Source organism: Manduca sexta, chromosome 5 (assembly GCF_014839805.1).
Source record: "Manduca sexta isolate Smith_Timp_Sample1 chromosome 5, JHU_Msex_v1.0, whole genome shotgun sequence".
Classification (NCBI taxonomy): Eukaryota; Metazoa; Arthropoda; class Insecta; order Lepidoptera; family Sphingidae; genus Manduca; species Manduca sexta.
Window position 1 is genome coordinate 3,990,663 of NC_051119.1, and position 72,089 is coordinate 4,062,751.

A 72,089-nucleotide genomic window follows, 5' to 3' on the forward strand; every position below is an offset into this window, starting at 1 on the left:
GAGCGGTCGTTTTGTCCGTTATAAGTGATGGGTCGCCTAGTGACGTACACGTACACGCATTCCCCTCGGAAATTAACTCATTTACACCGTGTTCTGCGGGAAGCCAAACATTAGGCCGGGATTTTCGACTTAATGCTTTGGATTCCGCTGTTTTCTAAGAAATATTTGGTTTTATTTTTGCTTACTTTACGCGACGCTTCGCACACGTTATATTTTTTTTCCGAATAAGTCTCAATGTACTTTCTTCCCTATTAATATTAAGGTTAGAATCAAATTTTATTAAAAAATTAAACAAATAGTATGGCCCACACACATTACAAATGACATGTGTAAAACTAAAAAAAGTTGCTTTCTTAGTTGGCTGTAATCGTGTCACAGTTCCGGTGGCGTAGTTATATTAAGTGCGTGATATTACACTACCTACCGCATTGAAGACCCGGGTTCGAATCCCGGGTAGGGAAAAGTGATATTGGATTTTTCTTTGCATTATCAGCCCGGATTCTGTGCCCCATATGGCGATAGACTCGCCCCTCTTATACCGTCTTTCAAACGAAATGTCCGAAATGTTGAAGATTTAAAAAAAAAAATATTTTTTAAGATATAACACGATGCAACATAACAGCCTGTAAAAAGAAAAAAAAGGAAAAAATTCAAATTAAGTTGCGTTTTGGCAAAATCACCGATAAAACCGTGGAGACATTTTTTTAAAAAGAAGAAGAAAGTTGCGTTAAAGAACATAATTCCAATACGAACACAGTGTAGTGAAATGTAAAAGGATGTGTGTGCGTGTCGAACTCTTTGGTTGTTTAATTTCAAGGGTATGGCACATTTATTCTTCTTGAATATCACTGAAGCGACTTACGTCATATAATATAGGTACTGTGTTGGTACCGGCATGATGAGAATTCATACACACACACAACATCACGCATTTTATCCCCGAAGGGGTATGCAGAGGCGCAACCATGGTACCCACTTTTCGCCAAGTGTGTTCCGTCCCATGATGTGATAGGGGGCGAGCCTATCGCCATATCGGGCACAAATTCCAGACTCCGGGCTGATACTGAGCAGAAAAACCCAAATATCATTTTGCCCGACCCGGGATTCGGACCCAGGACCTCAGAGCGCTGCCGTACCGCGCATAAGATTAAGCGAGAATTCATAGATATTTTTTTGTGATCATAATATAATATCAGCCCTGTATTATATACTGTCCTACTGCTGGACTCGGGCCACCTCTACTACTGAGAGGGATTAGGCCTTAGTCCACCACGCTGGCCTAGTAAGAAATTGTATACCACACCTTCCACATACCCTCAAAATTGTTATAGAACTTCTCAAGTATGCAAGTTTCCTCACTATGTTTTCCTTCACCGTTAAAGCAAGAGATAATTCACAAAGAATACACACATGATCTTAAAAAAGCCAAAGTTGTGTGCCTTTGAACCTGCGGACATTCGTCTCGGCAGTCCGTTCCACAACTAACTATGCTATCGCAACTATGTGATCATAAACATGCATTAAGTCGTGTGAATGGATGTAGAATATATTTTATTTCTGCCCGGATAGCGGCCACCGTATACAAGGTGTTAAAACCCACCTTAGTGGTCCACGTTAGTGTGTCGCGTTCCGGGATCAGCCTGTGTATACCCCGCTCTAACAGTCCGGCATAATTGTGGCAACTGCCGAGGGGTAATCATCTCTCGCCAGTCAACATTCTATTGGACCCTCTACTTACCATCAGGTGCAGTGAGGTCAGGTTGCCATGAGCGTATGAAAAAAAACAAACCAGTAAAACAGATGGTCGGAATCCCACAAATACTGGCCGAAAATCTCACCTTGACCGACTTGTGACAAAAGCAAAAGCAACGAAGTAAATGAAAGCCACAAAATTTTCAGCCTACTTTTAAACTTAGAATTAGTTTTAAAAATTGCTCAACAATTTTCTGAAGCTTCGGCCGACTGCTAATTATAATAATAAAAATTCTTCCAACTTTTAAAATATTAATATTCCCCGAGACGTCTGTTTTGCCCAGACTTTACTCGTGACTTGAATTTTATTTTTAGATGGTAAAATTGATGTTACATTGTGATATCATTAACTCACTATTACAAGGTTTTATGCTAATAAGTAGGAAAATTATTTTTTTTGCTGGTAGAATATACTCTTATAAATCAGGACCTAAAATTTTGGTCGCCAAAAAGTGTACCTATAGAGGTACAGATTTTTCATGTTAAGAGAAATCTATCCTATTAATTCGCGACGAACTCTTTACACCACTGTCTATAAGACGTGTAATAAAAATATATATAAAATAATTACATAATAATATATAATATCAGCCCTGTATTATATACTGTCCCACTGTTGGGCACGGGCCTCCTCTACTTCTGAGAGGGATTATGCCTTAGTCTACCACGCTGGCCTAGTGCGGATTAGTAGACTTCACACACCCTCAAAATTCCTATAGAGAACTTCTTAGGTATGCCGGTTTCCTCACGATGTTTTGCTTTGTCGTTAAAGTAAACAATAATTAACATAGAATACAAACATTATTTTAGAAAAACCAGAGGTGTGTGCCCTTGGGATTTGAACCTGAGGACATTCGGTTTGGCAGTTCGTTCTACACCCAACTAACATAAGATAAAACGGTACAAATAGACACACCAACATTACATATATACCACATGAGGCTAGAGAAAAGAATTTCAGAATAAATTCACGCAAGTTACCAACATATCGGACGAGACTTATTAACGTTCCATATTCAAAGCCACCTCCGAGCGAATCCGGAACGGGGTGGCCATGTTTTGAAAAAAAAATACAATATTTTATTAATAAATTTATTTTTATAAATTAACGGAAAAAAGACTCTATTGCTTTATGAAGTAGGGTCTAGATGGAGTATTCATTGACATTTATCTCTCGCTAGTGAACAATCAATGCTGGCCTATTCCAAGAATAGACAGCATTGCCTGATGATGAAGTGGGGTCCAATTAGAGTATCCATTGATATGGGATTATCCCTCACGAGTCGACAATGCTGGCCTATTCCAAGAATGGACATGCTGATCGCAGAACGCAATTACAATGGCCACTAGGTTTTACATCTTGTGTGCGGCGGTTAATTTACTAGTTTAAATGAGGAGACGAGTTAGCCGTTCGCCTGATGATAAGCGATACGACCGCCCATAAACAGTAGAAACACCATCTAACACCTTGAATTGCAAGGTATTGTTTGGTATTCCGCTGCACTCGCCATCCTGAGACATGAGATGTTAAGTCTTATTATGTCCAGTAGTTACACTGGCTACAGTCCTTCAAACTGGAACACAACAGTGACTACACACTGCTGCTTGGCGGCAGAAATGACATTGCGGTGGTACCTGCCCAGGCGGACTCTCACATAAGAGAGACGTACCACCAGTAATCCTGTCCTTATACTAATCATAATTTCACTTTTCAAAATACTAAATATAATACCTACACCTATTTAGGCTCCTCCTTATAACATCTGATTGTCGTCAAAACACAACTTATAACCCGAACACGCACGCTCTTAAGATGCTCTACACAATTTGCATCAGCAACTTAAGTGCCACTTGGCACAACTAGTGTCAGATCAAATGCTGATCAAACGGATGCAAATGGGCAATTAAACATAATGTAGGGCGTACACTAACATTTCATTTCAAATTTACATGCAAATAACCGCTCACTAATTGGTGATAAGAGGAAGTGGTACTTCTTGAGAGTTTACGTGTAAGGGACTGGGTTTGATTCCAAATTTGGGCTAAAAGATGCTGTACTTTATTGCTTTTTTTGAATTGATTGATGTTATATGTAGTGCTGTTGGTATACCTTATTACAAATAAAGATTTTTAAATAATGCGATGTATTTGAAGTATCTACTGAGAGTTAAGGAAATCATTGTGAAGAAATCTACATGCCCGAGAATTCTCCATAAATATTTCGAAGGTATGTGAAGTCTGCCAACCCACACTAGGTCAGCGTGGTGGACTTAGGCGTAAACGCTCTCCATATTAGGAGGCTTGCTTAACAGTGACCAGAATTTAATAGAAGGCTAGTATTATTATTTATCTCTGAAAGGTAGTCGAAGCTAAGACATAATTGGGAATAATTTACTTTAATTCAGGGCATGTGAGCACTTTAAACACACTCTTGCCCCTTTTTTGACTTTAAAAAAAATACAAAACACATGACCAAGGGAGTACCAGTGTATTTTCCTTGCATAAATAAAAAACCTCAAACTTGGTACACGAGATTTAACAATGCCAAATAGCTAGGGGAAGTTTCTCGTCGCCTCGTGTGCACTCTTACAAACGCTGCTTATTTAACTATACACCTCGGAGCCTTTCCGGCTGTAGGGTGACTACACTTTTAGATAATTTGGAGACTATTATATGGGGTCATTTTGAGACTGTGTTACTACATGAAACCACATACTCATCTACATAGAAATAATACTTTGCAATAAATTACTTGAGCCGTAGACGTAAAATAAACAAGTGTAAGTTTCGAACAAAATAAAAAGTATTTTAATTTTACGCGCCCTAAAGCCACTTCTACTTCTGTAAGAGAATTCGTCGCAGTGGCAACATCATACTTTCAGTCAGATATACACTCACGCACACGCCATATTCGCATTAAACTACAAAATGATCAAAAAATCTGAAAACTAAAACGGGGTTTATTGGTGAAAATACACACACACAACATCACGCATTTTATCCCCGAAGGGGTATGCAGAAGCGCAACCATGGCACCCACTTTTCGCCAAATGTGTTCCGTCCCATGATGTGATAGGGGGCGAGCCTATCGCCATATCGGGCACAAATTCCAGACTCCGGGCTGATACTGAGCAGAAAAACCCAAATATCACTTTGCCCGACCCGGGATTCGAACCCAGGACCTCAGAGCGCTGACGTACCGCGCATGCAGTATAACTACGCCACTGAGGCATTGGTGAAAATATTCGTTATTAATGGATGATATTCGGCACAATGCCAGCAGAGGTGAAGACGAGTTTGTGGTTTCATTTTGTAACGCAATGTCAAAATGACCCTGTATAGTACGTCATTTGGGATAAGTTGACAAGTCGATCTCTTTGGGATTTATTATCTAACTGCACGTGTCAGACGTCGTCTTGCCATTTTCAAAAGTGAGCCATCAGTTCGTTACTTACTTACTGCGCACTACTATACACACGGCCATTCTAGAAACCTTAGGGAGCCTCTGTCCAGAGGATTTCGTTTGTCTCACGAGGAAGATATTAAATTAGTAAGCTCCTAGTGCTATTTAAATTCGTCAGGATTATTATCCAGAAATGTAAATAGTTAATAACTGTTCACAAATCAAGTCTATTCTATGTAAACTAGATAGAATAGATCTACAGGACGTACTCTTAGGTGAAAAGGTTAGGTTAGTGAAAGGCTGGTAGGTTAGCTAGGTTAGGGCTTTTATTGTCCTCACCGGTGAGGATCGCGACGCGTCTCTCCCTTATTGTTTATTTAAAATTACATATCATCATATTATTTCTTCTTCCCTGCCAGCCCGAGCTGGCTTCTTTGTTTACTAAGTATATTTTTCATTTATTTTATTTTCAATATAAATTGTCTTTGTTTATATAAGCTAATTTAATTAAGTAATAATTAAATATTCTCATGTACCTTGACTTATCATAAGTGCAACTATGTTCGCCTACGTGATGAATAAAGAATTTTATTATATTTTATTCAAAAAAATAATAAGGTCTAAAAAAATATTCTAATAAATGGATAGATATTAAATTTGCTTAGGGGCCGTTCAAGTATTACGTAACGCAATTTGGAGGGGTATGTCTTGTAATTTGTTACGATGCGTTACAGGGGCGGGAGGGGGATTCGTACAACGCGTTATGTAACATTGGTTTTTTATTTTAAAATAATAACAGTTATTTTAGCGACTTTCCGGTACTTTGCGTAACGTAATTGTGCATATTAGAAAAAAATTGTCACTTTAGAGTTACATAACTTTTTGCGGGAGCGTACAGGGAAACGTTACGGCGCGTTATGGGAGGGCGGAGGTGTCACAAGTCTTTAAAAATTGCGTTACTAAATACTTGAACGGTCCCTTATTATTCTGGAACTATTATATATTTCTAGAACTTGGATAAAACCTTTTCACACGTTGAAAGGCTTTTCATCAACTATAATTCATTTAATGTATATATAAAAATGTCCAACAAACTCAATCATCATAATGACCCTACACACAAACTGCAACACAACACATTCTAAACCTTATTTCTAGAGTTACAAAATTCAAAATCGTTTATACAATAAATTCCCAAACAACGCATCAGCGTGTTAGTCCACACCAGACAAGATGGCTGAAGTGTCGAGAAATCTTGGAGAAAATTGAATTTAAGTATAAGCCTGTATAGTGGTAAAAATTGAATGTATCGGCGATTTGTAATATCGACTTTATGTTAACTTCGCAAAGTCTATTTTGCAAAATAAATTTAAGCTCGGACTATTTTGTGTGGCGCCGTTAATGTTCTAAGTTAGTTTACTTAGTTTTAATAGCTGTAATGGTAAAATACTAACCATGCCTATTTACCTATACATAAGCGTTGCGAGCCTAGTTGGGTGTGGAACGGACTGCCAAGACGAATGTCCGCAGGTTCCAATCCCAAGGGCACACACCTCTGACTTTTCTAAAATCATGTGTGTATTCTTTGTGAATTTATCGTTCGCTTTAACGGTGAAGGAAAACATCGTGAGGAAACCTGCACATCTGAGAAGTTCGCTATAGGAATTTCGAAGGTGTGTGAAGTCTACCAATCCGCACTAGGCCAGCGTGGTGGACTAAGGCCTAATCCCTCTCAGTAGTAGAGGAGGCCCGTGCTCAGCAGTGGGCAACACACCTTCGAAATTCCTATAGAGAACTTCTCAGATGTGCAGGTTTCCTCACAATGTTTTCCTTCACCGTTAAAGCGAACGATAAATTCACAAAGAATACACACATGATTTTTTAGAAAAGTCAGAGGTGTGTGCCCTTGGGATTTGAACCTGCGGACATTCGTCTCGGCAGTCCGTTCCACACCCAACTAGGCTATCACCGCATTTTCCTCTTGCTATTGATAAAAGGAAAATAATATTTAAACCTATTTCAACAGATGAATTACAATATTATTAATACAAAAAAAAAAATTGTATTTAAATGTTTTATTTTAAGAGTTTTGTTGCCCCTTCAAAGTACCGCCCCAAGCAAGCCGCCACGGCCGCCGCAACTACGAATGAAAACTGTTATCTATAAATCATAAGCAACCTTTGTGAAAACACGTTTAAAATAACATTGAGACCAAACGCCCGCAGCGACGTAAAAACATTGGCATAAACCTGTAAATTATATTAATTTTATTCAAACAATTAAATAGATAACCAAATAAACGCTTAAGGTGCCTGTCCTACTGACAAATATATGCGGATAGTTTACCTAAACGGTTTTTGCTGGCTGGTTATACGATATATTTAATGATAGAGAAATATCTGGTGAAATTCGGACCTATGAAGTAAATAAAATGTGTAACGATTTACAACAAAATTGTACAAAACAAAGAGTTCTAATCTAAAATGTTTTTATTACATAGACACGTTGTCCCAGCTAAATATTAGCAAGACGAAAGCAAGATAATTGCTCGACATTCACTTAGTCAACTTCCAACCACTGTCGCGGCTAGTCGGCTTACTAACTTTTTGTATTTTTATAAATAAAATGCCTTCCTGTGTTTTCAGACGATGTACAAATTATACTCCAACTGTGAATGAAAAAATAAACGTTTCATTTCATACGTTAGTAATAAGTATGCACTATTTAACTTATTTTTAACTAATAAATGCATTTTATTCGTCTGTCGTGGCGACCAGAGACCAATAAACTAGATGGCCACGGCGCTCGACGCTCGGGCCTTATCAATGCGAGCTGCTAGGGCTGTACAAGTATGTGACTATACTATAGTGCACTGTTTTTATGTGAAATTATGTTAGTCTATGACGCGTCTATTTGTAAAACGTCCATGATTCTAATATATATAATTATATGGACATTGGGTAGATTGTCTTACAAAATATTTGCGCTTATAGTTACTCAATTTGCCGCGAAATAACAAATGCATGAATGAAACTTTCTAATGCATGTGACTTTTAAAATTTAAACATAATGTTATTAACTTTAATCAAACAGTTTGAATATATATGCATAGGTCTAAAATTAGATCTCATATGTTAAGAACGTATTTAATTTAGTTTTCTAAGTTGTCTTGTCAATAGTTTTATTTTATTAATTTAGATTAATGCTCACCAAGCAATTACAAATTATATGATTTTTTATTTTTAATGGTATCCCAAGGTACAGGCACGGCCTAGTTTGGGTACCCCTGGTAAATATTTTATTCTTGTTTTGAGAAATTTGTTTTGTTATATCTCTGTTTTTTTAACTGTAAAACACATTATGTACTTTTTCAATAAAACTTACTATTATTAATATTATTATTATAGGTTATGTGATAGCGAAAGGTCCATTTAATTCGATTCTCGCCGGCATCCCTTATGTAAAATCTAATATTAGAACGATTTGCAGTATGTATGCATATATCTATACGTATCGGTTTGCCTTTCAGAAAACTTCACTGCCACTGGTTGTTACAAATAACGTATTGACACAATTGACACTCACTTTGTATTCGTTCGACGAGTTACTAATTAGGTCGACTCGTCAGCGATAGGACTGGTTCCTTAATTTAGGACTGTAGTTAATCGTTTAGGCTCTATGTCTGATAATTCTGTCTGAATATTAAGTTAATGAAGAGAACCTCATTTCGGACGTCAGTTTAAAGTCAGTTTAAGTGGCCGTTTACAGAAAGATATTGATTTGGTGGCAGAATGGAGTCAAAAGAACAGGCTGTTTTTTAATGTCACCAAATGCAATGTTATGTCTTGTTCGCGTGCGACCTTGCCTTTGCACTACCAGTATCAGATGGACGGGACACCCATACCTCGTGTAACATCTGTTAAAGACCTAGGTGTAAGGATCACTAAAGATTTAATCTTTCGAGAGCACATTTTACAGGTGTGCTCTACAGCATATAGGAACTTGGGCTTTATAATGCGAGAAAGCAGGGATTTTAAGAATTTAGCAGCTGTGAAGGGCTTATATAACACGTTGGTCAGGAGCCAGCTGGAGACAAGTGCTATTATCTGGAACCCCCATGAGGTTAAATATAGCCTCATGGTGGAAAAGATACAAAACAAATTCACCCGTTACCTGTATATGAAACAGTACGGAGTCTATCCTTTTTACCCGCTTATGTATCCGGCCCTATTTGTCTTAGGTATGGTCGGCTACTACAAGTTAGAAGTTAGGCGTAACGTAGCGCTAGCCAAATATGTATTTGAGGTTTTTCGAGGTACACTAAATAATCCATCAGTGTTGGCTTCATTGCGTCTGATTGTCCCGAACCCAAGGTTGCGAATCAATGTAAGAGAGAGGCTGCTCGAAGTCCCGTCGACTCGAACTAAGACTGCTCAATTCGCTCCAGTGCTAAGAGCCATAAACATAATTAATGAAGTTGGGCGGAACATAGATATTTTTAATTGTACACTGGCGGAATTCATAAGGGTAACTATAGAAACTCTAACCAATAATGTATCGACCATATGAAATAACTATGCATTACTATCTGTATCTGAATTGGCTATATGACAATGTAAATATAATCGCATTGGGTGTAACTCCTGTAAGATTATGTTTAATAAATAAATAAATAAATAAATAAATAAAACAATTTTATTAAAACACTAGATGTAGGTCGTAGATTCGCCCGCGTCAAGGAGGTTTCTGGGATAAAAAACGCTATGTTCTCAGGATAGGTCTTAAACTATTTCCATACCAAATTTCATAGAAATCCGTTTAGTAGATTTTCAGAAAATCGATAACCTACAGACAGACAGAAAAGGTGACTTTATTTTATAATATCTATAGACTAAATGTCGGTTGTGGCTTTCTCACGTGAAAAGCCGCTGTAATAGTCTCTATTAAATAAAAAAAATATCATTTCCGTGGAAGTAAATTGCCAAGATAAGATGTAAGCTTATATGATAAACCAGGAAATGGTCCATACGTGTGGTAAATTTCACTCAAATCCGTTCAGCTGTTTCGGCGTTTACTTCTAACAAATATGCAAATATTTTTAATAACTTTCGCATTTATAGATATTGGTTATAATATGTTAGGATAATTAAACATTACAACTATTATATTATGAGTGCTAGATATTTGATCCCCGTAAGCCAAAGGCTCCCGAACTTTTTTCTTGTAGACCCCTATCAAAATATTGCTGGTACCAGTGGATTTTCTTTCTAGGTTTCGCTGTGAAAGTGAATTACAACTACGTCCCGCCATCGTGGAGGGCTATATTGGGGTCACCGAGCCTCTTGCGGCCACTTGAATATTATGTGCCTACATTAGGTGAAGTCAAACCAAAATTTTAGTACTAACTATCGAAACATACATATTTTCATGGACTCCCGCTTATGAATTGCGGACCCTTATTTTTTGTCACGTCAACTTAGATCCCCGTCAAGTCTCCCGTGGACCCCTGGGTTCACGTGGACCACTTTGAGAATCAATAGCTGCAAAAAAGCGAGGGAATTTTAAAAATGATTATCGGTGAGTTTATGATATAGTAAAATAAGCGAGACCACAGAGTAAATATTATCGCTGAACAAACATAATTTTAACGACGAATAGATAACGGTTACTTCTTAGCAGTTGGTTTGCTGGTGGTAGGATATATTTTATATCCGCCCAGATAACACAAGGTGTTAAAACCCGCTACAGTGGCTCACATGTGTCGCGTTCCAAGATCAGCCTGTGTATATCCAGTACCAAAAGGCCAGTATAACTATATCAACAGCCGAGGAGTAATCATCGCCTTCAGTCGACATTCTATTGCTCCAACAGGCCGGCATAATTGTATCAACTGCCGAGGGTAATCATTTCTCATCAGTCGACGTTCTATAGGACCTCACTCCACTTACCATCAGGTGCAGTGGTACCGTATAAAGTAAATTGAACCCTATTCATGACATAGAAAGTTTTATTACAGGACAAGTGTTATTGCAGGGCCTGATAGCCCATAAATTACAGACGTCTTGTCCGTAACGGCTTCTGCGAACTTTATCAGTGGATAATTAGGGGTAACTCTGCGTTTTATTTCTTGTTTATTGGTTTCACTTAGCGGTTTATGGCTAACTTCTTGCATATGTTTTTGTTTTTCTTACCACTTCGCTTTTTCAGAGGTAAGAGTTATGTAATCTTCTATGTATTAATATATTAATTCGCTACATCAGGTGCATTGAAGCAACTATGCCGAGCTTCTATAAGAACAAGGAAACGACTAATGCATCTAACGGTGAGCGAATTGAAGTCCAGATATAGTCCCCTTTAGTCAACACTATCCCAGTCTATTTGTAACCTGGTATACCCACGATCAGATAGATATATGTCGTCTAAAAACAGATGATAATCCCTCCTTAGATTATCTTAGAAGATAATCCCTCCTTAGTCGACACTGCCCTGGCCTGTTTGTATCAGATATGTACACAGGCTGATCCCGAAACGCAACACTTAACGCGAGGCACACAGAAAAGACATGGGGCGTCGTCAAAGCACGGTCGGAGCGCCGTTGTAATTTTTTAAAACATATATCATAGAAAAGTCGAGGCACGGACATGGCGGTGTCTGATTTTGGCACCATAACATGTCTTCTTCCGAAGATGTGTTAGCACTGGTGTATCTCGCTTATATACAGAGGGTAATTGCAATACTCTGGTCTATAATAATTATAAAAACTGGATGATTTTCAATTAAACTACAAAATTGAACGTTGAATACATAATTGTCACGCATTTCACTTAATATACAATGATCTTCCTTCTCTAAACACCTCGCAACTACTCAAGGACGTAGGCAGTTTTGTGTGACAGTGATGCGCGAGTACTGATACTCTCTTTTCTGTCTGTCCAGCGCATTAGAATGACATGGCGCCGCCGCGGTGATGGTGAGTCGTGATACCGCGGCGGCAGCGGCAAGAGATTTCTTTTTTATTTATTTATTTAAGGTCAGACAACAGTTGTTTACACATCTCATTACAAACTTAAATTATTTGGCGCCATGAACATGTGCAACAACCACTTAAAGGCTAACACAACACGCACAAATAACGGTTGGAGTATACATTACAAAATTATGACAAAATCAAAATGTTTTTACAAAATTATTAGCTAAATTAAAAACACAAAAAATGTAAAAAAAGAAAGAAGAGATGCCGTAGAAATCAACATACAAATCCAAGGGTGACTAATACAGCTGTACCACAATGATGGCGGTGCCGCTTCCGCTGCGGCGCCATGTGTAAATGCCCTTACGGCCACTATAGTAGATTTCATTTGTGTAGGATGGTCGCTGTCCGCGCGGATACAAAATATATCCTACCACCAGCCTCGTTCAAATAGTACTACACTGCCGTGTTAAGCGCCAAAGCGGTATGCCAGGGAAACCTTATTTCGAGATAATCGGAGTTTGGTAAATATAGTTTTGTATGTAAAACTGAGATATAAAAACTCTTTTATGCTTTTTTTTAACAAGTTCTAAATAAGATACTGTGATTTAGGTAAGTTCATTGGATAGATATTTCCTTGAAGTATCTAACGACATAAAAATCAAGTTTTTTGTTTTTTTTGAGATACCTCTTTTGAGTTTAGCACGGCAGTACAGTTATTTCACTACGCCATCGAGGGAGTATTTTCAAAACAGCTGTTCAAATACGTTTACTTTACAAGTTAAAATAAACACGTTCATTATGCGCTCGTAAACCGAGTTAAGTGCTTACGGAACAAATTTAACGACGCCTGCAAAATATGTCGATAAATGCTTTAGCTATCTTTGAGAATATTGAGTTAGCTCATAGTATTCGGTAAGGCGCCGCGCAGACGTCAAATTATTACCGATAAAACTATTAAATTGAAATCAAATCAATTTATTTTACATAAAACATGCTATAAATTATGATATTAAATATTTTACATGTGTAACATGTTTCACCGTTTCAACGGTATGTAAAATAAGGTGCCGAAATTGGCGCTGTGCCTCAATGGCGAAAAGTCCAGATCCGATTCCTGCCGGCTTCCCTTTCGTAACTTAGGTAAAATCTAATTATCATTAGAATGATTTGCACACCGCATTCGTGTATATTAGTACCTATATTTTGTGTCGGGTTCGCTTTCGGAAATTGCTCCTTTCGCCACTGACAAACATTGAAACTTATTCAAAGTTTGTAAAAAAAATTACGACTAAAGAAGAAAGATTGAAACAAGCTCCAAGCAAAACTTTAAATCAGTTGGATTGTTGACGATTTGGTGACACAGGCTAAAAAGGTCGTCGTACCATGGGTATGCGTACTTACTTGAACGTCCGCTACCCGCTTTAACTAAGAAATAGTCCAGCAGATTATTTTATATTAACCCTAAAAATATTTAATGATTGCTTTCTTTACATATAAAAAAAAGCAATTACAGACCGATGTCTGTGCGTAATAGATAATGAAAATAATTAAAATTTGGTCACTTTATTACAGAATTTTTAAAATCGTTGTCTCTCTGTATGTGTGTACACGCATTACACGAAAACTGTTGCATGGAATTGTGTACAGTTTTCATCGATATATTACTAGACATCTAGCTTATAATATAGACTGCACTTATGCCGAAAAAAATTATCAAACGCAAAACCGTGAGCAGAAGCTGATCCCTAAATACCAAAGGACATAATATTTATCACTTTCCCCAGCAACTAAATATTAGTTTTGAAACAATTTTTTCATATAGTTCCAACGTCGTTGGCATTACTAACCCGAGAAACTGCCAACAAGAAGAAGTCACAAACAATTTAAACTGCTAAGCTCCTAAGGGTCTAGCCATACTGGAGTGCAGTTAGGACGTGGTTCACGCCTTCTTAATAGTCAAGAATATAATACAAAAATAATAGTAACTTTTGCTTGTAACCTTTACACATATTTTGAATATATCTATGCATACCAATTTTTGGCTATTTTCTCGCGGCTTCCCGGCGAAAAGACATTTCTCCCAACAAAAGTACGAATAATATACTTTATTCCAAGAATAACTACTTATTATGCTAATGGAGAAATTGATATATCTTTTGATTTGGATTCGCTAAGAAAGTGCTTTAATACTGGCCAGCTTACGTGGAGACAACGAAGCGGTTATGTTCGAGTCAAAATTCAAAATCGGTCTAGTATTTCCTGAGTTTAGCGGGTTCAATAAAACAAACTCTTCAGCTTCATACTTTAATATAGATTAAACATCTAAAGTCAAGCTAACATAAACTAATCCAACGATATTGCACACTGCACGTGAACACAGCTTTACAGAACGAACCGTGGCGCCATTTGGCCGAAGTAATAAGCGAGTGAAAAATATAAGTGTGAAACAAACTGACAGGGTTAGCTCGTGTTGCGTGAATCAATTCTCACGTTTGCAGTTATTCGTAGTTTCACTAAAAGCATCAAACATGCGTCAAAGGAATTAAAAACACACATGGATCCGTAGAATTAATTGAAAACAAACTAACGTTGGCAGGTCACTCGTATGCTAGCTTTTATTTTTATAGTTTAATGAATGACGAGACGAGTTTACCGCTCGCTTGATGGTAAGCTATATGACCGCTTTTTTTGTTTTTTTATCGTTTTCAATGACGAGACGAGCTTGTCGTTCGCTTAATGGTAAGCGATACGACCGCCTATTAACAGTAGAAACGCCATCCAACACCTTGAATTACGAAGTATTGTTTGGTATTCCACTACACTCGCCATTCTGAGACATGAGATGTTAAGTCTTATCATGTCCAGTAGTTACACTGGCTATAATGTCCTTCAAACCAGAACACAACAGTGAATAAACACTGCTGCTTGGCGGCAGAAATGGACAGACCTACCCAGGCGGACTCTCACATATGAGAGACCTGCCACCAGTAACATACCTTTACTATATTTCTGCCATTAAGCAACAGTATCCAAACGCTATAAACATCGTAGCGAGTGTAAATAATGGGGAGTATGTGACTTACAAAAAGCGGCTATAGCCTAGTTGAGAGTGGAACGGACTGCCGAGACAAATGTCCGCAGGTTAAAAGCCAGGCACACACCTCTCCACACTTTTCTAAAATTATGTGTGTATTCTTTCGTGGTTTATGGCGTTCTTTAATGGTGAAGAAAAACATCGTATGGAAACCTGTATACCTGTATTAGCCAAAAATCATCCATTAATAACGAATATGTTCCCTAAAATCTAGATTTTACTTTCTGATTTTTTTAATCACTTTGTATCATGTGAATTCAGCCTGAGCCTATGTAATTGAAGAGAATTCAATTAATAATTAACTTCCAACTCATTTCCACCTGGATTAATACATTTTTATACGTAAGTGCTTCCAAGGAATTATTGTAAGCGGTTTTTCCGTATAGGGGAGTTAATTATGAACAGGCTTTTTATTTGATGAAGGGGAGTCGTATCATCCTATTATCCTGGAAGGGGTAGGCAGAGGTGCTACCACGGCACCCTCTTTTCACCATGTGTTCCATATATTGCAAAGCTCGTAGTTGTATTACATGGGCGGGGTGACGACTCTGAGGTCCCGGATTCGTATCCAAGGTCGAGCAAAGTAATATTGGGTTTTTCTACTCAAAATAAGCTTGAAGTCTGAAATTGGTGCCCGATAGGGCGAGAGGCTCGCTCCTTATAGCACGTGACGCAACATACATGGAGAAAATCAGTCCGCTAATAGCACCTCTGTCTATCCCTCTGGGGATAAGACGTAATGTATGCGATCCTGTCGCCATATCGGACACAAATTGTTTGATATTTGATCAATTATCTCGCTTGCCGTACGCAATGCAACGGTAAAATGTAGGTTTTCATCATTTCGCGAAGCAGCTCATGCATATTCTAAATGCTAGGTGGTAGGCACCATAAAAGTGTAAAATTCACCATAGTTGACAACATAAAAGGTCTGTGGTCTCCTATACTTGAAGAGGCACGTCACATTGCTAATTGTACAATACTACGACATTGTATTTATTATATGCCGTGTATCCTTTGTTGGAGGTCCTTAAATAAATAAATAAATAAGTGTCACGTTTCGGTATCAGCCTGTATATCTTTAACAGGCCGGCATAACTGGCAAGGGATAATCATCTCTAGTCAGTCTAAACATCTGAACCTCACTTCACATGCCACCAGGTGCAGATAAATGCGTCTTTAGTTTATTATTTTTGATTAATTCTGTTGATTAGTTCTGCTGTTGTAATTTAAGTATTATTATGTGTTATAATATACTTGTGGCGCCATCTATTATGTTTAAAAAAATATCTTTGTGCCCTTCCATGATTTTCTCAGATGTCAATATGTTATGTCGTATAAAAAAAGTCGTTCATTTATAATAAGAAAATAAAATTGTGTTTATCAAAAAATATCCTCAAGTTTTTCTGCATTAACTAATCAAACAAATTCGTTGCGGGATAATGACAAATTAGTATTCCCTGAGACTCGCCGAGCTTCACCGCTCGGTGTTATAATGCGTGCCACTGCTGATCCTGGCTTACAAGAGCTGTAGTGAGTGTGAGAGCGGGAAAATCTCCATTACAGTGGAGTCACTTAAAATTTAAAATATATTTGGGACTCTACCATTTTTAAATAAAACATCTCATTAATTCGTAACATATATTTCCTTGTTTTTACAAACATGGCCGATGTTTCTTATATTAAGTACATAGTTTGAGTTAATAAGATAAGTGAGGGATGAAGTAAAGTGAGATTAAGTGACGTGATTTAAATTAAAATTACATTTGTAATATTAATTTAATTAATTGTAGTTAAAAATATTTGAAAATAAATTACACATTTGATAAAATTAAAATTCTAGATTGAAATATTCCTTTTTGTATTTTTAAAGCATGAAAAATATGTATTGTCGATTTTTAAATAATTTATAAATCAAATTATAAAATATAAAATACATTTCATAACTTAAAAATATTATTGCTTCTCGGAATTTTAAAAGAAACGTATAATATTATAACCATAATATAATTGCTGTATGAAAATAAAATATTTAATTTTATCAGTATTCAATTAATTTTACAACTCGAATTCCTCCATATTGTTATTAATTATTAATATATTCCGTACAAAACTCATTTACATTTTCTGATATAAATTAAAATTTTTATATTAATTCATTGAGTTTTATTTAATCTACATTATAATCAGGACTGATTACTTAACAAAGAATAGATCTAGCGAAGTGCTTGATCATATTCTATTGACAATTCGACGTAGAGACAGAAAAAGGATCGAAGACACAGTATGGTCGAAAATGATCCGAGTATGCCAAATTGGTTCTAGTCTATAAGGTCTATATTTTTAGTAAAAACAACTTAGTTAAATATGTTAATTTGGACATTTTATTGACAAAATATAAAATAAAATAATGAGCAAAAATACGATTTAAACTTCAATCTTCATTATTTCATTTTGTGGGTTGCATGCTTTTTGCGTATCTACGTCCAATCACAGTCTTTATTCCATTGAAATAGAGTTAAATGTAACGAATTCGTGAAAACAGTTATCTGTCATTTCCAAGTTTCAAAATTGTTATCAATTAAAACATGGTTAGGTTACAACTTGATCTGAGAATGAAATTAAATGCTAGGGAAATGCAAGCTATCAATATTTCGTTAACATACATATAGAACGGCATAATTGTGTCGACTGTCGAGGGGTAATCATCTCTCGTCAGTCGATATTCTATTGGACCCCACTCCACTTGCCATCAGGTGATGAAGCGCCATTTCGGCGTGCTCTTAAAAAAATATATTGACAAATCAACAAAATGAATTAAGCAAATGTTGACTAAATAGTTGCTTCAACTAAATTGTTTATCAAATTGTGTACAAAACAAAACATCGTTAGGAAACCTAGATTATTGTAAGAATTTCGAAGGATTCTGCCAACGCACTAGGCTGGCGTGGTGGACTAAGGCTTCTCAATAGAGAAGGCCCGTGCACAACAGTGGGACAGTATATAATACAGAGCTGATATTATTATTATATTTATTTATACGAAATATTGATGCTTTTGTCATTGTTTTGTGTCGCGTATTGGGTATAAGTTAACAGCCTCTTATAGTTGTGTTTGCAACTTTACAATATTCCATTAAAGTTTGATTAAAACTAAAATAATACAAACAAAAATATCGAAATTAATTTAGTAATTTTTCAGAATGGGCGAAAATATTACAAACTCTATTATTTTATGCGTAAAGAACATTTTCCTTCAAAATATAACATCAAATAAAACAATCCATCATAATGTTTATATACTTACATAAAAACAAATGTAGATGAGTTATTTTAATTATCTATCTAAAATTCATTAACTATATACAATTTATATCAGTATATACATGATTTGTAACACAGTGTTCTTTCCTTCTCATACAAATTTTATTGGGACAAATGTTGGTATGTTGACAAATATTTGTTTGTACCTGAATGGCGAGACAAGCAAGATACCTGATGGTAGGCTACCTATAAATAGCAACCATGATCTTTGAATTACTAACTGCGTGTCGCTCCCCTCTTTTTTTTTTTTTTTGTTTTCGCGGAGAAAGTGTCTTATGACTACCGCTCAGCCTTCGTGGGGGGCGACTGAGCGGTTATGTTGGGGTCACCGTGCCTTACGACCCGGCATTGCGCCGCCCGGATTTGATGTCGACCTTCAGGCGACCGCCGGGCCGAGTCCCTAACCTATATACAACGCACGGCATACCAACTAAAACTCCGCGGTGGCCCTCTTCGACGCATTAGGGACGACTGCGAGCTTCCTCTGACGGAGATGTCTAAGGCTACTTCCACAGCCGCCCCTGCGCTCGTGTCGCTCCCCTGAGGCAATTCTTGTTCGCTCGGTCTCCACACCAAATACACGCCCGCACGAGGGACATTTGACGCGGCCCTAGGCACACAATTAAGTGTGTATACTTCATTTCACATTGAGGCCTATAAGGGCTCGTGAACATTTCCTGGCCTTCTCCCTTCCTCCCTTCCTAAGAGGTTTCCTTATCCTACCCACACACTTCCTTCCCAGCTATCCCAAACTTTCCTCCAGGGCCGTGCAGTCGCTAGGCCGGGGGATTCCAGGATACCACCCACAGGTTTCCTCCGGTGTTGACTGCGGGCTCCGTATCCAAAAAAAATCGTGACATTCTACTGCGCTCGTCATCCTGAGACATCAATGTTAAGTCTAATCATGTCTAGTAATAACGCTGGCTACAAATTTTCAAACCGAAACATTAGTTCTATATTAGGTCCCATGTAAGGCCATCCATAAGATACATTACACAAATTTAATTTTTTGACCCCTCCCTTTCTTTTCACAAGTGTGAGACCCCCTTAACTTTAGGTGTGACGTCACACATTTTGCTCTATGACACCCAGAACTAAATAAATGAAAACGACAGTAAAATTTAGGCATTACTTTTTATAAAATCGACATCAAATCCCGGCGGCTGAATTTAGATTAAATGCGGCCGACAAGCGATCCTGTGGTACAGCGAGCCGCTCGCTCCGAGCAAGAATTCGCCAAAACAAAATAAACCTTAGGTATATAGCCAGAGATAGAATAATTTAAAATGTTTTCCTTTACAGTTAATGTTAGTGTTTTTGTACTATTTATTTATTGTTTCGGATTACCAGTCGATGCACAGTAACAATACAAGAAAAAAAAAACAAAAAAATTCGCATACAACATTAGCTAAATTCTGTGCTCTTCAAGTAGGCAACCACAGCCTACATGTATTAGCTTACTATAGATATTGACATGTGACGTCACAAAACTTATGACCACTCATGCCTTGTCACATATGACACTTCGTTGACCCCCTACTCTTAACATGCGGCGTAATTTATAGATGGTTTCTAGGGTATAATAATAATAATAATATCAGCCCTGTATTATATACTTGCCCACTGCTGAGCACGGGCCTCCTCTACTACTGAGAGGGATTAGGCATGAGTCCACCACGCTGGCCTAGTGCGGATTGGTAGACTTCACACACCTTCGAAATTCCTATAGAGAACATTTCAGATGTGCAGGTTTCCTCACGATGTTTTCCTTCACCATTAAAGCGAACGATAAATTCACAAAAAATACACACATGATTTTCTTTTTAGAAAAGTCAGAGGTGTGTGCCCTTGGGATTTGAACCTGCGGACATTCGTCTCGGCAGTCCGTTCAACCCCCAACTAGGCTATCGCCGTTTTTAGGATATACTTATTACTATTTACCTAGTATAATTCCCAACTGTTCTGATACAGATAAATTCAATATCACTTTGCCTGACCTGAGAAACGAACCAGAGACCTCATCATATACAAATACAGCTTACAGTTTATAGGTACTGTCATATCAAGTGGTCAGTCCTAATTGATGCACCAACTTGAGGCATACTTGATGTATTCCTAGAATTAGTACGTTGTTTCCATGTCAAGCATATGGCAGTTCGCCAAACGTAACAATTTGTTGATCACAATAATGTCATAGGTTAATGAACTTATTTGGAACCGAGCCAGTGATCAAGTCAAGCCGTATTGAAGGACATGAACAAGATTCTACCAGGATTATCAGAGGCACAATAAGTCCACAAAAAGGTGACAATCTGTTATAACGATGGCTCCGAAATAAACAATCGTATCTAAAAAAATGTGATTTTCACTTTTAAACGTTTCGTTACCTATGTACTGTTTATTACCAAACCCATTAAAAATCCTAATTTATTAACTTTTTCGATGGGTTTGGAACTGAGTTAGTGAATAGAAAAAGCTGAAAGATATTATAGTACATAGATAATGAAACGCTATAAAAGTGTAAATCGCATTTTATTCAGATGCGCTAGTTAACGTAGGAGCCATCGATAAGTCAGTCCGACTAAGAGTAAAGGTTGAGATGATTGGCTATTGTCATCATGGTAATGATCGCAGGATATTGCTGAACATACATACATACATAATAGTATCACGCCTTTATCCCATAGGGGTAGGCAGAGACTATAGATTGCCACTTTGCACGGTCCTGACATACTTCTCGAGCTTCCTCAACCTTCATTAATCCTTTCATGCATTCCCTCCGGTTCCGGGTACTTTTGACCTGGCCTTTACTGAGAATGTCAGAAATCTGACATTCGAAGGTTCGGTGCGGTCGACCCCTACCGGCTCTTCCATCCACATTCGCCTTATAAACCCTCTTTGTCAGTCTCTTATCATCCATCCTCTCCAAATGCCCAAACCACCTTAGCATAGCATACATAGCTAGCTGAACATAGTAATATATAATTTAAAATACCTGTATATACTGCTCACTGCTGAGCACGAACCTCCTATACTAATTAAAGGGTTTAGGCCTTAGTCCACCACGCTGGCCTGATGCTTGTTTACAGACTTCACATACCTTCGAAATTTATTGTGAATCGTGAGGAAACCTTCATACCTGAGAAGTGCTCTATAACAATTTTAGGGTGTGCATTACGCCAGCATGGAGGACTAATATCTAATCTCTCTGAGTAATAAAAGGAACCCGTGCCCTATGCGACAGTATATTATACAGATATTACTATAATATATTATATTAGTATGCACAAAGTATAGAATAAATTTAACTTTAACAATAACTCGGTGTTAGAACATTAAACGTAAAGCAAAATGATGTCAAACAAGGTCCGTTGAAAACAAAAACTTTAAAATATTCTCATAACAAAATACAAATTTTCGGTCACGCAACATCCTATCGCGCTTGCGATCTTATAAATTTAACTTAACGATAAATATTTTACGATTGTTATTTTACAACTCGCAAAACTCGTAAACAAGCTTTATAGAGTTTTAATTTTTGAATTTTATTGTCTTTCGTTTGTTGAAATATTAAAACGGCTTTAAAACATGTTAACACTTTGAAAACATATTGAAGCAAGAATCTTTGGGATCGTATCAAATCTTAGGGTGCGTACACATCTGACTAATGCTATTTTTTGCTAGATTAACGTTTTTAAAATATAAAACATTTTTAGTATACCTTAAAGCCGGAACACCCCAATTAAATTTAGTATAAGAGATCACATATCTGACTGATTGACAGAACAACGTGCCGCCTACGCCGCTGTACGGAGCGAGCGGAACGTGTGCGGGGCCGCGGGGTGGGGAAGAGTTTGATTGTAACGGCCGGCTGTAGTATTAGGTATCAGAAAGCGACCGGATTTTTATTAATACAAAAGGTAACTAGCTTGACGAAATTTTAATGGTTTAGGATAAAATATAACATATGTTAAAATTAGTGTAATGGATTGTGCTAGTGATTCTCAACAAATTGACTTCGGGTTTGTAATACACTAAAAATAATGATGTATTTCGAATAGCACAACTGTCGTCCAACCGCAAATGCAAAAATGCTGCCACTTCGCTGTACGTGACTTCAGACCGCAAATTATTTGAAAGTACTGGTGTTATGTATATCACGCCTTTTCCCTTTAGAGGGGTGGGCAGTGGTGTAACATCTCATTGGCTTCATGTAAGGGACGATTTTGTTCTTATTTACCAAGCACAATTCTAGACTCAATGCAAGTCCAATGATGAGAGGATGTTAATATCTCCATTCCATCGACCATCGAAAAATGGTGACTGTGACTATTGTCTTACTCCTTATAAATCCGTTTTTTTGTCTCGTTTCTTCATACCTCAAGCTTCGTTCCATAAAACAAAGATTTGTTTATGAAATATTAAATTTCTCACACTGTTATGCGAAAAGTTTACGAATATAACGCAAGTTCGGACCTTGAAGGACTGCCATCAAAAAACCTATGAATACGTAAAATAATGAAAAAAGTTTGCAACTTTATTATATAAGTTTGTTTACTGTTAAATCCTTCTATTTTCATCCTTTTTGTGGTTTTGTGGGACATTTTTTTGTCGTTAATGTCCTTTGAGTGCTCCTTTGGAGTTCAGAGAGGGTTAAATTTAAAACTTTTTTATATACATTCATGGTGGCATATTTGCATCCTTTACCAAGTTGTCGTTTCTTGAATGGTGAAAGGCTCTGTCCAAAAGCCGACTCCTGCGAGGGTTACGGTTGCAGGCATTTGTGCACCTTACGACCTTCCATATTAGGGAGAGAGTCGAATGGCAGGGTTTTAGTCGGTAGGACAGTTTATACCGGCGAGTCCAGCAGGAATCCATAAACGGTTCACATCCAGGTTCGCACTTAGACTCGAGTTCTTATATTATGAGCGCCACTCTGTACATAACCACATGCTGTCATTGTTGAATTCATACTAAAGTCAGGTGTACGGATTACAGTACAGTTGGGTCGAACACAATGAGTGTACGAACCGCCATATCTAGTACGTAGTACATATATATCGATGAGTGTAATTTGCTCTGCTAGGATAAAATTTTTATTCTGTATTTGAAATATTAAGTGGTTTGACTTGGTATTCTCTGTAGTCCATTATTGCATCTGTTACCTAATAAAAGTAGTTTACATGGTGAGTTCTAAATGTAAGTGAATTTATAAATAAATTAATTAAATTTACTCATTAATTTACCATAACGCGGTGCAAGAAACTGCGTTATTTTAAAAAAATGTATACATAATTGGCTAATAAAAGTGCATCAATAAACTTTAACACAAACTAAACAACAAAGGACATAAAACTAAAACAGAAGTACAACGCGACTCACAACTTAAAAACAAAGTTCGCAACTTCGTTGCTCAGTTTACTTTATATAATGGAGTTTTGTTTCTTTGCTGGTGGTAGGATATATTTTATATAGGATAGCGAGCAACGTATACAAGGTGTTAAAACCCGCCCTTATGACCCACGAATGTGTCGCATTCCGGGATCAGCCTGTATATATTCGGTCCCAATTGGCCGGCAAAATTGTGTCGACCGCCGAGGGGTAATCATCTCTCGTTAGTTGACAGTCTATTGGACCCTACTCCACTTACTATCAGGTGCAGCGACACCACTTTGCCACGCAAGTATAAAAAAAATTGGATTGTCATCTCACTGGAATATGAGACTGAAGGAACAGAGAGTGCACCTGTGTATTGCGCACACACTTGCGCACTATCAGTCTTACTTATAATAAATTCGCAGAGCTTTGCTTGGTTAAAATACAAATATACTCGATCAGCTGTAAGTCAAAACCCGCCATCATGCCTCTTAATAAGGTTTAAACTAGGAAACCGGTGATATTTTTGACAGCTATTTAAGCAATTCTTAACCACCTTTTAACGCTAAAACAAGTCTATAAGTATGACTGTATATTTCCTGCATATTTTGATCCTCGTTGAAATTGTCCGCCGAGGCCGAAACCACTAAGAGGGATTCGTATATTTTTCTATATCGCAACCATTTTAAATTTTCAGTCCACTCATATCTATTTAGCGACCGATAACACCAAACCCAAACGTACTTAACTAACCTTCCCGCTTAACTCCGATTTCGGTGTTCAGGACTTCATTTTACGACGCTCTTAACAGCTGGTTGCTTTTACAGCAGTAGTAAAAATGTTGTAAAACATATCCGGAGATTACGTGCCGATATCACTTTATGTTGCTAACGATTTCCCCTCTGAGATATGGATTCAATTGTTTTGTAGAATTTAAAATTATACAAGTACTAGTTAAGTCAAGATAGACTAGCGTGTTGGACTAAGGTCTAACCTTCACCGTTAAAGCAAGCGATAATTCACAAAGAATACACATATGATTTAAGAAAAGGCAAAGGTGTGACTTTGGGTTTTGAACATGCAAATATACGTCTTGGCAGTCCATTCCGCAACCAACTAGGCTATCGCCGCTTTTTTATACAGGCACTTGAAGTGACCTCACTACACCTGATGGTTAATGGAGTGGGGTCCAGGTAGTGTTGACGGACGAGAGATGATTATCCTTGTTAGTAAACAAAATTATGCCGGCCTGTCTGAGACCTGAGTGCACAATCTGGAGCTCGGAACGCAACACACCTGGCTCACTATGGCAGGTTTTACACCTTGTTTACGGTGCTGGCAGTTACGGGTTACACAAATGGACTGAGTTATTAAAACGAACCAAATTTAATTAAAACTTGTGGTTTATTTGTTATAGCTCGATTTTTCTGTGTACAAAAAAATGGTGTGCGTAAATATATATTTTGACATATTTCTGAACAGTAAAGAATCAAATTTCGCACCCTTAGAACTAAAGTGACATTTCAATCGATTATGTATTAGGACACCTTAGTTCTAAGGATGCGATTATGTATTAGGACACCTTAGTTCTAAGGATGCGATTATGTATTAGGACACCTTAGTTCTAAGGATGCGATTATGTATTAGGACACCTTAGTTCTAAGGATGCGATTATGTATTAGGACACCTTAGTTCTAAGGATGCGATTATGTATTAGGACACCTTAGTTCTAAGGATGCGATTATGTATTAGGACACCTTAGTTCTAAGGATGCGATTATGTATTAGGACACCTTAGTTCTAAGGATGCGATTATGTATTAGGACACCTTAGTTCTAAGGATGCGATTAAGTTTGATTGCATGTTAAAAATTAATAACTTAGTTTTGGATAGTTTGTGAGTGGCACATTTTGGCACAACTAGCTCAAATATCCTACAGCATTTAATATGTTACGGATCTTAAACCTTATGTCTCACGATGACAAGCGTGGTCTTTTATAATAAAGTCCTATGGTAATGCTTTTATAATAAATTTCATCAGCATGAATCACCATTCAGTATGAGAATTAAGACGGAAATTTATTAGGCAGACTTGATCTTACTCAGGTCACTTCTAATAGGTTAGCCTGGAAATTTTTAGGAAGGTCTAAATCTGCAAGTGACTTCTAAAAGCTGAAAGAAGTCCGCACGAGGCCCAAAATTCTCATCAGGATAGCAGTCTCACCTCGTCATTCAGTTATGTGAATTGAGAAGGTACGTAGGTCCATACTTACCAAATACATTTACAGGTTCACCAACCTACCTCCTAGCAGTCTGTCGCTCACAATCACTTCATTAAGGTTCGACAGCAACTGAAGTGAAGCTCTTTGAACTCTTAAACCAATACCAACTGTACATCTTATACGCCTTTTATCCTTTAGGTGTAGGCAGAGCAACTAGTGTACCCACATCATCTATATTGTAGATGAAAGGGGGTGACAGCTGATGACCTCAAAAGTCTCTGAATCCTAGTCATTAGAAACTTCAATGCAAATCTTAAAATACTAATTCCATACGTTAAAATGTCTAGCGATTATAGTCTTTATTGCAGGCGCGAAGTCGCGCCCAATAACTGTCAGCTGGCGAACACGATGGATGCTGTCAGAAGATGGTGTGAGAAGGTGGACGCGGTGCCTCGCTGCATCGCGAGTGGGTTTTCTCCTGTGGACAAGGGACTGATTAATTCAGTGCTTTAAAATATGGGGCTAATTGTCTACAGAAAACATGAATGCCTAAAGCCTAATTTTGCGAGCCTTTCGCCATATTTGGCACAAATATCAAGCTCTAGGATTTTTATTTCAAATAAATGATCTGAGAAACCCATTAGATAATTTAAAAAAAAAATCAAATCTGGTTATTTCTCGAGTCTCAAGTGTTATAATAAAAAACACATAATCAGGTGATTTTTCTAGTCTCAAGTATTAAAATACCGAAGTTTAGTCAAGCACTTTTGATTTCTCCTGCAATAAAAAAATAATCTTGTAAGTTATCGAATCCACCCTGAATAGGAATGAGCCTTCGAATATGATTTAGATATCGGGAATTCTTATCAGCTTTCGCATTAAGTAAGATTTAATGTTTCATAGAAATGGTGAAAGTAATTTTGTTTCCATATAATATTTTCATATAATACAAAATTAATTCAATGAATAGTAAAGCATCGCCCCGCCTACACCAGACAAGAAAAATTGCAGTAATTGTGGTTGCATTGATAAATTTAATGCTATTTAATCTATTTAGTTGAAAGTCATAGTAATTTATTTTCATATTTATTTTATGACTAGCTTATCCGACAGACGTTGTCCCGTCTTAACTATGAATTTGCAGCGCGCATTCTGTCAATCGCTGACAATTATTTAAAATTAACATTTTCGTTAAGTTTTCTTAAATTTTCAAAATTACCGCGCAATTTTTTGATTTTTTCTTTCAGAAGAACCTTCTCCTGACAATAACAAACACAACAACAACAAAAATAGTGAAATCGGTCCAGCCGTTCACGCGAAATGGGGATTCATTTTTATATATATAGATAATAAAAATATTGACAGCTCGTCGTGTTTCCGACAAATTGATTTAGCCGCGAACAACAACTAGAATTTCAATGAAACATAGGGGTGTACGTGATTTAAAATGTTGGAATTGTTGAGGTATTATTATGGTTGACTACCATCATTATCATTGTTTAATTTTTATTAGTTCATTATTTGGAAGCGCGGACAAATTCGGCCAAATTAATTTACACACAACACAACACACATAAATATATATATATAGTATGTATTCGAATATAAACTTTTTTCGGTGGGGGTAAAAAAGAAACTGTCTATATAAATATTATTAAAAAAGAAGACTGACATTACTATTATTGAAGAAAATATTACTATCGGAATCGGCAAAGAGAATTATAATATATAAATCGGAACAAAAAGGGCTGAACAAAAAGGGCTGAACAAAAAGGGCTGAACAAAAAGGGCTCCCGGGAGCACATGTATTAAGAAAAAGGAAACTGGGGTGAGTTTATTTAGTTATATATTAGTATGTATGTATAAAACCACACAGGATCGAGAAGTCCGCACGTTGGCCGAAGACAATTTTATGTAGTAACATCTATTACATAACAATCATCATCATCATTGGTCTTTACATTTATTTAGATGATTTAAACAGTGTCAAATATTGGAGGTTGTTTTGAAACATTTTCTTTGATGGCTCTGAGAACCAATAGGAGAAAGGCAAATCCATTGACTACCATAAGGTATGAAATTCCAATAACTAGACTTGTCGACTATGAAAAAAGTTACATTTATTCGCCAGGTATACTATACTTATAAGTGCGAAAGTAACTCTGTCGATCTATGTGTCTGTCTGTCTGATAGTAAGCAATACCACCGCACATATACAATAGAAACACTAACCAACACCTTGAATTACAAGTATTTTTTGGTATTCCACTGCGCTCGCCATTCTGAGACGTGCGATGTTAAATCTTATTATGTCAAGTAGTTACACTGGCTAGTGTCCTTCAAACCGGAACACAAGTGACTACACATTGTAGTTTAGCGGCAGAAGTAAACATTACGGAGGTACCTATCTAGGCGGACTCTCAATTATGAAAAACCACCTTGCCTTTAGAAAATCCTCACCTCTGAGCACGTGCACGGAGACAGCTGACGCGGCGACGTCAGCCAGCGAGCAGGTATAGTTGCCAGAGTCATTCCTGTTCGCATTTGCTATGTACAGCCGCGAGAGGGCGCCGTTTGTAGTCGCTTCGGTCTTCACGCTGTGGACACAGGGTGTTGTTAAATTGAGATATTATACAAGCAAGAGTAATGATTGATGTTTAAAGACACCCATAAAAGTAGCTGAAAAAAATATATTTAAAATATCTATATATGATTATAATAGAACAATCTTTGTATAATTAAGTTGGGTTTATTAATTGGATAAAAAATGTTATTGGTAAGGACACGAGGAGATTTGAAGTTTTGAATATGGTATGCTACTTTTATGACTGAATATACTGATAACTAATTGACAATACAGGTTTTAATATTCTGGTGCAATAAATAAAATCATTCTTAAAACTTAAAAGAATCAAATTGAAATCTTTATTTCCATATTTAAGAATACAGGATGATGTTATATTAAGGTATTATATAATCAATATTAATTGCTAGGCATAGTATAGAGTACTTCATATTCTTGGTAAAATACAGAGTGTTGTATAAATGAGGTATTTCATAAATCATAAACTAAGTACAATTATGATTTTAAGATAATTATTGAAAAAAAGTGTTTGTTACTGTAAATTGGTTCAGTGGTGTAGTTGAACTAATAATAGAGAGGTTTGAAAACTTGCACAAGCCTAGAACCCTGTTCTACATTTAATGAAAAAGGAAAATCGCGTCAAAGTCTTCGAAACGTCGAGAGAAAGTAAATATAAATAACCGCAATAGAATCGGTAAAATACTTTTATTTCAACATATGAAACAAACTTTTATTGTTATATACCACATTTATTACAACGCCATCTAGCAGAAAATAACTTTTTTGCTTCGCCTACAAAAGAATTAGAACAATTACACTAAAATACATGTAAGAACCAAGTACAAAAAGCAAGAATAAATGAAGATATAAACTATGTTTACCCGAGGATTTACGAGCCAGGACATGCGTACATAACTTTTGTTTTCTTCCTGTTTTACGTTACCTAGTGTCTAGTTTATTAGCCATAAATCTATTCTGGTCATATTTTTATTCCGCAGGAAGAAAATGTACCAGTCTTTTTATTCGCTTTTGGGCGTAGAATAAACCACGACAAATCGGTACGATTAATCGTGTCGTATATGAAAATCGTATTAGAGTTGATAAAATATGTCAGATATTTTATTCTATATCTATCGTCAAATGAACCAATCGTTGGTTATGTATGAAAAATGAACATCAATGCATATCTGAAGAAATATGAACGCAACCTCCTTGTTATGTAATTTATTGTGACTGCATAATTTGTTCTAAAAACAAAAAACTGAACATTCCGTCTTCTTTCACGTTTCAACTCATGTATTTTTCCTAATAAAAACTAACTCCGTTTATATACAATAATTTATTATTTTATCAATATCGAATTCAATGATTTAATCGTAAAGTTCTTCGTGTTGTTTTGTATCTATTAGGTTTTCTTTGAACTCCAAAGTGATACTGTTAGATATTAAATTCCGTTTCTGTGTAGTTCAAACTGACGCACAAACTTGGAACCTACAAAGGTGTCCTCAAGGGGAGGCAGGGAGGGGCAACTGCCGCCCCTTAGAGATTCTAAAAAAGTTGCCTAATGTAAAGCAACCAATATCCTAAGTCTTTGACTTGACTTGACTTGCTTGATCGATCATTCCCGTACGCCGAAACTCGAATGAATTCACCAATTCCATTTACCAGTTCTGTTTAATATTGCGTACGCTCAATTACGCTCTGCTTTTTGTTATTGTTAAAGCAGGAGAGGGGAAGTGGAGGAGGATCATGTGCTCTCGACTTTACCTCAGTCCATACTTTTGTCATTCTCCATATCAACTTTCCCTCTCATAAGCCATCGCCTGGCGACGCTCTTGAGGAGGACTCTGTGCTCTCGACTTTACTTACAATTCATACTTTGCTCATTCTCCATGTCAACTTGACCCCCTCCCTCCCCTAGGCCATCGCCTGGCAACGCTCTTGGAACCAGCACAAATGATCAAACATCTCCGATATAAAGGAAGACAAAATTCACTTGATGTGATCCAAACCAACGCACCTTCGTATCACCGAAACGAGATTTTCAAACTGAAACCACGAGTAAGACTTAGTATAGCAGAAACACAAACCACAGCCAAACTAATCTATTACCTACAGATACCGACACTTGATAAAGGCATAGTTCGGAAAGTTCCCGGAATCCGAATCTCCGGTCAAGATTTATTGTAGTATGCGGTGCGTTTTGTTCCCCAGACTGAGTCGCACTTGAGTTTATTAAGTTTAATTAGATTGGATTTTAGAATGACTTTTTTATTGCTTTGAATGACGAGACGAGCTGGCCGTTCGCCCGATGGTAAGCGATACGACCGCCCATAAACAGTAGAAACACCATCAAATACCTTGAATTACTAAGTTTTGTTTGGTATTCTGAGACGTAAAATGTTATGTCTCATTATATCCAGTAGTTATACTGGCTACAATGTCCTTCAAACCGGAACAAAATAGTGACTACACACTGTTGCTTGGCGGCGGAAATAGACATTGCGGTGGTACCTACCCAGGCGAACTCTTACATATGAGAGACCTACCACCAGTAAAACTCAAACGGGTAATACTGTTAAGAAGCAGGCTTTTGAGTTTCCTATTGGTAACTAATATGTCCAAAAATAGCGGCGCTAGAGTAGCTAGGAGTGGAACGGACTGCCGAGACGAATGTCTGCAGGTTCAAAACCCAAGGGCACGCACCTCTAACTCTTGTAAAGTGTATGTGTGTATTTAAGAATTATCGCTTGCTTTAACGGTGAAGAAAATATCGTGATATGTGAAGTCTGCTAACACGTATCAATAATGTAACTTAAAAACCCAATTTTGGTATTGATTACTTATTTTTATATAGTTTAAATTTAATTTACTAAACAGCGTCGACTCATCTGACAAGCTCTCAGTGCCAAAGGGTCCAATAACTCGATTCCATACGATTGCCCTTTATATAATCTTATTATCATTATATTGATTTCCAAGCGGCATTTATGCATAATAGTATTTATGTTGTATCGGGTTCAGAAAATTCAACTATCGCTTCTGCAAAATATAAAAACATAGCTGTAATTCAGAGGTGCTTGCGTGGGTTTTGAACCATCGACCTTTGTCTTAGCGTTTCATTCCATTTATAATTAGACTATCACCGCTGCGATGACCTTACACGTGTTAATTAAAATTATATATTAATTTTCAAATGTATTTCATTTATAAAGTTCATTTAATTATCTTTAAGAGACAACGATAAATTTTAAGGGCGAAATTTGGATAGCTCTGTAAATTATAGACTCAATATAACGCGCCTTAATTAGGTACAACTGATTTAAGTAAATTAATTAAGAAAACTTGTAGCACGTCTCTAATTGGTTGGGTTATAGCAACAAATCTATACATGTATATTGGAATAAATAAGATTAAAGCAAGACTTATGACTGCACGTTCAAATATTATTAAGAGCTTAATAATATAAAGAATAATATTATCAATCTTATATTTTATACTGTCCCACTGCTGGGCACAGGCCTCTACTAATGAGAGCGATTAGACCTGAGTCCACCACGCTGGCCTAGTGCGGATTGGTAGACTTCACACACCCTCGAAATTTTTATAGAGAACATCTCAGGTATTCATGTTTCCTCACGATGTTTTCCTTCACCGTTAAAGCAAGCGTTATGTTTCATTTCGGAGTTGGTATATATACTGCGTGTCAGAATTGTCTATCGCCTTCTAGTATGATTGTTATTATCCCTACAATTATGTACATCAATACCATATCGAACATCCAGCTTTTTTTTTTTAATCTTTGATTGACGAGACGCGCTTGCCGTTCGCCTGATGGTTAGCGATACGACCGCCTATAAACAGTAGAAACACTATCCAACACCTTGAATTACAAAGTATTGTTTGGTATTCCATTGCGCTCGCCATCCTGAGACATGAGATGTTTAGTCTTATGTCCAGTAGTTACACTGGCTACAATGATATTGACGAGATGGCGGTGTATACTAATTGTACCACCACAATTAGCACACTAAAACACTTACACAAACACTAAGATGTCAATTAATACAACAATAAAGCACCTAAATACACTTAATCACAACCATGACGCGGTTACACAATTCCTCTTCGAAGTCACTTATAGTTAATAGTTCGCTTATCATTCTTGATCGCGTCGCAAACAAGACTGGCTGGCAGCTTTTTTTTTGTAACCTGTCATTACGTTTGTTAGCTTCGCAAGAGCCGGCTTATACAGACACATCGGACTTTTAAGTGAGAGCTCTAGGCGCTCGCAACCCTTGAAAATTAAGCGACCAGGCGACCCACTAACTGGTTACGAATCTCGGTTCTGGACGGTCACTGTGAGAGGATGAGTCATCAGTGATTGTGGGCTGACAGTAGCCGCGCATCTGTTTTATACCTGGCCGAATATACTACGATGTTTGTGGATCATTCTAGAAAGATCCAGAAGGCCCGAGAACTCTTTAGTAGGACTATGAAATGAAATTAAATGATTTATTTGAATCCGTAAAATGTTATACATTATTTAGATTCCGTCAATATTAACTCTACAACCAGTTCGGAAAGCAGTTCTCACCAGAGAAGAACGGGCACGAAACTCTTGTGTTGCACTTTTCAATCATTTTAAGTTAAAGACATAAATAAAGAGAGAAGAAAAAAAAATACAATTAGGTTTTTATTGTTGTTTAGAGCAGTTCATTTATTAAGATTTGTTATCGAGTTTCCATGACATTCTGGAAACATCGAGATCTTTCGAGAACGTTCCATCGCCGAACCTTCAACATTCGGGTAACATTATCGGTGAGGGCCATTGGGTGTAACCAAAGATATTAAACGATATATTTACTTATAGACCGGTCATCAGGGCCAAATTTGTGCTCCAAAAATAACCAGTTGGTAATAAGTCCATGTCCTATTTGACAAGTCCGTGTGACAAGATGTCACAGCGTCCTTAGAAATTAATTAAAAAATAACATATTTACAGAAAATATGCTAATATGCGCAGTAAAAAGTGCAAATCACGATATGGAATAAATATGAAGTATCTTACATTGTATCTTACAATATAAGCGGCGATAGCCTAGTTGGGTGTGGAACGGACTGTCGAGGCGGATGTCCGAAGGTTCAAATCCCAAGGGCACACACCTCTGCCTTTTCTAAAAAATCATGTGTGTATTCTTTGTGAATTTATCGTTCGCTTTAACGGTGAAGGAAAACATCGTGAGGAAACCTGCACATCTGAGAAGTTCTTTATAGGAATTTCGAAGGTGTGTAAAATCTACCAATCCGCACTAGGTCAGCGTGGTGGTCTAAGGCCTATTCCCTCTCAGTAGTAGAGGAGGCCCGTGCTCAGCAGTGGGCAAGTATATAATACAGGGCTGATATTATTATTATTATATTATTATTATCTTACATTGGTGTTTTTCTTTCGGTAGATTGAGTAACCATTACATAAGCGCCAAATTGTTGCATGACAATCCTTTCAATGTCCGCTCTATATAATTTTAATTCTTTGGGTGTAACAATAGCTTTGCGAGGTTATTATTGTTATAATTAACGCTTTATAATTACTATACCGTCGTATTCCAAACGTCAACGCACCAATCATGACAAAATGAACAACTGTTGTTAATATATCATTTCTATTTCACATATCAATTCGAATACGACAATTTATCCACAAATTATTTATTAATTGTAATGAACAAGGCCATTATGAATATTTCAATCAGTGATGTAATGAAGCCCAAGGGGATATTAGAGTGTAATACCATTTTATATTATAATGAGATTTTATAGTATTTATGTATACGTGACTTTTATTTCTAAAAAGGTTGACAGGGACAAAAGGGCACCTCAATCTGTTACATTCAACTTATGATAATGGCGAAAAAATATGTATAATAAATGTCTCTCGATATTTTAGGTAGAAACTTAAATTATTTTCTTTTTTACAATTACATATTTTTATATGTGACCTAGGAATCAAAACCAGGACATCCAAATCAATAATATTGTTTCGCTGCTTTTATACAAAGAGACGACAGAAAAGTATATATAAAAAAATACCACTTAGAACACCTACAAATACATAACATCCCGCTTTTTCCATTCTCATGTGCAGGCAGAGAAGTAACACATCGACAATTGTCAAGCATGTTAGATTATACGTAATAAACACAATTCAACATTAGACGCTATTAATAATAAATTATAATAATATCAGCCCTGTATTATATATACTGTCCCACTGCTGAGCATGGGCCTCCTCTACTAATGAGAGGGATTAGGCCTTAGTCCACCACGCTGACCTAGTGCGGATTGGTAGACTTCACACACTTTAGAAATTCCTATAGAGAACTTCTCAGATGTACAGGTTTCCTCACGATGTTTTCCTTCACCGTTAAAGCGAACGATAAATTGACAAAGAATACACACATGATTTTAGAAAAGTCAGAGGTGTGCCCTTGCGATTTGAACCTGCGGACATTCGTCTTCGCAGTCCGTTCCACACCCAACTAGGCTATCGCCGCAAATACTGAGCAGAAAAACTCAATATCACTTTACCTTACCTTTTATACAAGCACGGTTAGTGACGCCACTGCACCTGATCATAAGTGGAATGGTGTTCAATAGAATGTCGACTGACGAGAGATGATTACCCCTCGACCGTCGTCACAATTATGCCGGCCTGTTGGAACCGGATACACATAGACTGATCCCAGAACGTGACACTTACGTGTGCCACTATGCCGGCCTGTTGGAACTGGGTATACTCAGCTGATCTCAAAACGCTTACGTGGAACACTATGGCGGGTTTTAACATTTGTGTACGGTGATCGATCCTGGCGGATAAAAAATACCACCACCAAAAAACCACCTAGGACCTTGCACGCAATATACCTACGCCACCGACTCAGGTAATACAATATCATTCCAATGAAAAAAAAACACTACATACCTCACGCCTCCTCGCTTGGTATCATAGTTGAGCATCCTGGTCCCATGCTTCCAGTTGACCTGGTTCGCTGGCTGGGGCACCTCGCTGACCACACACCGAAGTTCTATGATGGATCCTTCCTTGTAGAACTTGTCCTGCAGCGGCCGTCCGCGCTCGTCCACAATCTCCACTTTTGGCACTGGTGAAGAAGAGAAGACATGATATATAGCATTTGAAAAGGTGTTGTTCATGACTCCGCATGAGTGAAATACCTATTAATGTATATTTGTATCGCTCTTAGCCGAATTTCGGCCACAGTGGCCATCTTAACGGAGATTAGTCAGATACGAAGATATTATAGTGCCAAATGTGTGCGCAATACACAAGCACTCTCTGTTCCTTCACTCTCATAGTCCGGTGAGACAGCAATCCGACATGACCGGAGAGAGGTCAGGTGCAGGATTAACGGCTTTACATGCTTTCTAAGCCACGGGAATATCACACCGCCAACTTCCTGACTCAGAGCTGCGACTGAGTATTTTTTTTTTAAGATGGAAAAACCCAGTCACAATTATTTTTGGCCCGACCCGGGATTCGAACCCAGGACCTCAGCGCGGCAGTCGTACTTGTACCGTGTACACTTACAACTACGCCACCGAGGCAGTGGGACCCCACGATGCAGGCTTGCCTAGTGTGAGGAACGTTGTCAATACATTTATTAATTTCGTACATTACTGTAAAATTCTTACTTTGTATATTCGTTACGTACGGATCATTTGTGTTAAATAAAAATATTTATCATTTTTTTTATTTTCAAAGTGAAATATACCTCACTTTACGTCACGTAAATTAATTAAAGTTAAATGCATTCAAATTACTTTAATAGGTCAGTACATTAATCATTCATATCTGACGTTTTTATTCATTTATTAGTCATGCAATAGCATCGATCATTAGCCTATCCTTATCTTCAGTTGTCGCTTCGTGCACTTTACGAAGAAAGACTTGACGGCTATCAGTTTTATAGGTTATGGCTCTTTTTGTTGAAGAAATTGGAAAAAGGCCCGTGCCCAGCAGTGGGACAATACATAATACAGGGTTGATGTCGTTATTATTAATATATGATATAGAAAAATTCTGTAACATTTAAAAAAAAAATAAACAAGAACGAGTTGGACTCGCGCACCGAGGGATTCCATAAAAACTTGTAGGTATATATATTTAAACTTGAAAAACTTAACTTTGCCGTTTTTCCATAGATACGTTCATGGCATTAACCGCGAATAATAAATTTGTAATAATACTAACATCGACCATGGTAATCACTAATTAAAATGTAATAAGGTTCAAATTACCCTGCGATTTAATTAGTTATAGCATTTTTCAAATTCACGAAATACGTTAATACATCCGAAAAAAAATATTTTTCCGATAAGCGGATTTGTAAAGAAACAAAATAACCTTTGATCTGATTGAATGGATAATTAATTAGAAACAGCAATTCCTTTATTTTTCAACACATTTGATGTTTTTAATTGAGTATTTTGTTAATATATTTTTTTGAAAAACATGGGTATTTATCTGATTTCAATCTTTTTTGAATGCATGCATATTATAACTTACTTCTTAAAAATTTAATCTCACATTTCGTAATAAAGTAAGGGAGATTTTTTAGATATTACTGAAGATAAGCTCCTGGATTACAGGGCTTACTACAGATTTTTCTAAATTTATCATATCTAAAAAAAATTATAAATGTTATATTAAAACGCTTTGCATATGACACCCGTCTATTTAATCTAAAAATTATTTATTTTGTGCTGAATAAAATATATTTACATTCTTATGACACATGTCAATTAATGACATCGTATAAACGATCCAACCTTTTTGGATCCCACCTGACTTTTTTTGGCATCATTAAAAAAATATTGACATCTCTTTAAAAAAGGAATATTGGAGAGCATTGCATGAGATATGATTAATCTATTATCTATTATCTATTATCTAACATTACGTATAATGGTAACACAAAATACCTCTGCATTTTTATTTGCTTTTATAGTAATTACTGCAAAAGTTGTACTATTCAGGACATTAGTTTGAGAATTTTGATACGTCCATTAATTCAGGTTGATTTTTAACGAGCCAAAAGCAGTAACGAGCCAAAAGCAGTAATATCGCTTTGTTTATTTAAAAAAGTATCCAAAAACTATTATTTTTATTTCAAATAGTTCAGTGTTATACAATGTTATAAATTGCGAATTTTCAAGACAAAAAGAGATTAAGGCGAGCTATATTCGCAAAGATGAAATACAAACCTAAATTCACATCGAAAGAGACATTTAGTTCCATATGTAACAATGGATTTAACTCGGCAAAATCCGCCATGACGGATTTTCACGCATTCACGTTTAAAAAGAATATACAAGGACAGCAACCGCTCATCCGTTCTATAGTTGACGCAAAAGTTGTTTCTCTTCACAAATAACTTGAACAACTCGGCGTGGTGCCAACGAATATTTTTAACTGAATGATATTGTTTATCACTCTTAATGATTAAGAATTTAATCGAAGGCTGATTTTTTTTTATATTTTAATATGCATTGTTTTTATTAAAAATATATGAAAATGTAAAAAAAAGCTATCAAAATAAAGAGAATAATAATAATGTTTTTATTTTCAAGTACCAAGACTCATTATGTTAGTTACAATAGGGCTTACACTAAGTTAGTTTAACATTTTTTTTAAGGTAAGTTATATTGAGTGTAATGTAGTGTACAATAAGTTTGAGACTGATTGTTTTTTGGTTATTGTGTGTAATATTTAGTCTCGCTATCATTATTATATCCCGGAAAAAGACCAAGAGAGAGACCAAAAACTACTTGGGCAAATGTGTTGCAACGCGAAATACTAGCATGCAATGTTTCTGACAACGTCATGAATTAGGCGAAGTGAAACAAACATCTGAAGAAGACTGACCCCACCATCATGAGGGACGATTAGTCAGGATTGTCTAACGTAATATTTCGTTAGGTATATAACGATTTTCATTTCTGATGGCGCTTAAAGTCATTTAAAATAAATATAACGCTTATTATTATTATAATTACGCTTATAAATTCCCGTCATACATGTGCCCGGGATAAAAATAGCCCATGTCATTGCCAGGGCCTCGAACTATCTCCATACCAATTTTATCAAGATCTGTTCGGTAGTTTTTGAGTTTATCGCGTTCAGACAGACAGATGTAAGTCGGACTTTGTTCTGTAGTATGTAAGTATTATAATGTAATGTATATTTACAAAATCACTTAACGTAACCCGGAGATTGAACCCTAGACTTCAGTTCGACGGCCTACTGCAAAAACAACACTACCAAGTCTATATTGTCCAAAAAAATCATAACTCTACCTATCCCGGAAATCGAACCTGAAAACTCAGATATTGTTAAAAAAAATAGTATCAACACTACGATAAGAAGTGGCGATAAAATAGCAATCATCGACCTAGAAGTCGTAAAAGGTAACCGCGGGTATCAGATCAAACACAAAGCACACGTGACACGTGAAGCTTTGACAGTAGAGAACGTTTGGTGAGCTTTGGATATTTTTACGACTTACCAAGGATTTTTGTACGTTGTGAGGAATAATTTTGATACTTTTTTATTTATAAAAACAAACATATATTATAACAAGATTTTTTTCAAAGGTAATACAGTTTTCATGTTTACGAGATTAGTTGAAAAAACAACATTAGGTATTCTTTTTGTTATTCTTATCAGCCTTGTATTAAATTATACTGTCCCACTGTTGGGCACGGGCCTCCTCTACTACTGAGATGGATAAGACCTGTACCAACCACGCTGGCCTAGTGCCGGTTGGTTGACTTTACACACCCTCAAAATTCCTATAGAGAACTTCTAGGTGTGCAGATCTCCTCACGATGTTTTCCTTCACCGTTAGAGCAAGTGATAATTCATAAAGAATACACACATGATTTAGAAAAGTTAGAGGTGTGCCCTTGGGATTTGAACCTGCGGACATTCACACCTATTATATTTAATTACCTAATTTTCACTTACTATATGCATAATATGTTCTAATGATAATTAGATATTATATAAATTATAAAAGGGAAGCCGACAAGAATCGGCTGATATGGACCCTTCGGCACTGATACATATTATAAAACAAACTCCCCTTTTCTGTCTGTCTGTAATCGATTTTCTCAAAATCTACTAAACAGATTTTTATGAAATTTGGTATGGAGATATTTTAAGACCCTGGGAAGGTTATAGATTTTCTATCCCGGGAAAATATGTAGCGGAACTTTTATCCAATAAAAAAATTTCACGCGGGCGAAGCCGCGAGCAAAAGCTAGTATTCGATAAATCTTGATCCAAGTTTACGTGAACTGATGCTATATTAAATGTAAACAATGATGAGACGACATTGTTTTTGTAAATAAGCACCTGCTTCCAAATAATAAATAATATTTACCAAATTTTGTCACAAATAATAAAATTTCACAAAGTTTAGCTTTCATGAAATAGCGATAGCTTCGCAATACAACTAGATTCTCAATACAAACTGAAAAACGGAAATTGGTCCCCGACCTAGTTGTAGAGATAAAATTTTACTTAATATAAATAATATTATATTTTACAGATTCAAATAAATTATCATATTTTATTTCAAAAATGCATTCTATTCAGTAAATTTCGGAAAGGAAAAGTCGTGAAGTAATTTACTGCATAAAAAAATCGAATATGAAGTCTATCTATCCACACAACATAAGCGTAATGAAAGAATACCTAACAGTGGCGAAGAGAAAACTTTATTCCTACCGGCTTCCCTTTCGTAATTTATATCTAATTATCATCAGAACGACTTACAGACCGTATTTATACATATTAGTACCTAAAAGTATCGGGTTCCTCTTCGGAAAATTTAATTCTTCGCCACTGCTATCCACACAACGTAAGCGCAATATAAAAATACCTAATTCCTGCCAATCAGCGGTGGTGAAGCGGCCATACAATCCGATTACTACCGGCTTCCCTTTTAGTTTTATTAACGTTTGTCTTAGTTTTTGATTTATGTTAAATTGGCGGCGATATGTTAATAATTTACTAATCACTATATGAAAAATTATACCTTTCACCACTGCTAATTACAGAAAGGAATGTGCTAATTTGTCTTAAAATACTAAAACTCAACCAAAAGCATTTTCTATTTTCCCCAATAAAATATTAAATTAGTTTATCCAAACACTTAATTAATATCATATTAAAACATATACTCAGAAAGCAATTCATGTTTCGCATAAATATTTCTGTAACCTACACGCTACAACGATAATTGGCTACGTATCCGTAGAAACATGTAGCGTGTAACGAAAATACCCGCTACGTACGTAGCATTATATACGTAGCATAATACCGTAGCAGAGAAGCGTAGCGCAGTGAACCGCTACGATATATTGTGGGTTATTTTTCTCGTAAAATAAATATTAAAGCTAAATCCTTAAAGCTTTTTCATATACGTATGTAAGGCGGTACTGACGCGTCTGAGTGGCGCCCAAATATAATGAACCGGGGTTATGAAAGAAAATGGATTGTCTTTTGTATTTTGTTTTGAAGGTGGATTAGTGAACTTTAGTTTAATGGTGATAAGGATTATAATCCTCGTGGCAAGATGATATATAATTAAAATAAGTTATTTTCATATCCTGCCTCGACTGACTGCCTCGGTGGCGTAGTTGTATTGCATGTCCGGTACAATAGCGCTCTGAGGTCTTGGGTTCGAATCCCGGGTCGGGCAAAGTGATATTTGGGTTTTTCTGCTCAGTATCAGCCCGGAGTCTGGAATTTGTGCCCGATATGGCGATAGGCTCGCCCCCTATCACATCATGGGACGGAACATACTTGGCGAAAAGTGGGTGCCCTAGTTGCGCCTCTGCATACCCCTTCGGGGATAAATGCGTGATGTTATGTATGTATGTATGTATTTTCATATCCTGATTTATATAAATATAGTAAGGTCTGCAAATATTAGCAGGCGGATGGCGAGCGCCGTGCACAAGGTGGTACCAACTATAGTGGTCCACGTAAGTGTGTAGCGAGACGGGATCAGCCAGTGAAACTAGTCGAACCGGCCGACATAATTGTGTCAACTGGCGAACAATAATCATGTCGGTCGATACTCTACCAAACAGGGTCAACACAGCGCGTCATTCAATCTATTCAAGACGCGTGTGACGTTTATAATATAACTTTACAAAAAAAAAAACTGGTGTATTGTGATAATATTGTTTGTAGGTCTCTCATTTGTGAGAGTCCGCATGGGTAGTTACCACCGCAACGTCTATTTCCGTTGCCAAACAGCAATGGGTAGTACCTTTGAGTTCAGGTTTGAAAGACATTGTAGCCTCTAACTACCGGACATAATAAAACTTAACATCTCATGTCTCTGGATGACGAGCGCATACCAAACAATACTTTGCAATTCAAGGTGTTGGATGGTATTTCTACTTGTTTAAGGACGGTCGTATCGCTTACCATCAGGCGAACAGCAAGCTCGGCTTATTATTCAAAGCAAAAAACTAATATTATAAAGTAATAAGTGCATTTATATCTGCCTAAATGTTATTTTTGTTATTTTACAAATCTATATGTTATAAAAATCCGCCTTCCCACGAAAACTCCAAACCATACGAGAGAACGCGATAAAAAAGTTTCAAAGCAAACGTTTGTTTAACCGAGACGGAGCCCGATTAGAATTCATACTCTATTTGTACAGATGGAGAGTTCAAACACTTTTGAAACGCTCTAACCACGAGGGATGAATTATAATCCTTACCTTTACATATAATAAAATTATAACAGGCCGATGTCTGTACATTACTGATATTGAAAAACTAATGGGGCGCAGTGACGAAGGGTGAAATTTTCCGAAATGGAACCTGACACAACATATAGGTACAAATAAAATTATACATATTTCACTTTGAGTGTCCGTACGTCACCTGGGTCCCTCATTGAAAATCAACGCTGCAGTATCAGTCAGCCTGGTACTGCAGCAAGAAGCTGAATGAGGGTGCTCATTGCTAGCACAATGGGTATAATTACATGTTATGCTGATGTTGTCCCAATAGTAAAAGTTTTCTCTTTTTTTTAATAAGCATAAATGAGATCTACAAATCGTTTTAATGATAATTAGATTCTACTTAAATTCTAGATAAGGGAAGCCTGTAAGAATCGGGTCACATGAACCCTTCACCACTGATATTAGAGCAGAAGCTAAAACAGTTTTTTAGAATTTTTTGTCTGTATGTTTGTACTAGCATCACGCAATAACTACTGGATAGAATTGAATGCCGTTTTTACCGATGTGTTACTATAGGTCTAGCTTAAAATATAGGCTCCATTTTATCCCCGAAAATATTAAGCAGGATTATTATCTTGGAAAAACTTTATCAGGCGGGTAGAGCCACGAAAAAAAGCTATACATTTTGTTACTTTATCTTTCTTTTATAGGGATAAAACTTTATCTGAGTTGCAGACCAAGAACTAAGCTAAATGACTTTAGCTTCTTTCGTATAATACCAACCCTATACTTACTGCCCAGTGCTTGGCCCGCGCCTCCTCTACTGAGAGACTTTAATTAAGAGAGGCCTTAGTTCATCAATTCGTGTTTTTTTTGGTTGATGTTCCTCTAGGTTCTAGATGAAAATTAACATCAAGCATTTCCCATTTGGCATACGCCGATCTAGATCCTATTGGCACTGTTGTGATGGGACATACCGTAATTACTGGGTGAGTATCTGAGTATTTACAACTCTAGGTACCCACTTAAGTATAAGCTTGTTTATTTTTATATTTTGTACCGTCTTTCATAAGTACTTAAATTTTATGTAATAACGTTTACCACCCAACCAGTGGCCAATAAATGTTTTTCGTTGTTTTTTTCTTTCTTTTAACCACGCTGGCCTAGTGCGACCATACTTCACATATCTTCGAATTTCTTATAAAGAACCTCTCAGGTATACAGTTTCCTCATAGTGTTTCTCTGGCATAGCTCAAATAATATTTCATACTTGTGTGAACCGCAATCTAAATGTACTAAGATATTTGTGTAATTTTCTCATCTATGCGAGCCAAGATAAACTAACTTCACGTACTTCTTATCAACCGATATTAGGAGATAAACTTTGAGTTTCAGCTTCGAACTTTCCACTGCGTCGGTGGCTTAGTAGTATTACGGCATGACTGAAATACTGAGGTCTCAGGTTCGATTCTCGGATATGTCATTGATATTGGGTTTTTCAAAAAAATCCTTCACCAACCTAGAGTACAATCATCATCATCAGCCACATAAAGCCCACTGCTGAACATAGGCCTCCCCCAAAGATTTCCAGACGGACCTGTCGAAAGCGGCCTGCATCCAACATGTTCCTACGCCTTTATCAAGTCGTCTGTCCACGAGAGTGAGTACAATAAACAAAAGAAATATTTTCCATATTTGGCCGAGAGTGTCTAACTAATTAAACGCATAACCATTCACAAAACAGTTCCTAGTTACATTAAAGTAAAACATTCGGAACAAAGCATAAAGAATGGCGAAAATTTTTCAGCTAAACGGAAATGTTATTTAAAATTTTAACATGCACTTTGCAGTCTACATTCCTAATATTTTAGACGTAAAATTCAAACGTGCATATCTCAGTTTGCAATATTATGTTGAATTTAATGTGCTGGTGGTAGGGAAATACACACTTGCACAGCTATGTATGTAAAAAACGGCGATAGCCTAGTTGGGTGTGGAACGGAATGCCAAGACGAATGTCCGCAGGTTCAAATGGCAAGGGCACACACCTCTGACATTTCTAAAAAAATATGTGTGTATTCTTTGTGAATTTATCGTTTGCTTTAACGGTGAAGGAAAAAATCGTGAGGAAACCTGCACATCTGAGAAGTTCTCTACAGGAATTTCGAAGGTTTGTGAAGTCTACCAATCCGCACTAGTCCAGCGTGGTGGACGAAGGCCTAATCCCTCTTAGTAGTAGAGGAAGCCCGTGCTCAGCAGTGGGCAAGTATATAATACAAGGCTGATATTATTATATATTATACAGCTATGTAAGTGCAGGTGCATAGTTGTGCGGGAATGCTGTCACACCATGCCTCCATTTAAAAGCGACGTGCGCCTTTGTTGACGCAATACGTTCACTAAATTGTTACGATCACCATCGAAGTACATCGTTGTGTATTAACGTAGTCTGGAACTTTCAATATAATTATATAGTGCCATCCTTGATTTCAATTTATACGCTAAGGTTGTGACTCCAATACATTACATCCAACAAATCAGAACCTTATACTGGTGGTAGGATATTTATATCTGCCCGGATAGCAGCCACCGTACACGTGGTGTTACAACCCGCCATAGCGGCCCACGTGTATCGTCTTCTGGGATCAACTTGTGCATATGCGGCTTCATCAAGCCGGCATAATTGTATTGACTGCCGAGGGATAATCATCTATCGTCATTCGACATTTTACTGAACCCTACTCTCCTTACCATTAGGTGCTATGCCGTGCACATATAAGAAAATAAAAATAAAAGAAAATCTTTGTACTTTATTTTGACTCTGCCTACCCCTTCGGGAATAAAATGCATTTCTGTGTGTGTTACCTCGGAGTCTAGAATTTATTTTCGAAATTACATGTCTAATCAAATATGGGTGGAATAACAACTCAACTTTCTTCTGAAATACAGAAATGTGCGATGCTATGTATCTATACTAATATATAAAGTAAAGACGTTTGTTTCTTTGTTTGAATGCCCTAGTCTCAGCAACTACTAAACCGATTTTGATTTTTTTCACTTATGGGAGTATTACTCCTAAATATGGAGTGATTTATATCCTGGAAAAACTTTTTCACGCGAGTAGAGTTACGCAAAAGCTAGTTAGTGTATATTTCATTTCATTCTTTACATTAAACACCCATGTTCTGAGCTAGGGTTTCTCTAACAAGAGCTAAAATTAATCTTGTTTACAATACAGCATCATAAATGCATGAATAATGCATTGCATGTTTTCTTACGCGAAGATGTTTTACTAAAGCGATTAGTCTCGCAAATACTGTAATCCAAATTCTAATGTAAAATATGAACGATATACAAACGTATTTGAACCTTACGTGTTTTAATTTTAAGCTCAGTATAAGTAAAAGGCAATCAAAATATTTTTCTTAAACCTTATCTTATGGTCTAATACAAAGAATTAAAAATATGTAAAATGGTACCATTTTAGGAAGTTTATTTCATCATAACAATAATAACAACCTTGTTTTATATAGTGTCCCACTGCTGGGCACGGGCCTCCTCTACTACTGAGAGGGATTAGGCCTTAGTCCACCACGCTGGCCTAGTGTGGATTGGTAGAATTCACACACCCTCAAAATTCCTTTAGATAATTTCTTAGGTATACAGGTTTCCTCACGATGTTTTCCTTCACTGTTAAGCAAACGATACACATATAATTTTTAACGAAAATCTGAGGTTTGTGCCCATGAGATTTGAAGTTACAGACATTTGTCTCGGCAGTCCGTTCCAAACCCAACTAGGCTATCGCCGCTTTTTTTGTTCAGCTGTGAATGGTGGTACTTAATTTGACTTTCTATATAAATTGAACGCCGAATGCAATATAGTGTTTTTTTATTTTATTTCTTAGAATAAATATACAATTGTACATATTAGGTACACAGTTATATAACGTTAAAGCAAATGCAAAACGCCATTTTCCTCGGATTTTAGAGGTATTATTATAATACTATGCAAATAATATGTATGCTACATGTAGCATACATATTATTTGGTGTTATAATATAATACGCTTAACTGTAATATTAATATACTTCTCAAGAGTCTGTACATTAGTTATAACAAAGTCAAAAAATACATTAATTGTTATAGGATTTTTTCTATTGCTTTGAATGACGACACGAGCTTGCCATTCGCCTGATGGTAAGCGATACGACCGCCCATAAACAATAGAAACACCATCCAACACCTAGAATTACAAAGTATTGTTTGGTATTCCACTGCGCTCGCCATCCTGAGACATGAGATGTTAAGTCTTATTATGTCCAGTAGTTACACTGGCTACAATGTTCTGCAAACAACTGTGACTACACTCTACTGTTTAGCAGAAGCAGAAATAGATATTGCGGTGGTACCTACCCTGGCGGACTCTCACATATGACAGACCTACCACCAGTCAAATTCCAGACTTCGGGCTGGTACAACACCATTACTTAAACGAGTCACTCTTTACAAAGGACAATCTTCCTATTAAATTACAGTGGCTAAGCGTCCATATACCCCGATTCCTACCGGCTTCTCTTTTAGGTTTAATACGTTTGTCTTAGTTTTTGGTTTCTGTAAAATTCGCCGCGATGTGTTAACTAAGGCTTTTTTTGCAGCGGGTTACCTTTTGAAAAATTTCACACTTCGCCACTGTTAAATTGACAATCATTCCTATTATAATGAATAGTTCTATACACAGATAATCTCTAAACTACTTGTTTACCAACTTTAACGCAGTCAGTTAAACCTGTTAACTAACAAACATTTAGTTAGCAGAGCATTCAGCCATTTTGGCGCTAACCCAGATTGGAAAATGGCTTTTGCGTTCTAGGATTCCCAGCCGGTCTTAACCTTATTCCTTATTGAATTAAGTCGTGACTCTCGATGAATCAAGAATTAATGAGATTAAAATGCGTTAGATAAGGCGCCGCGCAAACGCTGCTATTTGTTGCACAAAGAGAGTCAAAATGGCGACTACTAGAGAATCTAGATTCTGCGAAATTGCCTAATTAAATTGTTAAAAGTAATTTTTTTTTTAATTTTATCGCGGTTTTAATATTTTAGTTTTCTCCCGACGTTGTATAATTGTAAAATGTGTACGTGGTACATTGTAACTTTGACTTTACGGATGAACAACACCTCAGTCCCCTCACGACGGCTGCAAAATCTTCGGAACGTCGGGAGAAAATTAAAATATTAAAAGAGCGATAAAATCCGAAAATAGTTTAATTTTAATGTCTAACATTCGCGTATTATTAATTATCAATTGTTAACTAGTTTACAGTCGATTCAACTAAATAGGGGACCGGCCTATGCTTGATTTTGTACATTATTCTATGTGTAATGGCTTTAAATACGAAAAAGAAGCACTTCTGCGAAAACAGCATAAAAATTGGTTAAAAAATGAGCGAATAATTCATATTTAAAATATTGTAATGTGCAGTAGTGGGCGCGATGTGGGGATATCGCTTCATCTCTTTCTTTCGCACGCGTCGTAATTCCCGATGACGTCACATGTGGATATTTTGTCTCTTTTCTGTTTCTTGTTAATTACCCCTTCCACCGAAATTCAAATGCTTATAACTTCTTGATTTTTCACTGGATTTTAATAATTTCTTTGGTGTTATAATTTATATTATGTAAATATTTGATAATTGTTAAGAACAAAAATGAGTCCGGTACCCTATTGATTAATTTTGCAATTTATTGAAGCAACTGTCAATTCATTAACGATTTTTCAGGGATTATATCCTACAGGACATCGGGTTGGCCGTAAGAACTGAACCAAATCTCCTCAGCAACATATTGATTTCAAGTTGATCGTAAAAACTAACTAAATTTAATCTTACTAAGATCTTCCTTCTAATATTATAAATTCAAAAGTTTGTGAAGGTGTTTGGATGTTTGTTAAAAGTAAACGTAACAACTGAACGGATTTAGATGAAATTTGGCTTAAGAGTCTACCATATGATGGTTTAACACATAGGCTACTTTTTATCCCGGTAATTTATTCCCAAGGGAAATATTGGAATTTTGATTATATTTTGTAATTGATATTGATATTTTTTGTACAAATATCAATACAGCTAAGCAACATTTAAGCAGAAACTTCTTTTCTACAGGAGACAACAAACCTTTGTGAACGTGGCTATTGTTTATAAATTATTTTCTTTTCTTTTTTAATATTTTAATATTTATAACTGTTATTATATTATCGGGATGTAACTGCTCACATTTAAATATATTTAATACGTAGTTTTAGTCGTGGGAACCTATTATTGAAGCCTCAATTATTAATCTATAGTTATAAAGCTATTATCTGTTGGTGTCCCTGAAATGCAATAAATAAATAAATACATTTTAATAGATGGTGCTGTCGTAGATCATTTTGGGAAATTTTTTAACGGGAAAGTCTATTTACGCAGACGAAGTCTCAAACAATACCTACACAGTTATATGATACATTTGATGCGTACACTAGAGTAGAGAGAGCAGGACATAACCACTCAAACGAGAGTGCCAGTTCGAGCCAAATAGTACGCAATTAACTAATTATTTATTAGTTCATTAACAGTATAGCGTCCGGTTACAATCGACTTCGACTGGCGAGGGATAATGTCTCGTCAGTTAAAACTCGTTGCCACCCTTATTATTAGGTACAGTGAAGTCATTTTCCTACACTCGTATAAAAATAATTTCAAATCTAATTCTAACCTAGAAACTCACGGTTTAAGCTCAAGTTATCGTTACAGCAAGCAGATATTTATGCTATCTTTAAAGTTACCCGTTTGGAAAGACAGGCCGGCAAAATTGAATCAACTGGCGAGTCGTTATTGACATTCTATCTAGGCTTTACTCTTACAATAGAGTGCAGTAGGATCATATTCCCTTACTCTATTGTTTTAATACTTTGAATAACGAGACGAGCTTGTCGTTCAGCCGATGGTAAGCGATACGACCGCCCATAAACAGTAGGAACACCATCCAACACCTAGAATTACAAATTATTGTTTGGTATTCCACTGCGCTCGGCATCCTGGGACATGAGATGTTAGGTCTTATTATATCCAGTAGTTACACTGGCTACAAACCGGATCACAACACACACACTGCTGCTCGGCAGCAGAAATAGACATCGCGGCGGTATCTACCCAGGCGGACTCTCACATATAAGAAACTTAGCACTGGTAAAAATATGTCAATACTTACGCTTCAAACACAGGACCTCATGCTCCGCAGTCAAATTTCCATCACAACAAACAAATCTATATCTTAAACTATGTAAACACAACTGTGGTTGAATCAAAACAGACCGTTTTCACTATAAAGGTACCCGAATAAATGTTAGCTTCTCAAACAAACTCCGAAGGTCGCTTTCGATGGAAACTAATTTAAGTTTTTCTTACACTCGACCCGTCGATTTGTTTTTGCTCGGGCTTTGAAGAATGCTATTTTTGAAAGTTCTGTGACATCCTTAAATATTATAAAACGAAATCCCCGCGGAGTCTGTCTGTCTGAACCATTGACGTATATTCTACAGACACGAACGTTCATATAAACTATTTGTTCAAAATTTGAACTAAAATGGCATCCAAAACGTCACTGTTATAACTTATTTATTCACTAGAATAACAAATAATTTTACTTATTTGACAAATATTTTTTATTCACAACCAGGTTTGCACTAAGACACGCGTTTTTATATCATGAGCGCACTCCGTACACAACCACAAGCATCAATATTGACACCATACTGAAGTCAGTTTGAATGGATGACAGTTCAATTCAGTTGAACACAGTGAATGTTCGGGACGCCAAATCTAGTACGTAGTACATATATATCAATGCTCTGAACGCTATAAACTCAAAAACTACCGAACGCGTTTTGATATTTGTAATAGATATTGTTTAAGACCCTGAAAGGGACAAATGCTACTTTTTATTTATTTATTGGATTTTTAAGGGAAACATACAACCACTATTGAATAACATAAAAATAAAGCAAATTAAGTAGAAAAAAAAGAATACCCCGGAAAAACTCTTTTAGTCAAGCGAATCTACGAGCAAAAATTACTCTATAAAATTTTACAATTTCAATAAAATTTTAGGCCAGGAATTGAGCGGACTGATACAATAACACCATCGATATGGTCTTTTTCATATATTTAACAAATACGGAATCACTAAGCCTTCGTCAATACGTTCTTAGTAAAGTTTTAATATAACTAGACAACGCCGTGGGGTGGTTGGCCACAATAACCCATTTTAATAATAGAATTAGATCGGAGAAGCTTTATATCCTCATACACAGATTGGCTGATTCGAAATAATACCACTGTTTTGTTTTTATTTTCTGTCGACGTTTCAGAAAGCAACTTTCATTGTCAGGGCGCTGACTGAGGTTTTGGATTTGACAATCCATTTCACGCAGGAAGATTTCAGTGTCTTGAGTTAGGGCACCTGGTCTTTTGGATTTTCTGGGTTCTAGGCTATACTCAAGTCTTAAATATATATTATGTGAGGCTTTCAGCGTGTCGTTAGTCTATGAACCACCTAATGGTCAGTTCCATTTACTATTACAGTAAAATTTACTATTACTTTTATCATAATTAACCTCGACTGCCTTGGTGGAGTAGTTGTATAGAACATACTTGACAAAAAGTCGGTATTTTGGTTGCACCTCAGCCCCGGACAAGTGTGTATGTATGTCTCTCCCCCCTCCCTCTTTCTCTCTATCTCCCTTTCTCTTTCTCTCTCTCTCTCTTTCTCTCTCTATATCTCTGTCTCTATCTGTATGATAAAGTTTGTGCTATGGTAAATCTTATGAGCTACTTTAGGGACGTTGGCTCTTCGTGAAGGAACTGTTAATGATGAGGAATTAACTTACCAACAACAGTAAGATGAACCCGTCTGACCAGAGGCGGGTGCGTCGATATCTGGCACTCGTAGTACCCTTCATCACGCTCGCTCACGTACTGGATGAGCAGGCGCCAATCGTTGGGGTGCTCGAAGGCGAGCGAGTACCTCGAATCGGCGGAGTAAGTGTGCCGTCCGAATGAAAGCAAATGTAGCTCCTCGCCGCGACGACGGACCCAGGATATCTGAAATGTGGAGATTGTCATTACCCTGTTCATGAACCTAAGTTTCTTTAATAGAAATACAGTTATTAATTTGCTTCGTATTGGCGTTCTTGGAGATCGAAACTCCTTTCTCATACATGAAACATTTATTATATTCTGTATGAGTTACAGTTGGAATCGATGCAGTCGAATGCAGTAATAATAAATTGACATCATCATCAGCCCGTTGCAGTCCACTGCTGGACATAGGCCTCTCAAGCTACGCCACAGAGTCCGGTCTACTGCTTTATGCATCGAGTCGCTGCCGACCCTCTTGTGTAAGTCGTTCCGCCATCTGGCCAATGGGCGTCCCACGCTACACTTGCCACATGAATATGAATATATCTTGTCTTAGAATTATAGTTAACGATCGTTAATTAATCGATGCTGGCTACATCTTACCGTCTTCTCTCCCAGATCATGCACGCGACAATGCAGATGCACCCTGCTTCCGAGCTGGGCCGTCACGTTGTTAGTTGATGCATCATCCTCGAAGAACGGCAGCGGCTCGCTCGTCGTGGTGGAGACGTCATCTTCGGCCTCGTCATACACTTCCGTGAACACCTCGTGCCAGAACGGCCCGGTGATGACCTTCTTGTCACCGGTTTTGAAATCTGATGAAAATGCAATAATAATAATAACAGCGGACGGAAAACGCGGGCGGTATCGCGTGCAAAAACTAGTCAACGACGAAATAATAAATTAAAATATCCAGATTATTTCGCGTACACTGAAAACATACCTAATTCAGCTTCATTATATGAATGGCTTATTTACATTCTTCTAACAAAACATCTTGATATTTACATTACCCTCACTCAAGCAAAAATGTACCATCTTACTATATTTTTAAGGTGGAAAACGTTGAAAGTATTAACTGCCAAATGAACAAGAGGGCTAAAAATATTTGGTACTAAGACTTAAGTACGTAATCTACGAGACCAAACCACATTTAATGAAGAAATACTTCATAATCTATGTTAAGCCGTGCACATATAAGAGCATGGCAAAATCTTGAAAAAAAATTACATCACGCCATTTCATATACTTGCACGCTAAGTCACCCCACTGCACCTGATCGTAAGTGAAGTCCAATAGAATGTCGATTGGCGAGAGATGATTACCCCTCGACAATCTACACAGTTATGCCGGCCTGTTGGAACGGGCTGATGTCGGAACGCGACACACTTACGTGGGCCACTATGGCGAGTTTTAACACCTTGTGTACGGTGGTCTTTATCCGGGCAGATATGATGTATATCTTATCACCAGCAAACCTTATCTCCGAGGAAGTAAGCAGAGATGGAACTACGACATCCACTTTTCACAGTGTATTCTCATAATGTGATAGGATATACAAGGTTATTTTTGACATTGCGTTGCAAAATGAAATCACATACCTGTCTCTACCTCTGCTATAATTGTGCCAAATATCTGCCAAGAATTACGATTATTTTCATCATAATTCCCGGTAAACTTTTATTTATTATTATATAGCTTAGTACAAATATGGCGTGTTTCTGAGTGTATTCCTAACTGAAAAAGTAATGACGCCACTGCGACAAGCTCTCTTAGATTATTGGTAGTGGCATCAGAGCGTGTAAAATTAAAATGACTTTTGATATTTATTTCGTTCCAAACCTACATATTTTTATTTTACATCTACGACTCAAGTAATTTATTGTAGTGTTAATTTCAAGTAGATAAGTATGTGGTTTTATTTAGTAATGCAATGTAAAAATGACTCTGTATGATAGGATGTTTTGTCTCATAATACGATAGAGTGTGACCCTTTTGCTGATCGTCATATCGGACACAAATATCAGCTTAATACTGAACAAAACTACCAATATAATGAGATTGATAAAAACGATATCTCGACACATACATGGACTGAATTGATTAGAAAAGGTTATTATTATCCTTGAAGGTTAAAGTGGTTGGTTATTGTGGAAGATTAAGGTGATGTGCGTGCATTAGATTATATAACTATTGTGACTATACAAGAAAGACTTGTCAACAAAACAAAGATGTAATGAACAATTGATGACAAAAAAGTAAGCCCGGAGTTTCTTTCTGCCTTTCTTCTTCGGGTAGTCATCACTTAAGTAGCTAGTGAAAGGCTGGTAGGTTAACTTGGCTAGGGCTCACGTCCTCGCCGGTGAGGATTGTGACGCGTTATCCTTTTATTTCCTCCTACCTGCCAGCCCGATCTGAGTACTGCCTTGTATTCCTTATAAATTGTATCCCTATTTAAAATGTCCGTATTTGTATAAGTGATTTTTAATGTTACTTAGAATTAATAATTATTAGTCTTATACATTGTTATGACGTATCATAAGTGCAACTTTGTTCGCCTACGTAATAAATAAAGTATTTTATTTTATCACATCATGGGACGTAATACACACGGCGAAAAGTGCATGCACTGGTTATGCATCTGCTTACCCCTTCGATGATAAAAAAGCGTGAGTAAAAGATGTGACAACCCTAATTTCATACGAATATTCGTACTATGCTCATGTAGTTTCCAAAAGCCGCGTTCCGGAACCTCCAGTCTGAACACCGTTTGCTTGTCTTTGTAGTACAATATTAAAAATATTTGTAAGCCGTACATAAAATCTCATTAGTAGGGAACAGTGAGACAACCGCTGGAGATAGGGTTGTCACTACACAATAGATTTTAAGGCATAACTAAAATATTTTAGGCACTGAAAATATTATACAGAGTGGAAATTTTAGAGTAAAAATATTTTAATTTTCTTTACTGATAATGATGGTAAGAAACTATCCTTAAGTGTTACTGTAATTTGAATAAACGGATATTAAGTTTTGGATTATATTAACTGGCATTTACAGAATAAATAAATACTATACTCATGGGAATAATACCTGGAATAATAATATATAAATGGGAAATTTTTACATTTTCTCACACACATTTTTTATCTCCGAAGGGGGAAGCAGGGATGCGACTGATGCACCATCTTTCCGCCGTGTGTATTCCAAGATGTGGTAGGAGGCGAACCTATCACCATAAACAAATATCAACCGGCTAATACTGAGTAGAAAAACCGTTTACCACCTTGCCCAACCCAGGAATCGAACCTTGTATCTAACCTCTGCAGTCGTGTTATAATACAACTACCTATACTACCGAGGCAGTCAAACAAAATATATTTAAGAACAATAAATATAAATAACAATCCATTGTAATCCAAGTGGTGTTCGAAACGAACTTTTATTTATTTATTACTCATAGGAAAAACATAACATTGTTACACATAACATTTTTTTTTTTAGTATAGTACTTTTCTTATGCGCTTACCAAATAAAGATGTACTAACTAACATGCACAAATAAACTCAATATGAACAAACAGTAGTATGACACTTAGAAGATTACTCATAATACCTATTATTCTTCGTTTATTTTTTAGGAAGTATTAAATATTAAAAGAGGCAACCCTAGCAAGGAGCGGTCCTTGGGTAGCTATTTAGAAACATCCGACAGAAAATAGCAAAAAAATGCCAAGGAAGATGTTTTATTTTTTTATTGTACTACTTTTTGCGTCTATTGTCCTAATTAAAAAGACTCGTATGGGAACGCAATTTTTCTTACACGAGTAACAAAGAATAGGTTAGATGGTACTTTCATGGTAGTAATTTTTCTGACTTATTTATACGACTGGCGCTATTTTAATGTCATTTATGTGTACATCCGTGTATTCAGCCTGTGCATACTGAGCTACAATAGGCCGGCATAATTGTGTCGATTGCCGAGGGATAATCATTGCCCGTCAGTTGATGCGAGATTACCACTACAAAACATTGTAATGGAAGAATAGACGTTGGTATACGCTGAATGGAGGCTGCTTTTAACAGGCCCGTCTGGAAATCTTTAGGGTAGGTTAATGATAGGGTTACTTGGTGTTGGTCTGTCATATGTGAGAGTCCGTCTGGATAGGTACCATTGCAATATCTATTTTTGCCATCAAGCAGCAACGTGTAGTCACTGTTGTGTTCTGATTTGAAGAACATTGAAGCCAGTGTAACTACTGGACATAATAAGACTTAACATCTCACGTCTCAGGATGGCGAGTGCAGTAGAATAACAAACAATACTTTGTTTGGTTTTGGATGGTGTTCCAACTGTTTATGGGCGGTCGTATCGCTTACCATCAGGCGAAGGGCAAACTCGTCTCGTCATTCAAAGCAATAAATGGACTTCATATAGCTGATGATGGACATGTTGAAACTGACCTGGTATCTGAGGCGCGATCACGCATAACGTCCTCGTGAGCAGCGAACAAAAGACCATCAGCCCCGCCGGCGTCATGATGTCAGCCCCGGGACTCGGGAGCCATAGATTTCATCTGGGTAGTTCGCCGCGCACCTGGAAAAAAAATTGACTTTAAGAAAGAAATGGCTGTGGAGGAAAGTGGACAAAACATTTCCAACTCCTACCTATCTTTCTATTTGATTAAATTCGTTAATAACAAATTAGTTTTCCCTGAGACTCGCTGAGCTTCACCGCTCGGTGTCATGAAATGCGTGCCACTGCTGATCCTGGCTTACAGGAGTTGTAGTGGTGGGTGTGAGGGCGAGAATATCTCACACTTAATAAAGAAAGAAAGAAAGATTATTTTATTGGGACAACATCAATATAACATGTAGAATAAAGGAGATAAAAAAACAAAAAATGTAAATAAATATAACACAATTATACCCATTGTGCCAACAATGGGAACCCTCATTCAGCTCCTTGCTGCAGTACCAGCAGGACTTATCAGTCATCCTTTATTCTGCAGCGCTGATTTTCAATGACCAGGTGACGTACGGTGACTCAGTTAGTGTGAAATATAATTTGTGTTATTGTTAAATACAATACATGAAGACAATTCTAAACATAATGTATTTAAAGAAAAGAGAGATAAATACTGTATATAGACTAACGCTTAAGTCTAAATGCAGCAATACATTAAAGTAGAAGGACGTATAGTTATATTGCACTAGCTTGTGCTCGCAGCTTCACCCGTGTGAAAAGTTTTTCCGAGATAAAACAACCGACATATATTTTCTAGGTATAAAATGTAGCCTTTGTACATTCCAAGTTCTCACACTATCGCCATACAAAATTTCATTGATATTGCTTTGGTATTTTGTGTTTTTTCTGTTCATACACACGTGACAGGGGATTTGTTTCCACGAGGCGGCGTCGTTTCGAATGCTACAAAGCCTTCAAAATGTCGGAAGCAAATTAAAATATGAAAAACGGCGATAATATCCGCAAAATAGTTTTATTTACAAATACAAATACAAAAACATTTATTCGCACAACACCATGACACATTCAATTTACAAAACAAAACAACGAGATGAAAAAAAAAATGTTATACAAAAAAGAAATAAATAAAAAAAGCAGAAAAAAAAATACACACAAACACACAAATAAATAGATGAAAATATAACAAGCAATAAAATCGCAAAAAAAACTAGTGCATCATCCCGAACGTCATGGTGTGCGTGCGAAACGGGTCCCATTCAGCACAAGCCGCGGACGCGCCACGGCGCTGGTCTTCCATGGGCCCGACGCGTTGAGTGCGCACGGACGTGTTGCAAAAATAACTAAAACAACTAACATTAAATAACGAAAATAACTAACATTTCTAAATCCAACATTCGCATAGACATAAGAAATCGATTAATCTTTCTTTTGGTCTTTGTGACAAATATAACCCAAATCTGTTGAGAGATATCTTGGCCAGCTATCTCACAGCCGGCGCTGTACAACGTTTCCACCAAAGATAAAATAAATCCCCAAATTCCAAACCAACATAGTTAAACAACGAAACTCCACATCCCCGGCACAATACATTTCTTGAACAGAACTTATAATTGGTTTGAGTTTAGTTTCGATTGGATTGTTTTTGTATTTCGTAAGATTGGAAGGCAATTTACTTTTTTCTGTAGAATAGGAGCTGTGGAATAATTAATCTTATTGTAAAAGACATTAGTATTTTTTTCTTAATGAATTGACTATTGCTAGTTTAACTATCATCAAAAATATAGACGTAGAGTATTTCGAACAAGGTGAATACCCCCCCCCCCCCCGTCATTAGTATTATTTCAGAAAAGAAAACAAATGTGTATCTCCTGTCACGACCTACAAATAAACACACGTCACGCATTTATCCCCGAAGGTCTACGGACTGTTATGTCCCACTTCTTATTAATCTAGTGTTAGCATAAAACATTTTAGTGAAGGTAGTTGTAACAATTTTTTGCTATAAGTACACTGAGCGTTTGACAGACCTAGTTAGTTGGTTGTTGATAGTCGTACCGATCGGTTGGTCGGTGAGATATTTGTATATATCCGTGATATTTCTTTTTATTTTAATTAAAATCGAATCAGTTTTCTAACACTAGTATATAAAGCTGAAGAATTTGTTTAAACGCGCTAATCTCAGAAACTACTAAACCTATTTTGATTTTCACTGATAGGAAGCTACATTACTCTCTCTTAAAAGCGAAGATAGCCTAGTTGGGTGTGGAACGGACTGCCAAGACGAATGTCCGCAGGTTCAAATCACAAGGGCACACACCTCTGACTTTTCTAAAATCATGTGTGTATTCTTTGTGAATTTATCGTTCGCTTTAACGGTAAAGGAAATATCGTGAGAAAACCTGTATATCTGAGACGTTCTCGTTTCGAAGGTGTGTGAAATCTACCAATCTGCACTAGGCCAGCGTGGTGAACTAAGTCCTAATCCCTCTCAGTAGTAGAGGAGGCCCGTGCTCAGCAGTGGGCAAGTATATAATACAGGGCTGATATTCTTATATTACTCTCGTGTGCTACTTTTTATCCCGAAAAATATTAAAACCGGAGAAACTTTATCACTATTGCAGAGCCGCAGAAAGAGGCTATATTATAAATTCTTTCCTCAATGTGTGTTGCGTACGTAGTACGACCACCGAGGTCACAGATTCGGATCTCAGGTTGGGCAAATTGGTGTTAGGTTTTTGTGCTCAGTATCAATCCCAATAAACTCGCCCCCTATCACATTATCGGACGGAATACGCTGGTGAAAATTGGGTGCCTTGGTCACTTCTACCTACCCCTACTTTTTGTTTACATGTTGATTTTGTTAAATAGCAAAGCTGGGAGCCTTGGTCACCCCTGCCTATCCCTTTTTTATATATATTTTGATTTTGCTGAATTTCATAAGCTGCTTATACACTTATGATAAACTCAATACAATTTACTGTAACGATTTCCAATTAGTCGACGAGTGCTCTTCCTTACTATAAGGTGGAACAAAAGGCTAATTTTAGAAGATTCTATACCTTGTGTACGGCCACTATCCGGGCGAATACGACTCATATTGCACTATTATATTTCTTGCTAGCGCTTCACTTGTATTTGAGCGAATGCATTCTCGCCAATCCAATATCAACTTTACACAAAAATTACAAAGTCAATTTTATTTTGGCAAAAAAGCGCCAATATTTACAAATAGGCCAATAACGGCAGATTTTGTGTAACTTTTGATAAAAATACAACCCAATATCAACTTTACACACTAAATACACAAAGTTGGTATTGTTTTGGAAAAAGCGCCAATATTTACACGAATATGCAAAGTGAATTCAGGAAAATACAACAGAGTTAGATAAACAAAATAATTCTATTTCAAATTAACACGTAGGTTTTGTCTGAAGCTCCACTGTTTGAAAAAAAATTACCGGGATAACTATTTTCCCAAGATAAATATAATACTCAGGAATAATATAGCTTCCTATTAGTAAAAAAAAAACAAAATCGGTCTTGGAGTTCCTAAGATTAGCGCGTTGAACCAAACTCTACAACTTTATATATTAGTATAAGTTAGATATCCTTTATGGTGTCTTACAGTCTTACTTATAAATATCGCAAAGCTATGCTTAGTTAAAACAAAAATTTAATCGATCAGCTGTAAGTCAAAACCCGCCATCTTGCCTCTTAATAAGGTTTAAACTAGGAAACCGATGATATTTTGACAGCTATTTAAACAATTCTTAATCACCTCTTAACGCTAAAACAAATTTATAAGTAAGACGGAATATGTAAAGAACTGTCTGATTTCCTCGATGGCGTAGTTGTTATGGTATGGACTGCCGTGCTGAGGTTTCTAGTTCGATCTCCCGGTCGGGCAAAATGATATTAGGTTTCTTCTACAGTGTCGACGTGGAAGCTAGGTTCGTCTCTCGCCCTATTAAATGAGAATATAGCTCGCGAATATGTTATCTCTGCTTATCTCTAAAACAGGCGTGAACAACCCTCGCTCATAAAAATCATATTAATAAAGAACCCGAATTAGTATTTTAATAAACGAATAAAATTTTACATAAGCTCATAAACGGGAAAATTTTATTTCGAATCGCAAAAAATGTTTAGCATTTCGCCGACAAAGAACACCCGAAATTACTCTGGATATGAATTTTACGGCTGTGAGCATTTGTTTAGCCTGAAATACAAAGATACATCATTTCATAAGAACGTCCTAGCAGCTAAAGTCGTGTCGAATGTAGTAGATTTCGATTCTTAACTTAGGTAACGTACGTCTTGTCAGATACGGGTCGATGTCAAAAAAGTGTTAATTGTAAGTCCCATTATGTCGAGTAGTTATACTCGACGTAATGGGACTTAACATCTCATGTCTCAGGATAACGTGTGCGGTGGAATACTAAACAATACTTTGTGATTCTAGGTGTTTGATGGTGTTTCTGCTGTTTATGAGCGGTCGTATCACTTCCCATCAGGCGAACGGCAAGCTCGTCTCATTATTCAAAGCAGTAATTTTGTTTTTATCTATTTATTTATTCATTCATAGATAAAAATAAAAAAAAAACAAATATAATAATATCAGCCTTGTATTATATACTGTCCCACTGTTGGACACGGCCCTCCTCTACCACTGAGAAGGATTAGGTCTTAGTCCACCACGCTGGTCTAGTGCGGGTTGGTAGACTTCACACATCTTCGAAATTCCTATACAGAACTTCTCAGGTGTGCAGGTTTCCTCATGACGTTTTCCTTCACCGTTAGAGGAAGCGATAATTCAGAAAGAATACACACATAATTTTAGAAAAGTCAGAAGTGTGCGCCCTTGGGATTTGAACCTGCGGACTTTCGTCTCGCAGTCCGTTCCACAACCAACTAGGCTATCGCCGCCTTTTTGATTCATAGATACAACAATTTAATTATTACATCAGATCACGGCGGCCACTATATTAAACTCCAAGTCCATATCGCAGTAAACCAAATAAGAATGAACATCACATACATTTTCATTAGGCGACCAAATTCACATCTCAGTTATTATTCATGATAAATAATAAATTCAATCTATATATATATATATAAAAATGAATCCCTATTTCCCTTGGTCACGCCATCACGCGTGAACGGCTGGACCGATTTCACTATTATTTTTTTTGTTGTGTTTGTTATTGTCAGGAGAAGGATATTATAAAACAAAAAATTCAAAAAATTGCGCGGAAAATTAGAAAATTTAAGAAAACTTAACGACAATATTAATTTTACATAACTGTCAGTGGTTTGAAATATCTGTCAGCGATCGACAGAATGCGCGCGTGCATACATAGTTAAGACAGGATAACGTCTCCGGGCCAGCTAGTTAATTATAAATGAGAGATCGTTAGTAAATGTTGTAATTTATTAAAATTTGTTCAGCAGTGAGTTGACTTATTTCTTCATACCTATATAAAATTAAGACTATGCTATTTATTTAAATTATGTATTTATATTGTAAAAAGATACGATAGGGTTGTCATGTCTGCCAAAGATAAAGACCCCAAAATAAAAACAGATTAAAAAAAAATTACTGTTCACTCACGCTAGAACAATAAATATGCGACCTGACGCACTTGTATCTCTGCCTACGTCTCTAAGAACAGTTGTGAAGGTATGTAAGCGTTTCAATATTACGAAGGAAAGTTTTTGTTGTAACCACTCGTCCAAAACCTTTAAATGAAACGCTGACGGCCGGAGTAATTGGAGCTAAGAGTGGTAAATAGGCAAACCCCCTTATTCATAAACGTTATTTATCTAAGGACGAAGTATTGCCGTGTTAACAATTCTGTTTCTCAGTGCTGACGGCATAGCAGCCTTTGCTGTGCGTAGACATAGGGCCGTTGTGATTGGCTAATATTGAGTTACAACTTGAATCTAGTTGGCTGTCAGATAAACAAAGCTGAGAAACAGACTTGTTATCATAGCAATGCTCCGTCCTTAGATAAATAACGTCTATGAATAATGGGGAACGAGTTTTAATATTATACAGAGCGAACATTGGGAAGATTGTCATACAAAGATTTTGCGCTCATGCGATGGTTACTCAATCTACATTGAAATAGCAAAACACCAATGTTAAATACTTCATATTTTTACCGTATCATGATTTTCACATTTTACATGCGCATATTAGCATATTTTCTGTACATATGTTATTTTTATGTATTAATATTTATTTTGTCGTACCAGTATTATTGTCCGCAGATCAAATCCCAAAGCCACACCTCTGAATTTTCTAAAAATTATGAATGTTGGAATAGTTTTTGTAATTATTAAGCACAAAACTCCGTGACCAACAAAAACCGGCAGTCTTCGCTCGCCGTTAAATAAGTTACCCTGTTTTCTATGTTGCATCGTGTCTACATTCCGCTCGATTACCCCAAGCGTGTGTAAAAACAGAAAAACAGCGCTGTCCGCCGCAGAATGCCGCGTTGCAAGCGCTTTTTTACTTATTTCAACTACACGTACTGTTTGTGAATTTCTTTGGTATCTTATATTAATGGGAAAGTTAAGATGTTGCAAAGAATTTATTTTACTATTTTAGTAAAGTTTTTAGAGTAATTATTAATAATAAACATGTTAAACTTATTAATTAACATGGTATTTTAACGAGTTTTCATAAAGAAAAGTTTAAAATGGCGGTAAGTATAACATTATAAAAGTAAACACATAAATCATAAACTTGTATTAATTTGTATGCTTCGTACTGAGATCCCCGTATTGCTTGAAATACGATATCCTCAAATATGACATCTCCTTCAAATACAACATCTTCAAACATGACATTTCATTCAAAACGACATATCTTTCAAATAAGACAACTACGTCATATACAACGTGTCCTTCAAATAGGAAATCTTTAAATGTGATATCTCCTACAAATACGACATTTGCTTCAAATATAACAACTCCTTCAAATGAGCTTAAAAATATTTTAGCATCGACTGCAGCAGTATGAATGCCCGCCGATTCGAATCGCATTTATGCCGTATACACAATTATTCGGCTCGGCGTGTCGTGGCTTGTTTCTAATGGCGCGTCCATTTTGTAAATAACATGCTTTTGGTCACGGTGTGAAAAAGATTTTCCAAGAAAAAAGTCCCGATATATATTTCTCCGATATAAAAAGTACCCTATGAGCTTCCCAGGGTCTCAAACTATCTTCGTACAAAATTTCATCGAAATCCGTTTGGTACTTTTTAAGTTTACCCCATTTCAGTTGAAACAGACAGACGCGGCAGGACTTTGTTTTATAATATGTAAGGATATAATGGGAATTAATAAATAGAAGCAAAATGGAATATACATTTTTTTTAAATGTGTAAACAATACTAACTCTGCACAACAGAGCAAAAAGGACAAGCATAGTGACGCGCCCATAAACTAGTGAGGTAACCAAGTAGTCAATAATAACCAACTTTATAATAAACGTCTCAAATTTATAACTACAATACGACTCGACAAGCCTAAACAACGCATCAACACAACCGATGCCAAAACATAATCATTGACAAGTATATCAACGGGCTGCCTGAACTTCTCAAGTAAATTAGCTTACCCCTCCGACTTTACTAAATTCAGTTTCGAGTAAATCGAATCAGTCGCGTATTCATTCGAATGGTGCACGAATGGAATTATGTAGACTAGGAACACGATGTCTTGAATTTCAAGCTAAATAGGTTTATGTCGAACTGCGCTGAAGTACTAGAAGCAACATATTTAGAATAAATATATTTCACTCGTGTCTTTCACGCATGAAAACACTTTATCAAGATAAACATAGGTGGTTTGTTAGGTCTCTCATGTGTGAGCGTCCGCCTGTATAGGTACCACCGCAATATCTATTTCTACCAAGCAGCAGTGTGTAGTCACTGCTGGGTGTCGCTTTGAAGGACATTGTAGTTAGTGTAACTACTGGAAATAATAAGACTTAATATCTCATATCTCAGGATGGCGAGCGCAGTGGAATACCAAACGATAATTTGTAATTCTGTAGGATGGTGTTTCTACTATTATTGGGCGGTTGTATGCCTTACCCTGAGGCGACCGGCAAGCTCGTCTCGTCATTTAAAGCAATGAAAGAACATTGCTAAAGAATAATGTACGTAAACAAATTTCTAAGTCGAAGACTCATTTGGGAAATTATTGCGTTCAAACGATCAAACAAAAACGGTCCTACTTAAGATTTATAAGTGATCACAAAAATTAAGCAGATTATCAAGAATTTACATGAATACACGATTTAACTATGGACAATCTTCTTATTAAAATCAAAAGACAACAAAGACAGACCATAATAATATTTAATATGTAAATGATAAATTATTATGGTGCTACTGAATTAGGTCTTAAACAAGGAACGCCATAGGACTCCCTAGACTATAAAGACCTAAATAAGAGACCTAAATCTTGACGCGAAGTCAGACGACCCAAAAAAAATCTAAATATTTCACGAGCGTCCGTTGCTCTTAATTCCAGCGCAACACACTTCTGGAAAGATTCCAAACGTCTAATATAATTTAGGTTTAACGAGGTCTTGTCACAAATCAGGCTGACCACAATATCTATATAATTATATACATATATTCTTTTTACACATTTTTTCTTATTTAACGATAGACGACTGCGTGGACTATTAGTCTGATGGCAGTGTATGACATTTGGAAAACATGCAATATTTTGAGTCTTATAGACTAGTTAAGGTAATTAAAAATAAGGCTATGACTGCCTTGATGGCATACTTGTAATGCGTACGCTGTACGAGTACGCCAAATCCTGGATCGGATCAAATAATTGTGACTGGGTTTTCGTCTTAAAAATTACTCAGTCGCAGCTCGGAGTCAGGAAGTTAGATAACACCCCCGTGCCTCGGAAAGCATGTAAAGCCGTTGGTCTTGCGCCTGATCTCTCTCCGGTCCTGTCGGATTGACATCTCACCAGACTATGACAGTGAAGGAACAGAGAGTGCACATGGATAATGCGCACATTTGTGCATTATTTTTTGTTTTCATGCAACTAAATAACTAGGCTAGAAGAACGTATTTGAATTATAAACTACTGCGTGGCACTCCACTGCGCTCCGGACATATGTAAAATGTTAAGTATCATAATAGTCAGTACAGGGTACAATACCCTTCAAACTGGAAAGCAACAGTACGTACACACTATTGCTTAGGAGTAGAAATAGGCATTGTAAAGGTAGGTACCCAAAGGGCCCCGCGTCGTGGGCGTAGCTAGAAAGACTGGATGAGCAGTGACCACAATTGAAGACGCCTTGCGCTTGCCTTGCATGTGCAGGCTTTTCTATGAACTCGATAACTTATTTTAATATACCTACATTATTTTTAGTATATTACAAACCCGAAATCGATTTGTAGAGAATCGGTAGCACAATCCTTTCCCATAATTTTTAATATAAATGTTATATTTTATCCAAAAAACAATAAAAATCCGGTAGCTCACTGATACCTACTACTACAGCTGGCCGTTACAAGCACACTCTTCCTCGCCCCGCGGCCCTGCACACGTTCCGCTCGCTCCCTGCGGCGGCGCGGGCGGACTTGGTCTATCAATTGATCACTTCGGAAGTATTATTTTTATATTTTTATGTGATCTTTTATACAACAATCTAATTTGTCTTTTTTGGCATTATACTATAATGCTTTATTGGTATATCTATTTATATAATATATGTCATAGAAACGGAATTATATACATAAGTATATCCTAAATCGTTGGACCGATTTAATTAAATTGGGTTCTAGAAATTAATCTCCATTAGAGAACAAGACAACGTCTGTCGAGGCCGCTAATTTACAATATTAATAGGATTAGTACATTCAACGTTACCTAACATTCATTCAGTGACCGAATGGATTACGAAGTCGGCTCAAGTTCGCAGCGCTTAGCAGTGAGTGAAGGAAGTTTAGCCTATCAATCAAGCATGATGGATAGACATCATAAATATTCCCACATCTGCCAACACTTACCATGGCTGTTTCGGAGATTTTGATCTGAAACAAAAATATGTTTATAAATACAGCGTATGGTTGAGACGCGACTGTAATACTCTGTGACTACAACAAAATATTATAGAATCTACCAGTGCTTTTTAAAGATTTAACTTTAATGTTCAAATAACAGGCAATTTATGTTCTAAAATACAGGCTTTTTGTAGACTGTACCTTTAAGAATGAATTTTAAAAAACAAATTGACATTGAAATAAACCTAGTTTTCTCGATTTTGCCGCGGCTTTTTATATCATAACTTTCTCCCGATGTTTAAAGTCTTTGTAGCCTTCATGGTCATTGATTTTTGATTGATTTATATAATCAAAGATCATATAGGGGAGTACAAAAAATTTAATGAATGTACTAAAATATTATTAAATTCGGCGATTGAATTTCGACCGCTGTACGCGGGCAGAGTAAACAACACATTGTAATAGAGTAATAACCATCCCAATATAAACAGACTTGGTAGAGTGGAATGCTGAATAGAATCTAATAAAACTAGTAAATTATTTAGTAAATTAATACGGTTGTTGACTCTACTGTACTCTGGTCTATCGGGCTGGTAAGATATGTTTTATATCCGCCCGAATATCGACCACCGTACACACAGTGTTAAAACCCTCCATAGTGGCCCGCGTAAGTGTGTCGCGATCCGGGATCAGCCTGTGTATATCCGGTTCCAACAGGCCGACATAATTGTGTTGACTGTCGAGTTGTAATCATGTCTTGTCAGTCGACATTCCATTGGACCTCACTCTATTAACCAGCAGGTGTAATGGAATACTGAAAGGAATAAAAAAAAATCAGTGGGTATAAAAAAAAAGTTATAAAACTAATTCCCCTAAGCTATCAAACTACATTAGTATCCATATAGGCTTCCAAATATAACAGACATATCCAGAAAATATATTAAAGGAATTTTATATTTTACCGATATGCCAGCATTGTTACGGTTCCCTAGGGCTTTTGTAAGACCTCGATAATTTAGAAAAAAAGAAGCATTAGAGGATTTGTCTTGAGATATTGTACTCTATTATATAGGTACATATGTATATTAGTACTGAACATAATAAGCCTCTGAAAATAAAATTCTTTTACGGATTTTGTCGCGGTTTTTATATTATTATTTTCTTCCGACGTTTCGAAGACTTTGCAGTTTTCATGTTCACGGGGGGACTGAGTTGTTATTCATCCGTAAAGTCAAAGTTACTATATCTACCTACATTTAATAATAAGACTTCACATCTCATGTCTCAGGATGGCGAGAATGGAATACCAAACAATACTTTGTAATTCTGATGGATGGTGTTTCTACTGTTTATGGGCGGTCGTATCACTTACCATCAGGCGAACGGCAAGCTCGTCTCGTCATTCAAAGCAATAAATAAATGTGTTATTTTTTAAGCTTAACCATGTATGTAAATTCATTTTCACGAATTACTAAAATGTTTTTATTGTAAATAATAAAATATATTTAAAGTACACAATAACGTTCCATTACTCAATATTTTATTAATACAAAATGCCCATTGCAACAGTCGATTACGTCAAAAGCAACTCTTTCACAAAGTAATAAAGTTTTGATTTCAACACAATTTTTTTACGATCTCATGTTTGGTGCCAAAATGTAGTTGGAAGTAATAAAATCGCCACTTGGAGCCAATTCGGATAAATTACGCGGTACATTGGCGGAATAATCGTGAGAAACATTTCAACCGATATTTGGCAACCGAAAATTTTTAATACACGAAAAATGCTAGCAGGACTTTTTGTATCTGCTTGGATAGCGACTACTGCACCGTAAATGGTTGCTCTCTTAGTATGTCGCGTTTTAGGATCAGCCTCTATATATCTAGTTGAGACAGGCCGGCATAATTGTGTCAACTGACGAGGGATAATCATCTCTCGTCAGTCGATCTAGACCCCACTAGCTACCTCCCAGGTGGTCAGGTACAGTGAGGTTACTCAGCCGTGCCAGTACAAAAGAATATGTTTAGGGCTCTACCATCTTTAATTAAAACATCTCATTAATTCGTTACATATTTCCTTGTTTTTACTAACATGGCCGATATATTATTAGGTACGTTGTTTGAGTTATAATATAACAGAGCAAGAGCCCGTGAACCCCAGACCTTCGTTATTTTATAAAAGCTGAAAGTTTGTCAGCGCATGCTCCCAACACAGGTAACAACGATGGGCCATTATGAAGTTTGGGCTACAGTGGCTTTGGCAGGTGTGTTTTCTTCGTGAATGATTGCTTGCTTTAACTGTGAAGGAAAATATTGTAAAGGAACCTGCATATCTGAGAAGCTCTCTATAAGAATTTTGAGGGTATGTGAAGTCTGCCAATCCATACTAGGCCAAAGTGGTGGACTAAGGCCTAATTCCTCTCAGTAGTAAAAGAGGCCTGTTCCCAATGAGATAGTATATAAGACAAAGCTTATATTGTTATTATTATATAATACAAACCATGTTCATAGTAAATGCATTAACTTATTACTCGTTTTAAAAAAATGCAATTCACGAAATTGTGAAATATTTCGACGTTTGCGTGTTGGTAGCCTTTAAATTTCCAAGAACATTTGTCTTTTTAATAGTCTGACAGTGTGTAAAACTTTTTTTGGATATTTATTACGAACGTTTTTTACCGGGAGCTTTCATGCTGAAATGTGGCGAAGTTTCTGATTCTATAAAAGCTCCGACATCGATTCTTGTGGTAAATGTTTGAAATATTTTGTTAACATTAGCATTTCATTCATATTTTATTACCATGCCAGATTTGATAAGTTTGGAGTTCATTGTTTTAATAAATTAAAATAATTTGGTTGTTCATTTTAAACTAATTATGTAGCTATCTCTGTTCAATTTGACATATTTAAAGTTTCTTTGGACTCTTTGTTGATCCTGAAGATATTTCTGTAGCATTAATTCGATAGTGCATTATTTTCAGAAAAAAAATACACATAAAACTATTTTTCCCTGTCCGTGCTTTGTTTTTTTTTTCTATTCTATTCCAGCACTCAATGAATCTAGCATTTAGACAACAATCAGCAATCTAGATGTACTTTATTTATTTATAATTGATATGGAATAACAAAATTAAGAGTATTTGTTCTACTTGATAAAATTCCCGCAACATTTAATTTTTTATTATGTAAAAAAAATGTAATCTAAAATTACCTTCTAAGTACCGATAAACGAATTGACAACGTAACACAACACCGTGAAGTGCAAAATTGTTTAAAATTCACAAAGACCACGTACCCTGCATAATGCCGCAATGCGTAGCTCCAGGGTTGCCAGAGATATCCGACGAAAATATAAATTGTTGATAAAATGCTTGGTGTTTTATTGGTGTGTTTTATCTTTAGCCGAATGCGAAAAGAGGGTAATGCTGTAAATTAATGTGATTTTTATTATTGCAGAATGATAATATTTTTAACTATGTATCAAGAATGCTTACCCTCATAATACTTATGAGGGAGACCGTCCGCAAAATGGAGTGAACAAAACACTAACCCCTTTATTCATAGACGTTATTTATCTAAGGACGGAGCATTGCTGTGATAACAAGTCTGTTTCTCAGCTTTGTTTATCTGACAGCCAACTAGATTCAAATTGTATCTCAATATTAGCCAATTACAACGGCCCTATGTCTACGCACAGCGAAGGCTGCCATACCGTCAGCCCTGAGAAACTAGTTATCACACCAAAGATAGAGCTTAGATAAATAACATCTATGAATTAGGGTGTGAGGCTTTGCAACTATACTACTTACTTTGTCGTTTTCAAAAACTTGTTAAACATGTAGATAAATATGAGATATATATCGTTGATGTAGCTTTGAATATTCGGTGCCAAAACAAATCCTTTTGTGTTTACTGGTACCGGTGAAACGAAATCCATATGTAATTAAAAAGAAAAACATAAAACTCAATTTGCATGATGCAATTCATGCCATCGATGATAGAACTAGATGGAGAGCGCTTATAGACTCGGCCTACTGCGGTCACGATCCTCAGCATTGAGGGACGACTGGATAGGTATTTTGTAAGAACGATTCATATAATGATCCCATAATAACTAGGAATCACGGTATCTGGCACTAATCAAATACACGTTGCTAATTTCAAGTGTCATAAAGGTCATTTTATCGTAAATACTTTGTACTATTGAATTACAAATTTTATTCATAATAGACCTGTATGGATAAAATTTTGATAATTTAAAATGAGGAAATTTAAATTGGAATTGTTCTTAATTACAAGGTTGGAAAATGTTGAGTGGAATAGGTCTAGTTTTACATTTGAATAACTTTATTTATCTTTACTTTTTACAATTGAAAAATGATATTTTAAATTTTGTTTAGGCTCTAACAAAAATTTAAAAATTATATTTTAGATATTGTTTTTAGGCTCTAATAAAAACGGGAATTTTATTTTTAATTTGTTTTTATTCTCTCTTGTTACGTTGTTGTTTGTGTGTTACATTTTAAATTTCGATTGTCGAAATGTGAAGTAAATTAAACGTATTGTATTCAAACATGCTTACATTATATACGCTAAGGTTTGAACTCAAGATCTTTATCTTTTTAGGTATCTCATATGCGAGTTCACCTGGGTAGGTACCACCGTAATGTCTATTTCTACCGCAAAGTAGCAGCGTGTAGTCAATGTGTTCCGGTTTGAAAGACATTGTAGCCAGTATACCTATTGGACATGATAAGACTTAACACCGCACGTCTCAGGATGGCGAGCGCAGTGGAATACCAAACAATACTTTGTAATTTAAGGATGGTGTTTCTACTGTTTATGGGCGGTCGCATCGCTTACCATCAGGCGAACGGCAAGCTCGTCTCTTCATTAAAAGCAATAAAAAAATCGTTTCAATGCGAACGCCGAATTTAGTCGGTAAATATCGATGACCGATTTCTAGTAATTATAACCCACGTGTTTATGTCCTATCGGTGGTCATACAAGTCCCGATTTATGTCGGATCATTGGCCTTTGACTTTTGTGAATTTGGTCAAACATTTGCGGTATATAAGACTAATATAAAGTACCCAAGTTTGTGGATTTATATGCTATAGAGTATTAATATTTGGGTTTATTTTAGTGTAGTTTACCTTTACGTACGACTCCTTTTACGAATAACAACGCAATCCTTTTTGGACTTAATTAAGGCGTCCTATTCTACAGGGGCATTAGTGGTAGGTTTCTCATATGTGAGATTCCGCCTGGGTAGGTACCACTGTAATGTCTATTGCTACCGCCAAGCAGCAGTGTGTAGTCACTGTTGTGTTCGGGTTTGAAGGGCATAATTTTCTGTCATAATTCATTACCGTAGGTCTATTTCTTTCTTAAAGGCCGATTTTTAATCGTCACATTGTTATATGTATATATAAAAATGAATCCCTATTTCCCTTGGTCACGCCATCACGCGTGAACAGCTGGACCGATGTCAATATTTTTTTTTGTTGTGTTTGTTATTGTCAGGAAATGGTTCTTATGAAACAAAATATTAAAGAAGTTGAGCGGAACGTTAGAAAATATTAGAAAATCTAATTTCAGCGATGACAAAATGCGCGCCGCAAATTCATAGTTAAGACGAGACAACGTCTGTCGGGTCAACTAGTTTAATATAAATACAACAAAAATAAATTAAAAATTGCTGTTGTGTTGATAAAACATTAATTGACTTCTCAATTCAGTAAAGTAATAATAAATACCATTTATAATTATCTCCAAAATCAACCCTTTAAAGGAAATTAAATAAAATAAAGACTCCGTGACAACCCTAACGTTACAAAGCGACAAAATACATTATACCGTATTTGTCCCCCGAGTTCGTACTGTCGACGTTAAAATTATTGTTATATTTGCATTAATTTGATATGGAAATAAGGAAAAATATAGAAGTTTTGAGGGAATAAAACCTTTGTATGTTAATTGTTTTGAGAATTTATTCAATAAATACAAGACCTGTATGTCCCTGACTCAGTGGCTTAGTTGTACTTGCGCGCTACGAGACCGATTTGAGTTC

General features: G+C 36.6%; 1 protein-coding gene across 1 annotated transcript; it reads right to left on the bottom strand.

The window, feature by feature from the left end:
- Positions 1-26,534: 26,534 nt before the first annotated feature.
- Positions 26,535-56,015, bottom strand: LOC115452354 (basement membrane-specific heparan sulfate proteoglycan core protein). Its single transcript, XM_030180858.2, has 6 exons — positions 55,940-56,015; positions 52,080-52,291; positions 51,446-51,659; positions 35,709-35,886; positions 28,603-28,739; positions 26,535-26,620 (listed from the first exon to the last, which is right to left on the bottom strand). Exons 1-6 carry the CDS (start codon positions 56,013-56,015, stop codon positions 26,535-26,537), a joined length of 903 nt encoding a protein of 300 aa, XP_030036718.1.
- Between the last annotated feature and the right edge of the window lie 16,074 nt (positions 56,016-72,089).

Excerpts from the sequence above, each read along its gene's own strand:
- LOC115452354 (XM_030180858.2), bottom strand. The coding sequence starts at position 56,015 with ATGACGCCGGCGGGGCTGATGGTCTTTTGTTCGCTGCTCACGAGGACG. Across the intron at positions 35,887-51,445 it reads GGTTCATCTTACTGTTGTTG|TGCCAAAAGTGGAGATTGTG; the intron begins GTAAGTTAATTC and ends CTTCTTCACCAG. Across the intron at positions 28,740-35,708 it reads ACCAAGCGAGGAGGCGTGAG|CGTGAAGACCGAAGCGACTA; the intron begins GTATGTAGTGTT and ends CTGTGTCCACAG.